The sequence below is a fragment of the Loxodonta africana genome, chromosome 18 (assembly GCF_030014295.1).
Source record: "Loxodonta africana isolate mLoxAfr1 chromosome 18, mLoxAfr1.hap2, whole genome shotgun sequence".
NCBI lineage: Eukaryota > Metazoa > Chordata > Mammalia > Proboscidea > Elephantidae > Loxodonta > Loxodonta africana.
In genome coordinates this window covers 34,604,884-34,674,819 of record NC_087359.1, presented here as the reverse complement: position 1 = coordinate 34,674,819, position 69,936 = coordinate 34,604,884, and the positions used below count along the sequence as shown (strand labels likewise).

The following is a 69,936-nucleotide window of genomic DNA, read 5'->3' as shown; positions in this document are numbered from 1 at the left end:
GGAATCCTGACACAGCAGGGCTCTGTGCAAGCTTGTGAAGCAAACCAGAAGGACAGCAGTGCACACTGGCTGCCCTGACTGGCTGAGGGTCAGAGAAGAGGAATCTGGGTTCACCAGAGGATAGTGAATGAGGATAACACCTTCCTCTCCACAGGGACCCCTGAATGGTGTATGTGGGTGGTACATTTCTAAACCACTAAGCCCTTTGGCCAACTATGAAGAAGCACCAGCTGCCCACTCTGCTCCCACCACCCCCAGCCCCTGCCCCACCCTCACCTCCTCATGGTTCTTCTTCAGGTAGGCCAGCTCCTCATTCAGACTCTCAATCTGCATTTCCAGGTCAGTCCTGGCCAGGGTCAGCTCATCCAGCACCCTGCGTAGGCCGTTAATGTCGGCCTCCACACTCTGGCGCAGGGCCAGCTCGTTCTCATACCTGGGAGGAGTGAGAGCCAAAAGTAAGGAAGAGGAGGGGCCTGGGGTGCTTGAGTCAGGAGAGGGAGAGGAAGGGGGAATGTAGGAAGGGGAAAGGGAGGCAGGAGCTCACTTGAGTCTGAAGTCGTCCGCAGCCAGCCTGGCATTGTCGATCTCCAGGATGACACGGGAGTTGTTGATGCTGGCTGCCAGGATCTGTAGGAGATGGGGAGTTGGTGCCCAGAGGACCCCCTCCCCTCTTCCCTGCTGCTCTTTCAGTCCTACCCCCAAGGTTGGAGCCCTCACTGAGAATCTCCCCTCTGACACTATCTATTGAAGCCTGCAGGGTCCTGGAGCAGGGTCCACCTCACCCTGAGTGTCCATTACTTGATCTGGCCCCACGCCACCCTCCCTGAGACACTCGAAGGATTTTCCTCACTGTTTCTAGGACCTGGAAGACCACGGATAAATACTGCCTGGAATCCCCTGTGGGAACTGTCTGGCAGGGCATGGTGGAGTGGGGTGCTGTAGGCACTGACAATAGCCCTTCCAGGGGTACTCCACCAGCCTCCTCTGTGAACAGCTCATGGTCCGCTGGCTCTTCTGCATACCTTGACAAAGCCCTGAAGCATTCGAGCCAGTGGGAACTTGGAGGACCACTACAGAAGGCCTTTTAGAGAGAAGGAAGCAGGACCCAGGCAGTGGACAGGTGAATGAGTGGGTGGCAGAGCCTGTAATGACTTTCCAGGTTTCCTAAGTTCCAACAGTTCTTTCGGCACTAAAGGGTTAGGTGAGAGGTCCTGGCATTTAGGGGCATGAAGTTACACGCAAGCACCATTCTTGCAAAGAAGTAATAGAACACCTTGTGCAGAATTTGGCAGGGTATGGGGGGCAGGGGTGGAGGTGGGGGCTACTCTCTATAATTGCTCCCACCGGTGTCCCCACTGGTCCTGACCAGATTCCCGAGATCCTGCCGGCACTACCAAGTCAAGCGCCTGGAAAGCACCCTCTGCGTTCCAAGTTTGCTGAGGCTACACACCGGACAGTCATCGCCTGGGCAGGAAGGAAGCGATCTCCTCCAGTCACCAGTAACACTGCCCTCAGAGACCGTGCAGGGCACTGACACCTGCTCTCCTCTCTTCATATTCGAGGACTTACCTTGTCCCGGATCTCTTCGATGGTCTGGAAATAGTGGCTGTAGTCACGCTCTGGGCTGGTCGGGCTCTGCTTCTGATACCAGTCTCGGATCTTCACCTCCAGGTCTGCGTTGGCCTCCTCCAGGGCACGCACCTTGTCCAGGTAGGAGGCCAGGCGATCATTGAGGTTCTGCATGGTGATCTTCTCATTGCCAGAGAGGAGACCACCATCGCCACCACTAAAGTCACGAAAGCTACCACCGAAACCCCCACCAAAGCCACCTCCAAGGCCACCTCCAAACCCTCCACCAAAACCACCTGCCCCTCCACCAAAGCCACAGCTCATGCCACCCCCATAGCCCCCTCCCAACCCCAAGGAGACAAACCTAGTAGAAGAAGCCGAGATGCTACGGCCTCCACCTCCCCCATAGAGACTCCCCCCACCAAAGTAGCCTCCCCCAGCTTGGAAGGAAACTCCCCGGGTAGAGCCACCCCCAAAGGTGGAGGATGAGGTCTGCAGAAACGTGGTGCTCATGGCCAGGCAGCTATGCTGGGGAGTTCTTAGCAAGCACAGAGGACTGGCAGGAGGTGCAGGGCTGGGCAAGGCCGGAGCACTACGACTGTCACCCCCAGCCTGGGGCTCCTTATATACCCCTGGAGGAGGTTATGGGACCGTGTCTCCTCCCACAAAGAGAAGCCAACACCTCTGCGTTCCTGACAAACACAGCTGCCTGCACACCTCCACGGGCGGATGGGGCTGGTGCAAAGTTTTTCTTTTTCTTTTTTTTAATGCAACAAAACGAATGATTCAGAATTAGTGGTGTCTTGCCCCGGGCCGTGGTTTTAACAGGTGGATTACAGGTTCGTCTCTACACAGAGAGCACTCTATCCACCACACCTACCAAGGCTCTGCCCGAAGCTGTTAGAACAGCCTGGAGCAGCTAGGCCCTTGGCTGGGCTTCTCTGCTGTCCCCAGCCTAAGACCATCACCCCAAGATGGGAAGCTCCCCCTCTCTGTTTGGGGGTCCACTTCCCCATTTCTTCTCTGTGTTCTCCCACTAACAGCATTATGTGTGAGCCTGCAGGGCTGGGGAGAGCGGTGGCCTCCAGGGATCAGTGGGCAGAGGCAGAGGGAGGAAGCAGGGGTCTTGGTGTCAGGCTGAGGACAGAATGGGGCATCTGGAGTCAAGTTCCAGCTGGGATGACCAGAGAGGCCAGCAACTGTCCTTTCCAAGATGGGGCAAATGGACACTCGCCCTGTCTATACTCCCTCCCCCACACACTGCTTCTGCAGCTTCCTCACCCCCCAGCCCCATGGCACTGGCACTCCCACAAAACCTAGCAGGCTCCGGGCTGACAAGGGGCTGATTGATAATCCCACCACCTGCCAACTGTACATGTCACTGAACCTGTGCTTGCTCCCAGAACACGTTGGGGCAAACCACTGCAGATAAGACTGGGGCAAGTTTCAGGAAGCCCCTGCCTCCTCCAGGAAAGGCATGTCCATGCTTAGCAGGGCCAGATTAACCCCTGTTTGTCCTGTCAAGCACTGCAGGGCTGGGGAGGGGCCGACCCAGAAGATTCTACTGTGCCTGAGCGTTGTGAGGAGGGAGGAGAAAGGGAGACAGTGCTGAGAACTTGAGGTTTAGGCATCACTTCACAGAGGAGACTGAGACTGGAGTGGGAGATCGACCCCAAGAGTGCCCTTTTTCCTGCCCACCAGCTCAGGGGGCCCCGCTTTCCAGGGATACCTCATACCTGTGGGCAGTGCCACTGGGCAGCATGGCCCAGCACTCCAGGCTTACAGGAAGCCAGCAGGTGGAGCCGGAGCCAAGACTGGGCTAAGGGTCCGGAAGTGGGAGTCCTGGCTCAAGGCTACAGCAAGGTGAGGCGAATATGGCTTTGGAGTCCCTCAGGCCTGGTTTCAAATCCTGACTCCATCAATTACTTGTGAGACCTTGAACCCGTTACTTTTAAGTCTCAATTTCCTAGAGGGTGCACTCTCGGCTGTCACTTACAGGAAGCCCTGAGGCCCAGGAGCCCTCATCCTGCCTCCTTTTGACTCCCTAACTCTGAGGGACTGGATGGTGGGATGAATGTCCAGTACCAGGGACTCCCGAGTACTCTCACCAGGAGGAGCTTTAGTCCGTGGGCATCGGAACATGCCCTGTGAGCCAAGAGGCTTAGCAGCATCACTCTTCCGTAGCCAGCTCCTATTGGACCATGTAGGGTGTTGTTATTGTTGCTGCAATAACAGTAATCCCTGGCTTCCACTGCATACTTCACAGTTTACAAGCCCTTGTGCATCCATTGCCTCCTCTAATCCACAAGACCCAGAGGATGATCCCTGTCCCTGTTGCAGAAGGAGTGACATTGGGGCTCAGAGAGGTCAAGCAATTTGTGCAAGGTGGCACAGCATGTAAGGGGCAGCACCATGACTAAAATATGTCTGACAGCCATTCAAACAAAAGGCAGGAAAAGAGAGTCACTTCACAGAGCCCAGATTCCTGCAGGGGAGCTGAGGGTGACGAGAGGGGGGCTGTGGGTGGCTGAGTGGGTGTGGCCTCCTCCTCTCCCAGCTTTTCATTGAGCCAGGCCCTGTTGAGTTCTGGGCCCAGACAGTACCGTATTGTGCTCATGGGTGGGAGGATATTGTCTTTTCCTCTGAAAGAAAAATAATCAAACTCAGAGTCAGCCAGAGCTCATTTAAACCTCTGCAGACATTACAGCCCCAGCAATTAACACAGGAACGATTACTCTCCATCACCTCAGGGTTAGGGAGAGCTGGGCCCTGGCCGAGGCACAAGCTGTCCCCTTGCTGCCCTAGTCACAAATCCCTGGTTATGATCCAAACTCAGAGCCTCAAGCTCAAGGTCTGGGTGAGGCCCCAGGCCTGCTCGTTTGTACCAGGCAGTGATGGCTGGGTGGTTTGGTCCCAACCCAGGCTACAGCCCCAGGCCCTGCCCCAGGCATCCCGCCCAGGACGCTGTGCCAGTTTCTGTCCTTTGCCCACTGTAGCCTGAAGGGCCATCTCTGGAGCTGGGTCTTCCCTCCTCTGGATAGGCAGGGCAGCCCAGTGGAAAGAGCCAGGTCTGGAATCCACCTTGGGATGTGACTCAACCTCTCTGAGCCCAGTTCCTGACTTGAAATTAGTTCATAAAAACTGATTCCAGTTATGGGGCCATCATGAGCATTTGATGGCAATGTGGGAAAGTGGTGTTGATAGGTGCCACCGAGTCGATTTTCAATTCACAATGACCCCGAGTGACAGGGTAAAACTGTCCCATAGGGTTTCTAATCTTCATGAAAGGGGATCACCAGCTCTTTCTCCCGCAGAGCTGGTGCATGAGTTCAAATCACCAACTTTCACTTAGCAGCCGAGTACTTAACCATTGCACCACCAAAACCGAAACCAAAGCCCTTGCTGTCAAGTTGATTTCAACTCATAGCGACCCTATAGGACAGAGTAGAACTGCCCCATAGGATTTCCAAGGAGCAACTGGTGGATTCGAACTGCCAACCTTTTGGTTAGGAGCTGAGTTCTTAACCACTGCACCACCAGGGCTCCTTACCACGAGGAGGGGGGCTCCATAAACATTAGAGCCCACACCCAGTTCCCCAAATCTCCAAGGAGAGGCCATGGCAGAGCACTGGACCCGGGGCCTGGAGACTTACCTTCAAATTCCTCTTTTCTCATTTATTAGGCGTGTGGCCTTGGGTAACCATCCCTCCTCTCTCTGCCTTAGTCTACCAATTGAGGAAATGGAAATAACTCCTCCCCAGTCTGACTCACAGGGCTGGAGGGAGCTGACCCACAGGAAATGCTTTGCAAACTGCCAAGTGGTCATGATGACCAGTAGGGGAAAGACCCCACCTCATACTTCTCTCTCCCCCACATCCCAGCCTCCTTGGTCTGGACAAGGCTTTGGTCAACAGAGCACCCCAGCTTCTGTCTCCTCAGTCACAGCTCTGAGACCAAGACAGAAAAGTGTTCCCCCTTGTTCCCCTTCCCCCAACACACACAAAGGAAGGCTTCAATCCTGACACCCAGACCTGCTACCCAGTCACCTGCTTCACCTGTGTGGGCCCATACCCCACCCCACAGCCACATCCCAGGGGCCCCACAGGCACAGGGGAGGGTTTCAGTTATGACAGAGGAGGCTTTCATGGGTAGGGGACAAATACCTCCAGGCAGTCCCAGCCTGGAGGGTGCAGCAGACCTCTGGCCTCCAGTTCCACAGCTTTCTGGGAACTTAGGTGAGAGAACGAGGCTTGTGGGTGCTGGGGACAGAGCAGGGGATGGGAGCAGGGAGAAGCAGCTTCTGGCCCAGGGCGGCAGCAGGGAGAGAACCTGGCCTCACAGGTTCCTATCTGCCCCTCACCAGCTGTGTGATTTGGAGCAAGCAAATGAACGCTCTGAGGCCCACAGGCTTAGCACGTTGTGTGACAGCTCATAGGCCTCCTTAGCCTTCCAACAGCCCCCATGAGGGACAAGGAAGTGACACTGGTATCCCTCACTTGTCCCCTCCCTCACAGGGTTGGCCTGCTCTTACAGAGCTGTGGGGCCCTGACTCAGCCTGAACCTCTCAGCCAGGGGGAAGAGGGACTTCTTTATGGGCCTCTCACTTACCTTTAATTGTCCTCAGTTCTTGGCAGCTGCACCGTAAACCACAGGGACAGGACCATACCCACCCCAGGGCAGTGTTGTACCAGGAAGCTGGGGCTTGTGTTCCTTTGCTGGTGCAGGGTGGCCCTGGGCAAGCTCAGGTTGGGGGTCTGTGTGGGAGGTCTGAGTCACAGCTGGGTCCCATTCCAGCCTCTGGGCCCAGGCATAGGCTGGTGGGCGTCAGGGGCTTAAGAGGGTGCCCTGAATTGATGAAATGTGCTAGTGCATGCACACAGGCACACAGGACCCCCCTCCAGCTTGCTCACAGCAGGGTGCCTGTCCCCATTACTCTGGCTCTGACTCAAAACCCCAGCCAGTTCTTCCTTCAGCAAAGTGAAGAAATGTGTCAGAAAAAAACAACCCCAGGGGATCCCAGCCCTGGGCCTTCACACCTGAGCAAGAGTGGAATGTACTCAGAGGATCTGGCACGAGTAGTGTCAACCCTGGGAGACCACCTGGGCAGGTGTGGCACAGTGGGTGGGCTAAGAATCAGGAAACCTAGCTTCTAGTGCTGGCTCTGCCATGTACTCTCTGTGGCTTTGGACAAGTTACTTAACCTCTCTGAGCCCATTTCTTGATCTATAAGATGCAGCTCAAACTAACTGCCTCTAAGGGTTGTTTTGATTAAATAGCACATAGTAGTCAATAAAAGTCAATTCCACACATGTAGTCACCAACTCTCAGGAGAGCACAATGGAAAAAAAAACCAAATCTGCAAGCAAAAACCATCCCATCTTTGCCGTGTGCTGGATATAGTATATTATATAAAAAATACAACCAACCATTTCACCTTTCTAAGCCTTAGTTTACCCCTCTGTAAAATGGGAACACTGCTTATTTCAGAGTTGTCGTAAGGAACAGGTTAGATAAATGAAGACCACTGCAAACAGGAATTACAGGAACAGTATGTGAGTGCACTCCCTTCCCTTTCCTGGGACAGGATGGACCTTGGTCCAAATAAAACCTAACTAGAGCCAAGGCCTGGTCCACCCCATGGGCTGAAAGAACAAACCAAATGTCTTTCCAGAAAGTTTTATTGGCAGTTCTGGGGGAAGAAACAGGGTCAAGGGTTCCTTCCCTTCTCTACCCCTGCCCAGAGGGATCCCTCTGCAGGAGGGCAGGAAGCCCAGGACTCAGTAGGCCTTGATGGGGGGCAGGGCATCCTGGCCCTCGAGCAGACTGCGGTAGGTGGCAATCTCCTGCTCCAGCCGTGATTTGATCCCCAAGAGCTGCTGGTACTCCTGATTCTGCCGCTCGGTGTCAGCACGCACTTCGCTTAGCTGGGCCTCAATACTGCTGATGAGCGCCTGGATCTGCGCCAGCTTGGCCCCGAAGCGGGCCTCCGTTTCCGCCAGCGTGCCTTCCAGGGCAGCTTTCTGAGGGCAGGAAAAAGGAGGACCATGACTCTGCAGAGCCCTGTCCCCAGAGAAGGCACAGCCACCCCACCACCAGGCTCCCACGGGGTCTGGGGCACATACCATGCTCAGCTGTGACTGTAGCTCAATCTCCAGGCCCTGGAGCGTGCGCCGCAGGTCAGTCACCTCCGTCTTGCTGATCTGGAGTTGTTCTGTGTGGACAGCGACCTGCTGGTCCAGCTCCTCGGTCTACAACAAGAGGAGGGAGGAACAGGCATTCAGACAGAACTTTGGCTGCGGGGGGAAGGGGCATCAAGCCCTCTCTCCTTGCCCCCTCCCCAAGGGCACCTGCTTCCCCTCCATACCCGGCTGGTAAACCAGGCTTCAGCATCCTTCCGGTTCTTCTCGGCCATGACCTCATATTGGTTTCTCATGTCGGTCAGGATCTTGGCAAGGTCGATGCCCGGAGCAGAATCCACCTCCACACTGACCTGGCCACCCACCTGGCCCCTCAGGGCACTGATTTCCTGGAAAGACAGAAGAGATGGGCATGTCAGGACCCTGAGCCTACTGGGCCTGGGCCAGGTCACCCTCCTCCCCTGGCTCACCCCAGGCCAGATGGGACTGGTTCTCAGGTGTAGACCCAGGAGCCAGCACTGTGGGATAAGCTGGGTCACCACGCTCCCCTGCTGGAACCCCAGGACCCATGCCGAGGGTGCAGCAAGTATAGCCAAGCTCAGGGAATCCAGGGTAGAAAAATGTCCTCAGCCCTGGGAAGCTGGGGCAGGATGGGAAGGCCCAGCCTAAAACTCACTTCCTCATGGTTCTTCTTCAAGTAGGCCAGCTCCTCCTTCAGGCCTTCGATCTGCATCTCCAGGTCGGTCCTGGCCAGGGTCAGCTCATCCAGCACCCTGCGCAGGCCGTTGATGTCGGCTTCCACGCTCAGACGCAGGGCCTGCTCCGTCTCAAATCTTTCAGAAGAAACAGGTGCAGCCAGACCAGGTTACCCCTGTACCTCTGAGGACTACCCCACCTCCCAGAGTTCAGAAATCCATGGGGGTGGTTTCTCCAGGCCAGCTGGGGTGGGTGAGGTAGAGTCCAGACCCCACTGCGCTGAGCCCCACACGGGCCTGGGATTGGCCCTCACCCTTCCCTGGCTCCCAGATGCCCCAGTGCAGACACTCACTTAGTCCGGAAGTCATCCGCAGCCAGACGGGCATTGTCGATCTGTAGGACAATCTTGGAGTTTTCAATGGTGGCAGCAAGAATCTGGAAGGCAGCAAGCAAGAGGTTGGCACCCGTTCAGCATATAAACACTGCGCACCCACTTTCTTCCCAGAGGAAAGAGAGGAATAAATGAATATACCCCCCCATTCCCTAGACACCAGGGCCCCTGGCACCCATCGGCTGCCCATTGGCCTGCTCTCTGGGTGGCTGTGGACTCCATGCCCAGGAGCTGGATCAAGAGCAAGTGCCGCCTGGGAGGCAGGGGCTGGCCAACGGGGAGGTGTATGGGGAGGGGAGGACAGAAGGATAGCCTGGGGAGAGACCTGTGCCCAGGGACACTTGCATGCCCTTAAGGGAGGCAGCCTCTAGTGATCTATAAACCCAACGCAGGGAAGCAAGGGGGGAACGGGGCAAGGGCAGCATCAAGGGCTTACTTCTTTGTTGGCACTCCCCCCTTAAGCCACATTCTGCCCTCAGGGAAGAAAATTCCATTTTTTGAGCATCAAAGTGGTGTAATGGTTAAGTGTTATGGCCGCTGACCAAAAGGTTAACAGTTCAAATCCATCAGGGGCTCCTTGCAAACTCTGTGGGGCAGTTCTACTCTGTCCTATAGGGTCACTATGAGTTGAAATCAACTCAACAGCAACAGGTTTGGTTTTGGTTATTATATCCCAGGCACTTTGCACCTCATCTTCCAGCCTATGGAACTTCACTGCCAGGTCAGTGTATACTCCTATTTTAAAGAAGAGGAAACTGAGATTCAGGGTACTTTGTCCAAGTTCACCTCACTAGTAAATGGCAGGGCGAGATTTGACCGCAGTGCTCTCGGCCCTGAGGGGGCCTATTGGCATCATCCAGCCTATCATTGATTAGTGTTCTTAGATACTTAGGTTCCGAAGAGCCAGTCGTGACTCGTTAGTTAATGTACCGGGTGATGGTCTGCATCAGTTTTTGTTTGCCTGTTTGTTTGTTTTGTTCTGTTTTCTGCATCATTTTTTTAACAAAAAAAGGACCAGAAATATAAAATATCAGAGGGCATCACCCACTGTAGAATGAGAATTGTTTCAAGAAACTTTTGCCTCCATTGTGTGTGTGATAGAGCAACGATAAATGTGTGAGTGTGCACAGTAAAATTTCTTTCTTACTGGAGGTAACAGTTTTAAAAGTGTGTAAAGCACTCTTCTAGTTGTCTGTTTCTATCTCGGCTCTCCTCACTTTCCCCTGGGTCTTCTTATCCCAGGCACCCAGCTCCGGGCCCGGTGCCTGCTGGGCCATGGGAAATGTTGCTGGGAGCTGCCTGTTCAGACATCCAGCAGGGGGGTGGTTAAATATCCCACTGGCTCCTGATACATTTCTTCAGGACACAGCTCTTCCCTGTAGGCGGTGACCAAGCCCACCCCTGACGCCCCTTAAGATACAGGTTTAAGAACCTGTGGCTCTGACTCCTGGAATCCAGCCCAGGGCTCCCCACCCCACAGGTCAGACAGCCCCTGCTGCACCTGGTTCTCCCCAGCAGAGGTCTTCACAGAAAAGGACGCGCGGCCTCTGCAAAGTCCCTTCTTTACCCTGCCCAGGGGCCACAGCTGGCCTCTCCCATTCTCCGAGCGCCTCTTAGGCCCAGCATGGCCCCCTGGGCAGCGGAGGAGGGGCTTTGGCCTGACGCTGATGGAAGCCGACCCAGCAGGCCAGAGAAAAGGAATACAGAGACCTCACACCGGGGACTGCAGGGAGCCCGTCAGGCCCGGGAGGGGGGAGGAGGGAGCCCTAACTCTTGCATCTCCCTGTTGCTGCCGCGGCCTCTGGCCTGGCCACTGAGCAGACCACACGCGCGCCCCATCTCCTCCCACTCCTAGCACCCCCTTTCCTCAGCCTCACCGGCCCCGCCCCCAGCCTTCTACAGGCCCCACCCACCTACCCCGCCCGCCCAAGTCCCCGCCCCTCCCAGCCACCGGGTCCTCACTCCCTGCCCTCCCTCCTCCCGTGCTGTCCCTCCCCTGCCCCCAGCTCTCCGCCCCGCCCTGCGGGCACTCCCACTCCCTAACGGGCTCCTTCCCGCCCCGCTCCGGCCTCGCCCGGCCCGCGGGGCTGGGTTTCCCCGACGGCAGGTGCACTTGCCACGGCCCGACAAGTGCCCACCTTGTCCCGCAGATCATCGATGGTCTGGTAGTACTGGCTGTAGTCGCGGGAGGGCCCGGGGCCCTGCTTCTGGTACCAGTCGCGGATCTTCACCTCCAGCTCGCCGTTGGCCTCCTCCAGGGCGCGCACCTTGGCCAGGTAGGAAGCCAGACGGTCGTTGAGGTTCTGCATGGTGAACTTCTCATTGCCCGCCAGCAGCCCGTCGGACACGGCCAGGGCGCCCGCATAGCCGCCGCCATAGCCCCCGGAGGCGGACGAGGACACGAAGCGGGCGGACGACACCGACACGCCGCGGCCGCCCGAGCCCCCGTGGATGCTGGGCGCGCGGAAGGCGCCGCCCCCACTAAAGCGCACGGAGCCGCCGCCCAGGCCCCCGAAGGACGAGGTGGCGGACGACTGGCGATAGCTGTAAGAAGTCATGGCGAAACGGAGGATGCAGAAGTCGCTGGCCCTAGGAGCTGCGGTCGGCAGGAGGAGTGGCGAGGCCCTCACCTGGCGCCTTTTATGCCCCGGCGGGCTGAAAGGGGGAGGGGGAATGGTGTCAGAGGCGGACATCTGAGCCCCGAGGAATTCGCAGGCTCCTGTGTGCAAATATGGGCCCTCTCCCCATTGGCCAGTGGCTGGCGGCTCTGCCCCAACTCACCCCTCCCAGAGATTAGAGGCCCCTGCCCTCCCCAAGAGCTGACCCCACCTACCCCAGCACACACCCATCACATTCTGGATCCCTCCCTCCTCCCCCGGAATTCCCATTCTGACCTTCACCCATTAAGAAGCCCAGAGTTTGTCACCCCACAAGAATTACAGGCCCCTTGAGATTTTTTTTGGGGGGGGGAGGGGGTTGAGATTATACTCCCACACCACCTTCCAGCGACCACACACTCAGAGCCCCCCACATCATGTTCTGAGCCCCTTCCCTGTGATACACTCCACCACGCCCCTCCCCCCCCAACCAAGAGTACACTGGCCAGAAGCCCACACCCACTTGAACTAACAGCCTCAGAGCCCTCTCTCCCTTGACTCCCGTCAGTTCTCTCTGACAAAGGCACAATTTCCGGGTGGGGGTGCCCTGAGCCACAGGCTCCCTGGCCTCCCTGAGGCTAAGCAGCCCCACCCTGCTGCAGCCATACAATGCCCCCAGGTGACAATAGGCACAGTCCAGGAACAGCTGCAGGGAGCGGTACAGGCAGCTGTAAACTGGACCTTCACAAACCCCAGCTCAAGCCTGACTTCCACCGGGGTGCTGACCCCTACTCAGGGATTCTCACCCCAACCAAACAGCCCTCTACCCTCCAGCCTCAGGAGCAAGCATTCATCATCACACATTTATTGAGCTTCACTAACATTCCCATGATGAAGACTCTGAACCTGAGGGAGGCAACTAACTTGCCCATGAGGTATTTAGCACCTGCCACCCAAAGACAAAAATAAGATGGAGTCCCTACCCTGCTTGTGAGCACCTCAGAGAGGGCTACAAGCCTGAGTCCTGGTACAGCGAGTCCACATCCTAGTGCAGGGATTAATGACTGGAGCTAGGGAACATGTGCAAAGGTACTCATCCACAGAGTGAAGAGTCGTGATAACAGAGTAGAAGAAGGACCCCCTCTGCACTACACACAGCCCCAGCCCTTCTTTTATCCAGTAATTCCACCCCCATTTTTTAACCTGTTTGGAGGGTCAGGCCCGCTGCTGGACACTCCTGGTGGGGGGGACTGCAAAAACCTCACCCCCGGTCCTATTTCCAGTGACCTCACCACTCTTCAGAATTGTCCCCAGGGTTTCTTCTTGTCCTATGTCAGAGCAGTCACCCACTCTCAGAACAGAGGCCCTGTGCTCTTTTGAGAAGGTGTTAGGAAGATAGGCCAATCACTTTCCATCTCCAGGCCTCAGTTTCCCCCCTGTGAAATAAGGGGTGTCCCACCTCAGCCCTCCTCTCTGCATATTCTCACCTGGGCCACCTGTGACTAAATGAAGACTTGTCCCTAGCCTCTGAAACCTAAGTCCCCAGCAAACCGTCTTCCAGCCACCAAGTTATCCTGAAATGAACAGGAAATGCCCACATGCTCCCCCAACCCAGTAGGAGCCACCTTCACCCTAAAGAAGTGGCAGCTTTGGGCACTAGTTTATAGTGAGTCTGTTGCAGGAAGGTGGCAGGTAGGTTCCGGGAGCCCAAAGGTGGAAGAAGGCTTGACCCCAGGCCGGCCCTGAAAACAGGGTGCGGTGGGGCCTTCACAAAGATCGTAGCCACCAGGGCTGGCCCGACAGTGAGTCACTCCTTATCTGGCCCAGAGGAGGCCTGCTTCTCTGGGGAGGGGGAGATTAGCCAGATAGTTGCTATGCACACCAACCCCCAGCTGGGATTTGTTTTTCTGGCCGAATAGGAGGTTCTGGGAAGGGACGCTGTTAGGAAACAAAGAATAGGACCAACAATTCTACCCCGATAATTAAGGGGTTCTGAGCTCTCTAACTCCAGAGGAGCTTGGAGCTCCAGGCCCTTCCCCGGGGCCAGATTCATAAGAACAATTGACAATAGGGTAGTACAGTTGACAAAGCCTTTTCAGATCTCACTGGATCCTCACAGCAACCCCGGTGGCAAAGATGTTCTTGTCCCCATTTTATAGATGAATAAACAGAGGCTCCAAGAAGTGCAGTGACTTACTGGCAGTCCACAGCCAGGAGTGTCAGTCTTACATCCAGCCTGTTGACCCTCAGCCCCATGGCCTGGAATCTTGAGTGTGAATCACAGCCCTAAAACAGATACACAAAAATAAAACTGTACACAACTCTTTTGTCCCCTTCCCCAAAAATCTTATCATGCCAATTCCAAGGGCAGTCAGCCCCAGGTAGAACTGTGGGCTGGGATCAGTGAGAATCCCCTACTCTAACTCTGGCCAGAAACAGTACTGGGCCAGGAGCCAGGTGCCTACCACCTTCCGCCATGGGCTTTTGGCCACTTCTCTGATACCATGAAGAACTCAGAACAGTCTGTCCCTAGAGCTGCCCTCCCCAGAGATGGAAGCGAGGGACCAAACTGTTGCTTTCATTCAGAAAACAGACTGCATCGCCAGGGTTTTCAAGTCTGCCTCTGGCCACATAAGAGCTGAGCCTGATTTGAGTTGTATCCTTCTACCCTAATAAACCACCTCATCAAAAGTACAGTCCATGAGCTCTGTGAAGTGTTCCAGCAAACGAACGAACCCAGTAGAGAAAGTGCCGTGAGTGGGTGGGGGTTAAGAGGAGAGCTGGTGTCAGAGATAATGGAGAAGTTGGAAAGTGGACATATACTTGACCTCTGCCTCTCAGGAACCAGCTTTATGCTGATTCTCACTCACAAAGATATCCGTTTACTGAGGAAATGGGATACTGGTTGGGACCATTGGAAAGAAGCTGGGAGTGAGAGTCCCAGTCCCAAGGTAGAATGGAATGGTGTAATGATGGCGATGATGACAATGACTGTGATGATAAGGGTGATGATGATGATGATAGCCAAAATCTATTGTGCCAGCTGCTGTGTTAAACACTGTATACATTATATCAATTAATCCTTATACCAACCCTGTGAGCTAAGTATTATCATCCCCATTTTACTGTCAAGAAAGCTGAGACCCAAAAAGGTTGATAACTTGGCCAAGATCACACAAGGTAGCAGTGCACCACCTATCAAGCCCAGATCTTTAACTCCCGAAAGTCCTAACCACTGACGCTATTCCTCCTTTTGCAGGATGGGGGTCAAGGTGCCCTCGTCTACCTACCCTGGGGAAAGTGTCATCAAGTTAAGGGAGGCACAGTACCACCTGTCAAGGCCCTAGCTTATCCTCCCTGCTCTAAAAATTCTCTAGTACACAATAATTTGGTCAGTCAGTGGGTCATGCAAGCAAGACTCCTCAAAATTCAGCCTATCAGAGAAGACAGATTCATGTGTTTGAACAGAGCATCATTTGTAAAATGGAGGAGAGACAAGTAATATTGTGGAATTGTGGAATCCTTCATGAACTTGTAAATTGTAAATTAATGACCCCTTACGGAGACCATCCCCTTACCTCAGGGCCATCCCTTTACCTACAGACCACCGACATAAGGCGCCCAAGCCACTTTCTAACCCACTCCTCCATTCACCCAGCAAGTATCTAGCCCCTCGTCATAGTTGCTGGGACACAGGCAAATATAACTTTTTCCTGCCTGTAAGAGGCTAGCAGTCTGCTAGGGGAAAGAGACATATGGATACAAATCAGTGTTGATTAAATGTGGTAGAATGAATAACTCCATGAATTTCTGCTCCTTCCTGAAACCCTGCAAGAATAACAGTTAAGAAATATTTAAAGAGAAGAAAAGAGGAGTCCACAGAAGATGAGGCATGTCAACAACAATTTTAAAATTGTAGTACTAACAGGAAGTAACACAGCAGGCCAGAAGAAGCTGAAGCTAGAATTGGAGGTCTAGGGAGAGGGGCAGAGGAGAAGAGGAAGAGAAGGAGGCAGATTCTCCACACAAAACCCAGAGATGCTCAGGAATTGGAGGCACTAGTCACCTTGAAAGGAGAAGTGGAAGACAGGGCCGCAAAGACGGCTGGCAGAAACTTGAAGAAACAGCACCAGGCCCCCCTCCCAGAGGCCCTACCTAAAGACGGGCAGCCGGTGACTATCTCTCCCCAGCCCAGGAGATTTGCTCTTGAGGGTTTTCAATGTCAATATATGTAGACATTACTCATTCAATTTAATTGCTGCATCTGCTCCCCTGCTTCTAGTCTAAACCACCGCCCCCCCCCCAAAAAAAATCAAACCCATTGCTGCCCAGTCAATTCCAACTCATGGCAACCCTATAGAACACAATAGAACTGCCCAATAGGGTTTCCAAGGAGTGGCTGGTGGATTCAAACTCCAGACCTTTTGGTTAGCAGCCTGAGCTCTTAACCACTGTGCCACCAAGGCTTTGCTTCTAGTCTAGTGGAGGTTTATTTTCCCCATTAGACTGTCAAAATTACAAAGTTTAATAAAGTCAAGTCTTGGGGAAGCACTGGGCAAATGAATTCCCTCAAACACACTGGTGGAAGGAGAATTGTAACAGCCACTTTGCAGGACAATTTGGAAATGTCTTCTGTGAAAAATCCATAAACCTGATGAGTCGACACTCCTACTCTTCCATGTTTATCCTATAGCAACCCTTGTTCATATAGTCAGAGGGCCGTGGAAAGGATGCTCTTCGAAGCACTGTTTGTATTAGCAGAAAGACGGAAACAATCACTAGTAAAACCCAAACCCACTGCTGTCGAGTTGATTCTATAAGACGGAGTAAAACTGCCCATAGGGTTTCCAGGAAGCGCCTAGTGGATTCAAACTGCTGACCTTTTGGTTAGCAGCCAAAGTCTTAACCACTATGCCACCGGGGTTTCCACCACTAGTAAGCGGGTGGTTAAATAAACTGTGTAGCATCTATACTACGGAAGACTAGAAGCAGAAATTAAAATCAGTTATGCCTCTGTATATTGACACTGAAAACTCTCAAGAACAAGTTCTTAGATAAAATAAAAGCAGTAAGAGAGCAATTAATGCTTAGACCTGTACTTAAAAGACTATGTATTTTTACAGGTAGACACAAATATGTATGAAAGCATATAGATAAGGAAGGAGACACATCAGAAGGACAATAGATACTTCCTTTGAAGTGAAACTGATTGAAGGATAGTAGTCGAGGGGAAAGGAGCCCTCATGGCGCAGTGGTTATGCGCTTGGCTCCTAACTGAAAGGTCGGTGGTTCAAACCCACCACCCACCCTACAGGTGGAAGATGTGGCAGTCTGCTTCTGTAAAGATTACAGCCTCGGAAACCTTATCAACAGTTCTACTCTGTCCTATAGGGTCGCTGTGAGTCGGAATCAACGGCAATGGAAATGGGAAAAGTCAAGGGGAGGAGTCCCTAGGTGATACAAATAGATGAGGCACTCAGCTCCTAACCAAAATGTCAGAGGTTAGAATACACACAGAGGCGTCTCAGGAGAAAGGCCTGGCGACCTATTTCCAAAAAATTAGCCTATAAAAACTCTATGGATCCAAGGTACAGGGTCTCTATTTAACTGGAGCAACAGAGGAAGGAGACTCAGGAATAGGAGGAGGAAATGGAATGCATGGCTAGTTGCTTCCATGAACAACTTCCTCCTTTGCCATGAGACCAGAAGAACTGGGTGGTGCCTGGCTAGCATTACTGAATACTTTGATCAAAGATTCTGTAGAAGGATCTTAATTAAAAAGGGGAAAACGCAGAACAGGATTTCAAATTCTCATGGAACCCAGACTTTCTGGAGCTATGGATGCTGCATGAACTCCTGAAACTTGCCCTGAGATCATCTTTAAACCTTAAACCAAAAATATCCCCTGAAGTCTTCCTAAAACCAAATGGTAAAAAAAAAAAAAAAACCAAACGGGCTGCCGTCAAGTCAATTCTGACTCACAGCGAACGAAAATATAGTTTAGCTTAATTGGTAAAGAATGTCTGCCTTGAGCATCGTGCTCCTTTAAGAACTATCTATATGGGATCAAATTGACAACAGCAACTCGAAAGATTAGATAGGAATTTTAGAAGGCAGTAATGGGGAAGGAACAACTCGGAATAGGCGGGTAAGCATCAGTACACAACTCGAAGAATGTAATCAATGTCACTGAATTGTACATGTAGAAATTGTTGAATTAGGTTACGTTCTGCTGGGTATATTCTCAACAACAACTAAAAATAAAATAAATTTTTAAAATTGGAAAAAAGAAAACCCTATAGAGCACAGTCCTACTCTGATACGCATGGGGTTGCCATGAGTTGGGGTCAACTCAACAGCTGCTGGTACTGGTAGTCAAGGGGAACCTATGCTTTATCTCTAATGTTAAAATTTTTACAAGAATGCATTCATGTGTTACTTGTCAATTGAAAGTAATTTCTTAAGATAAACTATATGATGGACATTTAGAACTGGCTACATTTAATATGGAGCCCTGGTGATGCAGTGGTTAAGAGCTCAGCTGCTAACTAAAAGGTCAGCAGTTCGAATCTACCAGCAGCTCCTTGGATACCCTATGGGGCAGTTCTACTCTGTCCTATAGGAACGCTAGGATAGGAGTCAGAATCAGTCAGAATCAACTCGATGGCAATGGGTGTGGTTTTGGTTTACATTTAATGTCATCAGTGCTGTCTTCCCCTCCCAACACACACTACTGACCTCCCCATCTCCATTCATCCAGTGACAGGCCAGTCTTGAACTGAGAAAGCAGAGAGGAAGATTTGGAAAGGAGAGAGGCAGCTGTGGGGAGAAAAGAGTCCCCTCACTCAGAATTTCTATGCTCCTGCCCCCAACCCTGGGTCCTTCGGACTGGTTTGAACTCTTTATGAAGCAAAAGAGCAAGAAGGGGAGAGAAGGCAGCAGAACTTTTCAAGAGGGGTGTTGAAAAAGTCCTGGTGCAAGAAGGACTCCTTCAAGTTTGAGTGTGTGTGTTGGGGGCCGGGGGGGGGGGGGCGGAGAGCCCGTCCCACTCTATCTCCCCAAGGATCAAAGGCTGTGAGCAGCTCAGGGCCTGGCTTAGGCCAGGTGGGGCCCAGGGTCAGCCGCAGGACTTAGAGCTTGCCCCACAGACCGGGATTGGCCCCTCTGTGGCAGCTCACGTCAGTCACTTCCCACAAGCTGAAAGGCAGGGAGGGCAGGGTGGGCAGCTGGGTCAGGAGGGCTCCTGGCGTTCCTCTTTGAGTCCCCAGGAGATGAAAAACCAGCCTGACCAGAACCAAGGCCAATCCCTGGGGGGAGGGAACATGAGCTTTGAGTCACGGAGGGGACTATTGGCTGCCCAGGCCAGTGAGGGAAGGGACAGGGTTAGCTTCTCCCTCCCCCCAGGTGCCACATTCCACTCCCTGGGAAGGTCAGAGACTGAGGCTGGGCTGCCCCTCCTCCCTCTCCTCATCCCTTGGCCCTGGGTGTCCTTGAGGAAGCTCAGGCTCTTCTCACAGGGAAGGGCGTGGTGACTTAGCCAGGGGTCTCTCTCGCCTCTGCTCTGACCCTGGGCTACTTGGGCCCCACTTGGAACCCCCTTCCCTGTCCCAAGGAGTCCCTGGGTGGTGCATGTGGTTAAGGCGTTCTGCTGCTAACTGAAACCAAAAGGCTGGCAGTTCGAGTCCACCCAGAGGCACCTAGGAAGACGGCCTCATGATCTGAAAAGTCAGCCATCCAAGACTCTATGGAGCACAGTTCTACTCGGACACTCCATGGCAACTGGTTTGGTTTTGCTTTCTCTGCCCCAAGGGGCAACCCACACTACCTGTTTTAGAACAGAGGGAGGGCCAGACACAGAGCAGAGGAAGGACAAATGCCCCGGTGCCTGCCCTGATTTCCTGGAACCTTGCCAGGACCAGTGCCCACTGACAGAGGGGCCAAAGGCCGTGTCCATCAGGCCGTGTCCAAAGGGAGCCCACAGTCTAGGAGGAGAGGAGGGGAGGAGGGAAGTGACTCTGACGGGGACTTGTGTTTTCCAGAGTTTCAACCAAGCATCAATGAACTTGCATGACCTCTCTAATCAAGAGTGGGGCAAGTGTTTCTGTATTTTCTATTCCGCACTTGTTCCTGGGTCCACTGGCTTCATGTTGGCACGTGGGACCACACAGACCTGAGGGCAGGGTGGTCAGACACACTTGAGTAGAATGAAGACTGGATGGGTGCCCCGGTTTCTAGAAAAGTTGCTTCCTCTCCAGCGGGGCCAGTGGTGGGGGCACATTCTTAAGAGCAGCTAGAAGGAGCTTCAGAGCCACTCTGGAGACAGAATGCTGCACCTCAGCCCCTCCAGGCTGCACCGGCTGCAGGTAAATATTCAAGAGGCAGAAACCACAGCGAATCCCACGCTGAGGTGGGCTGCCAGCAGCTGGGAACTCCACGAGGGCCCTGGGTATGAGCAGAGAGATGCCTGTGTCCAGAGAGAGGAGCAGCTGAGGCCTGACCCGATGCCAGGGGCCTGGCGTTCTGAGGGGCATTTTGATCTGTGGACCGTCCATGGGAAGGTAACACACACTCCTCCCCAAATACACACACACACCCTGCATCAACAGAGGGCAAAACCTGATTGGCTCCCTTGGGCACCTCACTTCCTTCCTGGTGAGATGCCAGCCCCAACACTCACAAGGGTACCTGGAGCACCTGCTGAGGCCTACCAGCTATGCCAGCACCAGGCAAGGGTGGGAATCAGATATGGAGCCACAGCACCAGGGAGTGTCTCCCCTAGCTTGGCCTCCCCTCCCTCCCAAACTCAGCCTTACCTGAGACCCAGCCCCCGCCCCGTCCTGTGGAATGTGCTGAGGTTGACCCGGGGGGGTGGGGGTGGGGGAACTTCCCAGCCCCCTCCTGTGGAATGTGCTGGATTAGGCAGCGGAATACGTCCTTGCCTGGGATTAGGGCAGGGCCTGTGGGGAGGAGAACATCCAGCAAAGACATAAATCTAAGCTCAGGAAACACAACTGGGTCCCCGTGCACTGAAACCAAACAAACACTTTCAGAGATCTGTGTCCAGGGTTCAGAAGGAAGGATTTGAGCTCCAGGAGGTGGGGAGGAGGAGCTTTGGGAGCCCTAAACTTCACATTCCTTGCCAGGCCTGCCATTTTACCTTGTCCTTATCCTTACTTGACCATTAAGAAGCATATTAAGCAACTACTATCAGCCTTTTTTTTTATCAGCCTAGCCAGATGAATTAGACAGAACTGCTAGGTTTGTAGGACGGGAGTGTAGAACTCTCTAGCCCAGAGCCCTAAGCAGAGAGGTGGGAGCTAAGCAGATCCAGAGGTGACCATCCACACTCACACTCACACACATCATACTCGTGCATGCACACGTGCACACACGCACTCACACGCACACACACATGCACGCCTGCTTACACTCAGATGCACACTCACGCCCACACATGTACTCCTTCACCAAAACCAGCCCTCTTCTCGCTGGTGTTACATACTCAGCTTTCTGTAAGGTTTTACTTAAGCAAAGCAAAAACTGAGACCCATGTGGGTCATACATACTCTGTGTGACACTGCAGTCACACAGCTGGCTTCCTGCTGAGCTGAGACCAGTAGGCAGGGGCCCTGGATCAAGCCTGTGTGCCCCTGGGCAAGCTCTGAGCTGTTTGAAGAGAAAGAGGTAAACACCAGGCTTCTGTCAAGAGCAGGTGGCAGGCAGGTGGGAGGAAGGGCACAGAGAAGAGCTTCTGGAGCTCAGGGAAAGGGGCACACCCTGAGCAAGGGAGCAAGGGTTGGGTGAACAGGGAGGGCATCTGGGAGGAGTCAGAAGGCCTTGAGAAGAGCCCAAGGTTAGTTGCAGGACGTGCTGGAGTCTTGGAGTGAGTGAGGACATAGAGGTGGCAGATGGGTGGGAAGTGCCAGTAACAAATGTATTGAGCACTTACTTTATGTCTGGCTCTGCTCAAGTGTGTGGCATGCATTAACTTGCTGAAATCACCAGAGCTCACCTTTACCGTGGACACTGTCATTATTCCCCATTTGACTGATTGGTAACCTGAGGGTCACCTGCTTAAGCTTAAAGTCTGGTAAGTGGCAAAGCTGGGATTTGAACCCAGGTGGCCTGGCCCTGGGACTTGTGGTCAACCACTGTACCAGAGGAGACTTATGGGAGCTGAGGCTGCAGAGACTGGTTAAAATCAGATAATGAAGTTCCTTGCAGGTCAAGCCACAGGATGTGATTTTTTTTTTTTTTTTTCCGACAGAAGCCGACAATGGTTTTTGAGCCAGGAGGTGACACATGCAAAGTGTCAGGTGAGTCAGACAGCCAGGTGCAGAGGCGTCCTGAAGCTGGGGACAAAAGGGCAGCCATCCCAGCTGGGTTACCCCAGCACCGCCCTTTCCTCTTCCCTCTGCCACCTCCATAATTCTAGCCTTACCACTTCAAGACCAAACTGCAGGCACCTTCCTTAGAGTTGATCTTCAGTATCTGTCCCTAGCACCAGGCTCATCTGTCTCAAGCTGCCTTTGTTCAGTCACTCCCCTGCTCACCAAGATCCAGAGGCAGGCAGTCTGTTCTCTACAGAAGCAATTCTCAGCAAGAAGTCTCCAGACCCTCTGGGACAGAATCACCTGGGGAGCTTATTTAAAAGACTGGTTGCTGGGCCCCACCCCAGTTATTGAATCAAATCTCTGTGGGTGAGCCCCCTACGTATGCTTTTTTTATAAGCTCTCCAGGTGATTCTGGGTGCTAACTGAAAGATTCAGGGTTCGAGCCCACCCAGAGGTACCTCGGAAGAAAGTCCTGGTGATCTACTTCTGAAAAATCAGCCGTTGAAAACCCCGTGGAGCACAGTTCTGCTCTGACGCACATGGGGTGGCCATGAGTCAGCATCAGCTAGATGGCCAGTAGAGGAGGAGGTTCCAGGTGATTCTGAGGTTTACTAAAGTTTAAGAGCCACTGACCCAAAGAATGAGCTCCATCGGACACACTCTGAAACCATGTGGGAGGTGTGGCGAGACACGAAAATAAATCAGCCTCAAATAGCCTAACCATAGGCAGCTTACCTGCTAGCAGTGGAAGGCTACGCCAGCATGGCCAAAATGGGGTGTGAAAGGAGAGCCCTGGTTCCAGACCCAGTTTTGCTGCTTCATATCTGGGTGACCTTGGACTCAAGTGCTTGAAGCCTTACTTTGCCCAGCAGACAAATTGTCAAGAACTGTGAGGGTCTGAGGTTTTATTCTATTTGCAAGCTATCTAGTTAGCCCGCCATAGTTTTATGAGTGCTGGCAGAAGACACAAGATTCTGGGTCAGAAACAAAGGGCTTTATGACTCAAGGCATAGCAAGCAACATGAGCTGCCTATTTGCATTGGTTCCTCTTGCTCCCTAAGTAGCATGGGGGCAACATAAAGCTTGACCCAGGTGGATGCTGCATATGCAATGGGTTTTGCCTCACAGGCAAGGAACCCTGAGCTTTGGGAAACCAAATCTTTTATAATGGGCTGCAAGCAAACCTGACTGACTTTTGCTCTAAAGCAAGACATCATCTTTATTTTACTGAATAGTAAAAAAAGCCAGGTCCCTGGATGGTGCAAACAGTTTGTACTTGACTACTAACTGAAAGCTTGGCAGTTCAAACCCACCAGTAGTGCTGTGGAATACAAGCCTGGAGATCTGCTTCCATAAAGATTACAGCCAAGAAAACCCTATGAACCTCACTTCTGCTCTGTAATGCATGGGGTTGCCGTGAGTCAGAATCAGTTTGCTGGCAATAGGCTTGGTTTGGGGCTTTTTTTTTTTTTTTTTGTGGCTCCAGAGGGATACACCATCGCTATCTTCCAAGGCAGTTGGCTTGTCAAATAGCTCGATAAGGTAGACCAGAACAAAAGCTTTCAGCATCTCTGCTTGCAAGATGTGCAGAAACACGAGTGATCCATGGAGAATAGTCCCCCAAAACAAGAAGGGATATCAACACTTATCTTGCAGGGAGATTATGAGCTTGAAATAAGATAAAACCAGTGAAAGTCCTTGGGAATTTGAGAGAGAGAGAGAGGGATAATTGCAGAGGAGATAAGACAAGTAGAGAAGTAACTAGAGCCAAAGGTGAAAAGCAGTAGGTGGGGAGCAGTCCACAGCAGAACTTGTGGGAACAGCAAAGAGAGGAAGTATTTGCAATCCTTATCATGGGCCAAAGACTAATATCCTTAAGATATATAAAGGATTCCTAAGAGACCAACAACCCATGAGGTAAAAAAGGGCAAAGGAAAAAAGTAAATTGTTCCTGAAAAAGGAAATACAAATTTCATTTAAACATGTGAAAATGTTCAACCTCACTCACAATAAGAGAAATGCAAATTCAGACTACCACGAGATTCCAGTTTTCACATGTCAGATTGGTAATGATGAAAAGGTTTGATAGCTTATCATTTGCTGAGAATAGAGGGACTATCGCTGGTAGTGGGTAAAATCAATATAAACTTTATAAATGGCAATTTCCAAAGTCTACCAAAATTTTAAATATGTATTCTTTGACCCATCAACTTCTTTCACAGGTATTTATCTTTCAGGTGTCCTTTTGCGCATGTGCAAAATGACATGATATACTAGGATGTTCACTGCCGTGTTATTTACATTGGAAACACATAAATATCCGTTATATGATACCGCTTGACAATAGAATACTGTGCAACCATCAGAAATGAGACGGCTCTATATGGTACTGAAAAGAAAGGTGTCCAAGACATTTTATTAAATGAAAAAATATGAATGCAGAACAACGTAGCAAACTATAACTTCTTCAGGGAAGTAGACATACACACACGTGTTTGTAAAAGCTCAGGATATCTTTACAAGGATGCACAAAGAAGTGGTAGCATGGGGAGCTTTTTGGGAAGGAAGCTGGTAGACTGGGTTCAGAGGATGCAGAAAGGCTAACTTTTTGCTGTCTGCCCTTTGTATTTCTGTGCCATATGCATGTATTCCTTCTTCCAAATATATATATACAATAAGTTTGTAAAATTAAAAAAAAAAATTGGACATTCAGATGTGCTAAGAAGTTTGGACAGAACTACAACCCCAGGCTTGGGCCCAGGGAACCCTCACAGCCCTCAGTCCCTCTTGGATCTTGGCAGCTGCAGGTGACCAGTGACCACCCTGAGAAGCTCCCTAATTTACCCGAAGCCACACCCAGGAAGTATCTTCATTCCCCATCTGCCAGCAGGTGCTTTTCGTTATGTCTTGTGCCAGGGCAGAATACAGAGATGAAAAGGACCCAGGCCCAGTCCCCAGAGAGCCCCCCAAATAGTGGGAGAGATGGGAGTTGGGGAGGGAAAGACCTATACAAATACCTACCAAACAAAGGCAAAGCAACATAACATAACAGCTAAAATTAGTAAGAGACCGCATATAGCGATGGTGGTGAGCTTGGCCTTTGAAATGAGCCACTCCTGGTTGGAGAGCCACTCAGTAGCCTGGCCCAGTTATTTAACCTCCGCAAGCTTCAGTTTCCTCCCCTATAAAACGTGGGTAATAATCCAACCAAGCGTGGCGTGTGGTTAAGAGTATATGCCTTGGAGCCAGGGTGGCTGGGATTCATTCACCGATTCGCCATTTATTTTAAAAGCCGTGTTGTCTAAGGCCAGTTACTTAACCTCTTGGAGCCTTAATTTCCCCACCTCTGAAAAGGGGCTGGATAATTACAACAATCTCAGGTGGCTGTGTGTAAAGCGTAGTCCCTGGCACATGGTAAGCCCTCAATTTGCTGCAGTTGTTGTTGAGTGGACTCCGACTTGCAGTAACCCCGTGTGTGTCAGAGTAAAAACTGTGCTCCATAGGGTTCTCAATGGTCGGTTCTTTGGAAGTAGATCTCCAGGCCTTTCTTCCAAGGTTCCTCTGGGTCGACTCAAACCTTCAACCTTTCAGTTAGCAGCCAAGCACATTAACTGTTTGGTCCACCCAGGGACTCCAAGCCCTCAATAGTTGAAAGTTATTATTATCAACATAAAGATTAAATGTGATGTTTGTGTCATCCCTGCATGGGACAGCCAGCCACTCAGCAATGGATTTTCATAAAAAGGTCAGTGGCAGCCACTGACTGCCTCCATGAGTGGTGAGGAGGGGAAGGCATTGGCATTACTCCTAAGAGCTAAGATCTGAAAGATGAGGAGTGGAGAAGGGGTCAGGTGGAGGGTATTCCTGGCACAGGGAAAGCTACCTGAAAAGGCCCGGAAGTGTGAAGGAATATGGGAGTTCAGGAACAAGGCTCAGTTTGGTGTGGAGGCTGTGGCATCAAGTTGGAGGGGGAGGGTCAGGGCATTGAGGCCTGGGAAGGCCACAGGAAGGTTAGCGTTGGGAGTGACAAGACCAGACCTGTGCTTTGGCAGGGGGAGGGGCATAGTCCTGCTACTGACCGCCATGGTTGGGCCACACAAGGTGCTTCCTGAGCAGTCAGCCAAGACAACACAGGTGAGGGGCACCGGGCTGAAGCGAGAACACCACTGAGGGAACAATGACCAGGGCCAGACTAGCCATGACCAGGGCCTGAAAAAAAGCAGTGCTGGGCCTAGAGAGGAGGGGACAGACGTGAGAGGAATGAATGCTGAACAGTGATGCCAATCTCTGGGAGACCCTGCCCCAGCCCCGCCATCCCATAAGGGCAACATTCATCTAATCACCCCAAGGCCAGCTGCATGTATTTGGAAATGGTGTAAGGCGCTAGCAGTGTCCGTCAGTCAGCCTTTCCAGGCCTGTCCCCACACCCACACCTTCCTGCATCTACATGGCAGGTGCACACAAGTGCCCCTTATGTCCTCGGGCTGTCCCCTCCACCTGCAGTGCCCTTCACCTCAGTCCAAACCCTGCCCATCTCCAAGGCCTTGTCTCTATGTCCCCGTGTCCAAGGCCACCTATGCTAGGCAGATTAATAGCCCTCAAAGATGTCCACATCTTAATCCCCAGACCCTGTGATTATGTACTTTACATGGCAAAAGGGACTTTGCAGGTGTGATTTCAGTTAAGGACCTTGAGATGGGGAGATCTGGTTGGGCCTCTTGTAATCCTAGGGGTCCTTATCAGGGAGTCAAATCAGAGAGGGGGGATGAGATGATGGAGGCAGAGGTCAGAGTGATGCACTTTGAAGGAGGAAAGGGCCAAGAGCCAAGGAATGCAGGCAGCCTCTAGAGGCTTAGAAAAGGCAAGGAAATAAGATTCTCCCCTAAAACCTCCAGAAGGAACACAATTCTGCTGACACTTTGATTTTAGTCCATAAAACACATCTCAGACTCTGACCTCCAGAACTCTAATAAATTTGTGTTGTATTAAGCTACCAAATTTGGGATAACTTGTTACAGCAGCAGAGCCCTGGTGGTGCAGTGGTTAAGTGTTTAACTGCTAACCAAAACGTCAGCAGTTCCAATCTACTAGCCATTCTTTGGAAACCTATGGGGCAGTTCTACTCTGTCTTTATAGGGTTGTTATGAGTTGGAATTGATTGGAAGGCAATGAGTTCTGAGTTCTTCACACAAGGCCGCGGTTCCTCTGCAGTTATGGTCACCTTTCCCAGAGGGAAGCCACAGCCCTCACCTGGCTCCTGTCACACAGCCCACTCCTCCCCCATCCCTTCAGTTTCCCCCTGCTGCTCCCTGGCATGTTCCCATCCCTTGCTGCTCCTGGCCACACCTTTGCTAAAGTTCATTCAGTTAACCCTGAGAGCCCATCCATATCCTGGGAGGCCGTGTGGATGCAAGTGTAGCTGAAAAGTTTACTTGGATGGTCAGCTGAGCCACAGTGTGCCTGGGGCACATGTCTGTCTTAGACGGTGACCCCCATGGGGGCTACAGAAGGCTCACAGCATTCCCCTCCATCCCCAGACACAGGGACAGGAAGAAGGGCCTCAGCAACAGAGGGAGTGGGAGGGGGCAGGGAGCAGGGGGAGGAAAGCAGCCAGATCAACAGCCCAGTCCTCCAGGGGTTCTCTGGGCCCCCTCCCCAGCACACCCACATAGTGAGAAGTCCCAGGCCACATTTCTCTTTCTGCCCGTCCGTTCCTAGGGAGCACAGGGCAGGCGTGGCACCGCACCCTGGCCTCCTCCTTCTGGCAGGGCCATCTCCCCACCTGGAATTCCAGTGCCTGGTGCCGCTAGGCCCTGCCTGCCTGGATCTCCTTCCCCTTCATACCTCGGAGTCTGCACCATGAGTGACTCAGCCTACTCCCTCCCACCCCGCCCTGACCTGACCTTGAAACCAGATGTGCCCACCAGACATGGCCTTCTCAGCTCCATCTCTGCACTGGATCCTGCAGCCTGAGCAATGCCTGCTCCACGCTCTGCACCCCCAGAGTCCAGGGCAGCTCACCCTGACTCAGGGAGGAAGAGCAGGGCTCTGAGGGTCCCAGCTGGGCCTCTAGGGAGGTGATTGCTGAGGATTGGGGCCCAGTGATCCCACATTTACCACAATGGATGCCCTAGACCAGCCACTCTGCTTCTCTGTGCAGCCACTGTTTCCATTCTTTACAACAACCTTTCAAGGGAGATTACCACCCATTGTACAGATAAGGAAACTGAGGTTCAGAGAGGTTAAGTAACTTGCCTAAGGCCACTCAGGCAGGTAGTAGTGCAGTAGGCTCCAAAGCCCCCTTGCCTTCTGCTATAGCACACCTTCCCAAACTCAGAAGAACCCCCAAGTTGTATAGGAAAGGGTAGTGGATTTAGAGATGAAAGTCTGAGATGGAGTCCCGCTCGGTCTTTTATCAGTTGCTGGCCTTAGGCAGTCCCTCAGCTTCTCTGGAACTGTTTCCCAGTCTGTATAACAGGAACAATGACCCCTGTCCTGCCCACCCCACAGAGCCATGCAGAGGCTCAAAGAGAAGAGGCAGAGTCTGGAAAGTGTGGTTTGGTGGAGGAGGCTGTGGGTGGGTCTGAGGGCCTGGCATCTGAGCCCAGGAGAGAGGCAGGTGGTGGCCACTTTGGAGCCAGGGAAAGCTGCTGGTCACAGTCCCCCTCTCCCCGCTTTGCAAGCTCCGGGGGCCAGTTGCAGTTCCCTTTGTCCTCAGCTCTCTGTTACCGTGGAGGAGTCTCCCGGGGCCTGACTAACTCAGTAGCACAGCGCCCCCTGGAGGCCACACAGGGACTCACCACACCGCTGCTAGGCAGGCTCCTTCCTCCTGCCCCATCCCCTCTTTCTGCACCCCTTACCCTATCAACCTCAACCGACAAAGCTGAGAGGAGCTAAAGGGTCAGAAGGAGCCTTTCTGGGCAAAGGCAGGCCTTACATTCGAGGCTGCGCCCTGCCTTCCCCAGACACCAAAGGCGCAGTGAGCTGAGAGTGGTACAAGAGAAAGAGCCTGGGAAGGCTAGAAGTCCAAAGACCTGAATTCTACTTGTGTGGCCCCTAGGCCTGTGCCTCCCTCTCTAGATAACAAAGGAGTGGAGAAGGTAGTCTCTCTACGGAAAGGCACCTTTCCTTCCAGGTGTAAAATTGTAGGTTACATGAAACTCAATTTCCTCGTGTATAAAATGGCCACAAGGGGCCGCTGTAGCCACACTGTGAAGGAAGCTGCTGGAAACCGCCCACGCATTCCCACCTACACTGCCTGGCCCCATTAGGCCCCTGTGGGCCCTCAGCTCAGCCTCCTGGGGCCAATTACCAGACCTGCTATAATCACAGCATAACTCAGATGTTTAAAAATTTCCTAGAGTATGATGGTCCCCTCAACTCACCACTCTATGAAGGCGGGGCAGAAGAAGTACTAAGGGGGATCCTTGGGAGAACAAGCTATAGACAGTTGGGCAAACTAGGACCATCTATCAAATGAGACCTAAATCCTAAATCCTCTACAAGGGCCTGCGGCAGGGTGCCTAAAGGAAATCGTATCAACTTGGGAGTCCAAAGCAAGTGGGCCCAAAGCCAGACTCTGTACATCCGCACCAGCCGTTTGTCCTTAGACAAGTCACTAGCCCTCTCTGAACCTCAGTTTCTTAAATTGTCCTCAACTCCCTCCTGCTGTGGAGGAGGCACCCAGGGCCCAGCCAATTCTGTGGCACGGTACCACCTGAAGGCTGCTTTGGGGCTCCCCACCCTACTACCAGGCGAACTGTTTCCTCGTCCTGTCCCACCCCTTTTCTGCACCCCTGACCTTATCAGACCCATGGGTAAAGCTGAGAGGAGCGGAAGGGTCAGAGGGAGCTTCTGTGGGCAAGGGCAGATGGCTTTATTACATTCTGGGAGCCCTCCACCAAGCTCCTCCCCCTCCCATCATTCCTCTACAGAGACAGGTAGTGTGAGCGCAGGCTCTTAGCCGCCTCTGAGATCACTAGAAATTTAACATGAGGAGGTTCCACAGCCTGAACACACACGCCTTTAGGGGGTCCCACGTCCCCACCATTTTCAAAACCGTTCATGATTCAGCCCTGTCTGCCATTCCACCTTCAGCCCTCTTCACCCTCCCCTCCCACCGCTCCAAATTTCTTTCCATTTCTAAAATGTGCCAGGCTTTCTCTCACCTCCAGGCCTCAGCATATGCTCTCCCACCACCCATTCCACCATCAGCACCTTCACTTTCATCCTATCCCACCCACTTCTCCTTAGCCCCTTCCCTGACCCTCCCCCAAGCCCAAATTAAGTGTCCCTGCTAGGAGCTCCCTGGCCGATATACCTCCTCCATCACAGCCCTTGGCTCACTGACAGAGGTTTCTGTTTACCTGTGTCCTCTGTGGGTAGTGAGGTCCTTGGGGACAGGGGCCATGTGCTCACTGAATATTCGTTGGCTGCATGAATGACCTGAGAAAGGGCTAAGGGCCCAGTGTAGCATTACAGGTGGGGGCAGCTTCCTGGAAAGCCCTCTTCTTTTCCTCTACCCTTAGTCCCATTGACTGACTTCATCACACAGGGTTTCATATGTAGACTCTGAACAACCTTGTTAATTTCCTTAAAGTCTTCCCCGAGTGTGCCAAAATTTTCCTCTGAAAACCCCAAAGTATCTCAGGTATAGCCAAGAAGGGAAGGGAAAGGAAGAGAAAGGAAGGCAAGGGAAGGAAACCAACGAAAGGGACAGGGGAGTTTTATTTTGTTAGTGTTTGAGACTAAGAGAGAGCTAGAACACTGTTCCCTGTAGCCGAGGGGAACTGTGACATCAGAGAGAGATATGAGAGGCCCTGCAGAAAAGTTAAAGCTTGTGAATGCAGGTTCTTTGGGTTTTTTTTTATTTTATTTTTTTTTTTTTTTTGAGACTGATGAGTTTCATAATCATAAATCAGTAGAGCCAGAGGGTCCTTCACCGTCGTCCCTATTCCTTCATCAATCTGCTTGAGCATGTTAGTATAGCTAGTTCCTGCCCATCAGAACCGCCTGTATTGCTGGGCAGTCTTCTCGGCTCAAGGGAGGAGCCTTGTCTGGCCAGATGGGATGTTGCAAAGAGGATCTGCTTTGGAGCCAGGCCAACCTCAGCCTCAAATCCAGGGCCTGTCACTTATAAACTATGTCGTGGAACCTCTCTAGGTCTCAGGGTCCTGAGACAGCAAGACTTTGCTCAAATTGCTGTGGTGAGAATTAATAATGTGAATATCTAATGTGCTTGGGACAGTGCCTGGGCCCTAGCAGAAGCTTAACTAATTTAGGTCATCATTAAGCTTTGTATCTTTGTTATTAACAATATGGTCTTGTAGCATACGTTGCAAAACGGGAAGGCATCCAGCTCAGGTGCACAATATAGGTGACTGTGAAGCTATCAGTGTGATGAACTCACCCAGCATTTGTTGGGACAATGACAAGGCCCTGCCCTGATCAGTTGCTGGGAGTCTGGCCTGGAATGGGAGATAAATAGGGGAATTTTCCCTACCACTCCCCATGCTCAGCTTCTGCAGACCAGAATAGAGACACAATTCTATTTCCCCTTGTTCCTTTCTGCCCTGGGCCTGGAGTTTCTCAGAAACTCTGAGAGGACATGTGTCCATTGGTCAATGGGGGGTCCCCCCCCTCTTAGAACTTCCCTGCCCAGATCGGGGAAGTGGGTCAGGAGTCCAGCTCCCTGGCCTCCCTGGCAGTATCAGAGATCACCAGTATCACAGACTCAGCAACATACCTTGCATTCAAACGGATCATGGAATTGCGGGGTGCTGTAACTCCATCTTGGAAACTCACAAAGCACCTTAAGAAAACAAAGACTCCCAAAAAGTCCTGCAAATAGAACTATTTGGATTGTTTACTTCCATGTGTCCCACTGAATTTGATCATGAGAGTTTTGTTGAGGATTATTTTCTACATAGTCACATCCCAGGGAACATACATCTGAAAATCCAGAGACCCTGAGAATTCAGGAAGGGCCTCCAGTTAGGAACTCTTACGAAGGGGATATTTTGAGCAAACCTTCTCCCTCACTTTTTGCACCTCGACATGACTATTTGCTGTGGATTTTGAGTTTTGTTTCTTTTGTGTTCACTCGAGGCTTCCATTAAGGCCTGACAGAAGATCTCTTGGAAAATTCCAGCCTGGCTTAGTCATGTCATGCTGAGGGCAACAGAGAGACGGAGTTTGGTTTTGTTTATGTTTGGGCCTGAGAGAAGGGAGAATGGCATGGTCTTGAGGCTGAGGGGCTTCCCAAAGAGAATTTCCAGAGCTTTTCTGCTCATGGGAGGTATTCATCTCTTCACTCAGTAGATTCTCCATGGTTGTTTTAGGTGGCATGGGGCAATGAGGGTAGACTTGGGAATTAAAACAATCCAGATTCTCCATCACCTCTCTGAGCCTCTGTCTCCCATCTGTGAGGCTGGGCGTTTATAGGAAATGAAGTGAATGACTTACGTCAAGGCCTATGGCAGTCCTGGCACAGAAGGAGTCCAGCTGCAATAATGTTGAGGATGTGGTGGAAGCGGAGGATGGCGGTGGCAATGATGATCACAGTTGCTATCAATGGAGCACACTCATCAGGCATAGAGTGCTCAGCTGGGGAGGCGAGACCTGCACTAGTGAAGGAGTGCGATGGGAACACACGGAGATCTGTAGAAGCAGTGATGTGGTCCAGCCCTCGTGGTTACTCAGAGAAGATGGATGGTGAGAGTTTGACAAGTGACGCTCCCTAACTCTATTGCAGCTTTCGTAGACCAGAATGGATACCACTCTCCAAACTGTCTTCTAGGGATTTATCCAGAATACAGATGGTGGGCAGTTCTGCCAAGAGGGTTTGGTCCCCATCATAAGACTAGAAGAAGGTAAATATGGGGAGGATATGGACTTAATGGTGACCTTGAGGATATGGTCCAGTGACCTCGCTGAGCAAGTATTCTATGACTTACCTCCTCCCCCACAAACCCACCCTTATCTCTTAGCAGCCCCTCCTCACCCTCTGCCCAACAGCCCTGGGAAACATTTTCCAACTTCTCAATTACAGACGCAGTTCCTCCTGCCCAGAACACCCACCTTCCCCAGCACATACGCCACACTTCACCAAACATCACCCAGATAAACCCAACCTATCCTTCAGGTCTGAATGTTTCCTGACTTCTAAGACTCAGTTAGGCACTCTTGCTTGTGCCCCCTAAATCCCAGGATGGAGCACATCACATTGTATTATGGTTGCTGTTACTTGTCTTCTCCCCATAAGACTCTTTGAGGCAGAGCTTTGTCTGGGTCACTCTTGCAGCCCCAGTAACTAGTGCAGAACAGGCCCTCAATGAGCATGTGTTAAATGAAGGTGTCAAAGACTTGATAAAATGAGGCAGGGGCAAATCCGGAGCTTGGAGAAGCCAATCTTCCTCTCCACCGGTACTCCACCTTTGGATCTCAAACTTGACACTTTATTAAGGGTTTTGTGCTGGGTTTGTGTTTTCTTGATTGACTTCCCCTGAGGTCTTCCTCTATCATGACAAAACTTCCTTCTGACAATCCCCAACATGTCTTAGTCATGCTGAGGGGAACAGATGAAAGAAATCATGTTTGATTGTATTTGGCCTTGGTTCAGGTGGCAGCTGTATGTCCCAAGGCTGAGGGTGCTGATGGCAGCAAAGATTGTTAAGACACTCTTGGGCGGGGAGAAAGCTCAGGAAGATTCGTGAGACCACCAAGATACATGAGACCAGACCAGACTCAGATAGCCTTGGTACAGAGAGGTTCTTAGGGACTGTGTAGTCCAATGCCCTTATTCCTTTAGTCATTCACCCCTTCATTCCTTTAACAAGCTCGTACTGAGTGCCTTTGGGGTGGGGGAGGGACTTAGGCTAGAGATCGCAGAGATTGCTGTTAGCTATTTGTATAGTTTTTTATCATTGCTCTCCTCTGCTCGTCGGAAACCCATCTCCGATCTTAGAGTGTGCTAAAAATAATTAGAGGCCAGATAGGCAGTGCTAGGAGGGCAAGATTTGGAGCCAGGCCAACCTTGGAGTGCACGATTTAGGCAAGTTCCTTCCCTTCTCTGAGTCTGTTTCCTCATCTGTAAATGGAAGCAACAACATCTATGTCACGTAGTTGTTTGAGAAATAAACAAGATGACACATGGACGTCCCTGCCCCATGCCTGCCATAGGAAGCCTCATCAACCACCAAGACCTGGTCAGGGGACCCCTGCACCCCCGGTACCCTTTCATCACTGATTGCAGTCGCTGCACTATTCAGCAATTACCAATTTGCTTATCTGCCTGCAGCACTAGATCGAGAGCCCCATGAGAGCAGAGACCTCATTTCCAACTCCCATCACAGAATATACCAAAAAAACCAAACCAGTTGCCATCAAGTCAATTCTACTCACGACAACCCCAGATCAACACCATAGAATCCACAGAACTGCCTGACTTCCAAGACTAGATCATAAAAACAAAACAGCTTCTTCCTAGCTCTTTCTCTCTCTGGACCTATGGCTTGGGAGCCCTAATCCAGCAGGTAAGAAGTACAGATAGTTGGAAGCTGCCATGCTGGAGTGATCACACTGAGAGTCTCCAACAGAGATAGAGATGCCAAGGAGCCAGGAGCCCTAGCTGAGCCAGCCCAGGTAATAGACATGTGAGTAAACCAGACTTCAGACGATCCCAGCCTCTACCTCACGAGCCACAGTGACATCGAGTGGAGCAGAAGTGAACTGTCTCAGCCAAGTCCTGTCAAGATTGCAGATATATAAGCAAAATAAGTGTTGTTTTAAGCCTCTAAGTTTTGGGATGGTTGTCATGCAACTATGGTATCGGGAACATAGGCTGAGGGGGCTGTCTGTCCCTAGCCATGGGAAGGAGTTTGACTCCCAGGCCCAGTCAAAATCCTGAGAGAACATTATTGGCTGCTGCCTGTGAAATGTTCCTTACTCTGCCTTGTAGCACTTTATTAGTGCCCATCTTTCTCACCATCTGTGAAATCTTCCAAATCAAAGGCCATGTCATTTTTATCTTGTTTCCCTCTTTAGCTAACATAGAACCAAAAACCAGTTGCCATTGAGTCGATCTGACTTGTGGTGACCTCAAGTGTTTCAGAATAGAACTGTGCTGCACAGGATTTTCAATGGCTGTGATCATTCAGAAGTAAATTACCAGGCCCTTCTTCCAAGGTGCCTCTGGGTGGATTTGAATGATCAACCTTCTAGTTAACAGTCAAGTGCTTAGCCATTTGGGCCACCAAAGGGCTCCATAGTTACTTAGGTGCCGTCGAGTTGGTTCTGACTCATAGCAACCCTATAGGACAGAGTAGAACTGCCCCATAGGGTTTTCAAGGAGTGGCTGGTGGTTTTGAACTGCCAACCTTTTGATTAGCAGCCAAGCTCTTAACCACTACGCCACCAGGGTTCCAAGAACTCCATATGATCTGCTAATAGACTATGGTAGATTGTTTGCAAAATATGGCCTCAAGTATTGCTCTCTCTAGATCCATGCCCCTAGCATGTGACTTTACAGCTCCTCCCAGCAAGAGGAGTCTATTTCCCCTGCTCTTGAATCTGGCCATGTTGTGACTTGTTTTGTCCCGTACAATGCAGCGGAGGTGACTACTCCGAGCCTAAGCCTCAAGAGGCCTTGCACACTTCTGTTCATAATGTTGGAACGCTCGCTCAGGCTAGATGCCTGGAGGATGAAAGTCATGTGGCCCATTCACCCCATTGCCCCAACCTGCATCCAGCTAACCCTCAGAGGCAGAGTCACCCAGTTGCATAAAGTATACGTAGAGGAGCCCGGAACTGCCCAGATGAGCTCGGTCTAAATTGCCAAATGCAAAATCATGAACTAAATAAATGGCTGCTTTTTTAAGCCACTAAATTGTGGGATGCTTTATTACAAGCAAAAGTGAATAGATAGAAAAGCTAACCAACACTTTTTAAAGTGAATTCGATCGATTCTCCCTTCACTCCATTCTGCCCCTTCTAAATCCTGAAGGACAAATGTCTCAAAGTCCGAGTTCTGCTTTGCAGTGGGAAAGCTTTATTAGGGAGTCAGGATCGGTCACCCCCAGGCCAGACAGGGTGAAGGGAGATCTCCCTGCCCTGAGGCCATCAAAACCAAGCAGAGGAGGGAGCCAATGGGCAGCCAGGGGCATACATGCCAAGCTGGCTCAGTCCCCAACGGCCACCGCGGCTTGTCGCCAGCCAATCCTGATGTTGGAGTGCAATGAGCAGGTTTCATCCAGGCTCTGCCCGTCTGGGGATGCTCAGTGGGGGCTGAGTGGGGAAAGTTTTCAGGAGCTCTAGGATTGTATCTGGTAGCCTGGGAAGAGATGGGAGAGAAGACAGAGTGAGAAGAGAGGACGCAGAGCAGGAGACAGAGGGGCTGGGCCTGGGGAAAAGATGAGGAAACTGGGAGCAAGCAGCCTGGAGCTCAAAGAGCTGGAGAGTCCTGAGATGCAGGGACCTGGGATTTACTCCATATAGTGGACGCCATCCAGGACTTGAATCTCTCCTCCAGCAACCCTGGCAGATGCTCACTCATTTCTAAGGATAAGGACCTATGGGGCAGCCCTGCCACCATTCAACAGCTTTATTAGAAAATTCCTTGGCTATTAAGACAGCCTGTGCCTCGAGATGCTCATTTATGGCCCTGCAGGGCCACTTGGCACACAAAACCACACCAGATACTCTATAGCAGGACAGCTCCCAGCGACCTCAAGACTCTTCTGAGCTAAACATTCCTAGTCATGCCAGCCAGCCTTTTACTATAATCTCATATTACATGTTTTATTTTATAAAAATCCAGGTGTAAAAAATTAACTAATTAATTAAAATGACATCTTTAAAAAACCAATGTGCATGTGTGGGGAAATTCTCCGTGACCTACAGATCCCTTTACCTGTGACTCTTCCTTACATTTAGATTATTATGTTCAATATATGCCCCTGTTGGTAGTTGCCAACCATTGGCTAAAATCCCTTTTCCACCTGAACTGTGGCTGATCCAGGTCTCCCCATCCCCATGGTAGTTAAGAGTAGCAGCTGTGGAGCCCCACAGGGCTGAGTTCCTCATTTATGAATTGTACAAACTTGAGTAAGTTATTTATCCTCTCATTTTCCTTCTCTCTAAAATGGAGATAATAACAAAACCTACCTCACATGGTGTTGTAGGGCATACGTGAGATAATGCACAATTCCTAAACCATCTCCCAGACTATTAAGACTAGAGTCGTGTGTAGATTTGGTCCTAGCCTCATCCAAGGCTCCATCAAAAATAATGATCAATTCAGAATTGAGGACAGGTCCTATGGCACCTTACTAGAGACCGCCCTAAAATCTAGTTCTATTCAGAACATGTATTCTCCAGAAAGGCTCAAAGATACTCAAAAAGGGGAATACCTTAACTTTTGAGTCGTACCTATGCCTCCCCCCACATAACCTAGAGTCGTTCCTTACCTTGTGTATCATCACAGTCACCAGATTTTGAGGAAGAGGACTGGGACTGGAATTACCTTCCGCTTCCTCCTCTGTAGCTGCTACTACTTCCTCCTCCGGATCCACTTCCTCCTCCATAGCTGCCTCCACTTTGACCTCCTGATCCACCATAGTTACCTCCACTTCCTCCTTCATAGCCACCTCCACTTCCTCCTCCAGAGCCACTTCTTCCACCATAGCTGCCTCCACTTCCTCTCCCTTGGCTACCTTCACTTCCTCCCCTGAATCCTTTGCCATGGCTGCCTCCACTTCCACCTCAAGATCCACTTCCTCCTCTACTTCCTCTTCTACTTCCTTTTCCACCTCCAAAACCAATTTGTCCAGTTCCAGAAGATTCACTGCGAAGAAAAGAAATAGGAAAACTAGAGACTGCCCCCCCAACACCCACAGGGATGGATCTAGGTAGATTCAAGACCCAAATATGATTGTTCCTAAGTTTCCCTTCCTGTGAGGCAAAGAACAGAGGCTGGGCTGGCACCTCAGCTGGGAGAGAACAGCCTTCAGATGGGACCTTTGGAACTTTCCTCTCCCTGGAGCAGAGTGGCAGTTGCTTCTTTCAATGTCACCCTCCTCCTTTCCCAAAGCCCAAACACCCTGAGATACCCCTGTAGACTGAAGAAACCATCAACCCATCAGACCCTTGTGTAAAGTTGCTTTCCTAAATGCCTTTGTCCAGATGGGCTGAAGTAGCATCAGGGGCCTGGATCTAGGGATTCCACAGTATCCTGGAGTACCTACAAGTCCTCCTGGCCACCCTCAAGGAGGCTGCGGTAGGTCTCAATTTCCTGCTCCAGCCGTGTTTTGGTGCTGAGCATAAGGCTGTATTCCTGGTTCTGGCACTGGATCTCCACCCCAATCTCTGTGAGCTGGGCCTCCAGGTGACTGATCTGCTCCTGGATGTGCTGCAGCTGGCCACCGTAGCGGTTCTTGGCGTCTTCCAAGGTCTTCTCCAGGGCAGATTTCTAGAGAATGGGAGAATACTAAGAGGGGTGTTCTATCGTCGCTCCTCTCCTTCCCTGTGCCCCACCCTGGCAGCAGGCCTGGAGCAGGACTACCAACCATGCTGAGCTGACATTGCAGCTCAATCGCCAACTCTTGGGCACTATGCCGGAGCTGGGTCACCTCCCTGGTATTAGACTCCATCTCTTGGCCACTGATAGTCACCTCCTGCTCAATCTGGGTCATCTGCAAATCCAAAGGCTTGGTTAAGATCAGGCTAGGTCAGAGGTTGTAGTGGGCAAGGTTTTGCCCTACCCACCAGGACTTTCACCTCCAGAGCCAAGGCTGAGCCAAGGTCAAGGCCAAGTTATTCTGAGTGCTGAGTCCCTCCAGGCAGATGCCGGGCTCAGCCTGACATTCTTCCTCAGCAAAGTTGCAAGGTCCTTCATACGTTATCCCCAAACCACCTTTCTAATCTTATTTCCCCCATCCTGCAAACACACACACGGAGAGAGAGAGGCCCAAGCTTTCACGTGCCAGCCTCTACGCTAGGCACTGGAGAGCCAGGGAGGAAGGGGGCACAACACTACCATCAAGGAACTCACAGTCTACAGTGGGAAGTACACTGTATGTCTCTACTAGGGCCTTATGTCACACAGCATTAGAGTAAGTTGTTCATGCTGCGCTTTTGTTCACATACAGACCTAAGAGACTGTGAGCTTCCCAAGAGCAGCAATCTTATTTGGCTCATCTGAGACACCAGCACTTCACATAAAATCCAGCACCAAGAAGCTACTTAGTAATTATGTTTGTATGGAATGAATGAATTGGAAGGTGGATGAATGACAGTTGAATTGAGACGTGAAGGAATGGGAGGAGGAAGGGATGAGAGGATGAAAGGATGGAGGATGAAAGGGGGGATAGAAAGGTAGGGGATGGATGGGAGGGTAAAGGATGAAAGGATGGGATGGAGGTGTGGGAGGATGAAGGGATGGGGGATGAAAGGATAGGGTACGGAGTGATAGTGATAGAGAGACAGGGTGGGGATGGAATAATGGAGGGATACAGCCCACACTGCTCACCTGAGTGTCATAGTATTCCTCAATTTCCTTACGGTTCTTAGCAATGATCTGCTCATACTCCTGGTGCATGTCATTAAGGACTTTGGTGAGATCTATGCCAGGAGCAGCATTCATCTCCACACTGACATCCCCAGAGTTCTGCCCAGTCAGCTGGCTCATCTCCTGCAAGGGATGAATGGGATATGAGGTCACGAAAGTGGATCCTTTCTACAACCTTACAACCCTCTCCCTACACTCCCTCCAAGATAAAAAATAGGGGGCTGCATCTCTGAAGCCAAAGCTTAACCCCTGCCATAGGCAGGGCTAAGGAAGAACTGGGAGTGCCCTCCTCAAGAGTAAGAGAGAGGGTGACTCCCCAGGCAGTACTCCACAACTCCCTCTACTGGGGCCTCTGAACTTCTGTCCTCTCCTCCCCAATAAGCCATAAGTAGCCTGATGGTTCTTCTTCATGGCAATCAGCTCCTCCCTCAGATACTCCTGCTGCATCTCCGGATCAGACTTCTGAATGGTCGGGTCATCCAGCAGCCTGCGCAGGTCATTGATGTCTGCACCCACTGCTTGCCGCACGCTCTGCTCCGTCTCAAACCTGAAGATGGAATGAGCAAGGGGGCATCAGTCCCTGCAGGGACCTCCTGAGCACTGGAAGTGGGAAAAGGATGGATGGCAGAATAGGGAGAAGGGAGCGGGGTTCACTTCAGCCTGAAGTCATCCAAAGTCGTGCGAGCATTGTCAATGTCCAGGAGAGTTTTGTTGTTGTCCACCGTGGTGTCTACAATCTGAAAAAGAGGAGACAGCATGCCCCTCTGCCATGCCCATTGTTTGAAGGGAAAGAGGCCAGGCAAAGCCATAGGAGGTGAAGATCCACCTAGGAAGATGCTCAAGAGGCAGGAGGCACTTCCAACAGCTGATACTTGGCACAGGCCTTCAGCAAGGATGCTGAACATGGCCTTCATTTATTCATTCCACAAATATTTGAAAGTCTGCTACAAATGGAATTGTGGGGTTTAAAGATCAGTGAGATACTCTTTCCCAAGGAGCCCACAGTCAATCACAAAGCCCAAAGTGTTCTAAAAGAGTTCAGGAAAGGAGACATGACTTGTTGCTATGGGAAATCAAAGACTTCAGAGAAGAGGTGGCAACCGAATTGGGCTCTGAAAGATGAGTACGGAACAGAATGTAAAAGCAAGAGGAATGAGTGAAAACAATGAGTAGTCAGACTGTGAGCTCCTCAAGCGCAGAGACCAAGTCTGGCACATCACTATGTCTGCCCAGAGCAACACTGAGGGTACTGCCTCACTAAATGGGGTGGACTGATAAATGAGTGGATGGACAGGTGGGTGCACAAACCGATGGGGTGGATGGATGCGTGGATGGATGGATAAATGATGTGTGGATGAACGTGTGGATGGATGGTTTCCATCCCCAGAGTTCTAGATCCTCCCCATCACTTGAACAGCCAGTATATGTGTCTGAGTCCAAAAAAACTGAAAACATCAAGACAGACTCCTGTGGTAATCCAGGAGAATTAGGAAAGGAGAGATAGGATTGACTTTCTGAGAGAGATTGGAGTTTCCTCCACCTACCTGGTTCTTGAGATCCTCAATGGTATCATAGTAGGAGGAGTAGTCCTTTTGGAAGTTCTTGGGGCCCCGATTATCATACCATTCCTGGATCTTATTCTCCAGAGCAGCATTGGTCTCCTGCAGCACCTGCACCTTATCTAAGTAGGAGGCCAGTCAGGCATTGAGGCCCTGAATGGTGGACTTCCCATCAGCAGTGAGAATACCACCAACATCGCCCTTAGACCCACCAAAACCTCCTCCAGAGCCACCGCCAAAGCCACCACCAAAGCCCCCAGATGCACCAAACCCTCCAGACCCACCAAAGCCTCCTCCGAAACCTCCACAAAAGCCCCTGGAACCTCCGCCAAAGCTACCAGCACTGAAACCACCCTCAAATTCTCCACCGTAGCTGGAGCCAAACCTGCCGCCACCTCCCCTCCCACAGGCCCCAGAGCTTCTCCCGCCATAGCTACTGGAAGAACTGAACCTGCCCCCTCCTCCCCCACCCCCTGAAGAGCTGAAGCAGCTGAAAGAAGACCTCATGCTGCCCCCACTGCCCCCGCTGCCTCTGCCACCCCCACAGCTGCTGTGGCTCCAATAGGATGACGAGAACTGTCTGCAGCTCATGGCACTGCCCAAGCTTGGGGGATGATGGAAGCTGTCGTTGGAATGCTGCTGGCTCCAGAGTGCAGGCTACGGAGCTATCCTCAGAGCTGCCTACTTATGCCCCCTGCTGAAGGTGGCACACCTGGACGTGTCCTCTCTCTGCACCAGCCGCCTTCCACAGGATTTCAGGGGGTCTGGGAGCCAGGAGGTGGCTGGCTGCCCCAGGCTTAGCATTGTTTGGTCACTGCTGGGCGGCAGCCCAACCTCTCTCCATTGTGTGGGGTAATTTGATGATATTAGGCTAACAGGGGCACATAAATCAGCTTGCCTGCCAAGGAGGCAACCTAGATCCTGGAGTTAGATTTCTGGCTGGTCTCAACAGCAGATCTGAGACTCAGCCCCTCTGGGACAGAAACTGCAGGAGCAGAGCCACCTCCCTGTTGATGATTATTACTGTCCCTTCTCTCCCCAGCCACCTTGTGCCCACTGTGGCTGAGCTGGGACCTGGGTACTAAGGAGTGGTCGATAAGGGATGGAGGAGGCACAGCCCCTGCCCTCAGGGAGCTGCCAGTGTGAGTGGGAAACGCCTTCATGGAGCCCAGTCCTTGTTCTCGGGGCTCCTCCAGTCTGACTGGCGAGGCAGGCCCTGCCCTCAGAAGACCCCAGTCTGATGGAGGAGACAAGAGGGACATGGCGGGAAGATTGAGACAGTCAAAGCAACGTTCACCTTGGCTCAGGTGCAGCATGAGGAGTTCCTGGACTCAGAGAAGACAGTGGTGCTAATACCAGCTGATGGAGAACTGGGTGGTGCAAACAGTGAACGTACTCAGCTGCTTACTAAAAGGTCGGAGATTCAAATCCACCCAGAGGCACCTCGAAAGAAAGGCCTAGTGATCTTTTCTGTAAATATTCCAAAAGACAAGCCTGTTGCCGTCTAGTCCAAGAGCTAAGCTGTGGAGCACAGTTCTGCTCTGTAACACATGGGGTCTCCGTGAGTCAGAATCGACTCAATGGCAAAGGTGTTTTGGTTTAATACTAGCTGAAGGAGTCCGAGTGGTGCAGTTAATATGCTCAACTTTAACCGAAAGGTTGGAGGTTCAAGTGCACCCAGAGGAGTCTTGGAAGAAAGACCTGGTGATCTGCTTCAGAAAAATCTACCATTGAAAACCCTGTGGAGCACGGTTCTACTCTGACGCACACAGAGTCACCATGAGTCAGAGGTGACTCATCAGCAGCTGACCTCCTAGCAGGAACATAAGCGGCTTGACTGTCCAGGTTTTGCAGTAGGTATGGAGCTGACCCTGTCTACCTGGTACTGAGCCCTGGGAAGGTGTGTGACTTAGTTCTTCCCTCCTAGAACTCACAATCCTCTTGCTCCTGGCAGAAACTCAGAGACATGCTGGTCACCAAGGCTCGAAGAGGGCAGTGAAAATAGTGGGCTCTGATGCTGAACTTCCTGAGCTCAGTGCCAGGTCCATGTTCCCTAGCTGTGTGACCTTGGTAAGTTCCTTAACTACTCTGTGCCTCTATTTCCTGCTCTACAAAATGATAGTACTAATAGTTGCCCATCTCATAGTAAGGTACACATGATAAGCATTCAAGAAACGTTGGACTGCCTGAGATTATTCAACCTTCTAGCTCCTCTCAACTCTGCTCTCACCTGGACCTGGGCCATCAACTCCCAACCGCAGTTCCTGCCTCTCCCTTTCCCTCTGACCCCTCCACCACACTGCAGCCTCAGTGGTCTTTCTAACCCATGTCTGGCCACATCACCCATAAGATAAGGTCCATGCTCCTGCCACTCAAGCCCCCTTCAGATCTTCCATTCTGCTCCATCTCCTACAGTTTCAATGACCCCCACCACATCATTCAGTGCTTCCCAAACGACCTTCGTACATGGGGTATGCTCAGAATATGCGGTTCCTGCAACTGAAATGTCCTCGTCTTTCTTTTCCACCCAGAAATCTCCTACTCATCTTTGGTGACCCACTCATGTGCCTCTTTCTCTGTGAAGGCTTCCTGTTTCTCCTTTCTGGGTTTGCACTCTGCTTCGTGGTAGTTTCTCACACTGAACCTTCACAGCTTTCCCCGTAGGCAGCAGGTGCTCCTCTACACCTGCGTCTGCCCATCTTGCCCTCACTCAACATGCTGTCTGGGCCAAGTAGGATCCCAAGAAATTGGGGGTGAAGGAAAAATAACCGGTCGTCCAGGTGGAGATGCTAAGAGCCAAAACAGGAGCTAAACGTAGGAAGAGAGAAGCCAGGATAGTTAGCAAGGGCCTGGAAGAGGCAATGGCCTCTGAGCTGAGGTCAAAGAGTGTTTAGTCTTTCTAAAGAGCCAGAATTTCTTGAGATGGTTTTAGATGATACACAAAACCAAACCAAACCCAAAACCATTGTCGTTGGTTTTCACTCATGGCAACCCCACGTGTTGCAGAGTAGAACTGCTCCATAGAGTTTTCTTGGCCGACTCAGTGGCCACTGACAACAACAAATCTTTATGAAAGCAGATTGCCAGGCCTTTCTTCCAAAGAGCCGCTGGGTAGATTCAAATCACCAACCTTTAGGTTAGTTGTTGAGCACAAACCATTTGCGCCACTCAAGGACCTAGATGTGTGAAATAACACCAGACTGTGTGAAATAACACTGAATTTAATCAATTTACTCTCACCAAGTGTGATGAGAAAATACTTCCTTTTTATATTTTTCAGTGTTCTGATTAGTCAGGTTGGACATTCAGGCCTCTCTAACAACCACCCCCCCAAACAAGTCAACCACCCTATTTAACAAAATGAATGCCAGCCTCAGGCTCGAACTTGTAGGAAGCAACAGTACCTAGTTAGAAGTTTACTTATAAATAAATAAGTTTATTTATATACTTATTTTTAAATATTTATTTATAATTCACTTAAATATTTATTTGTGTAGTCAAATTTAAATAAAGGTGTAAACAAATATTTACTTTTATTTATTTATAAGTAAAACAATTTATTTCCATATGTTGCTGCTAATAAAAGGTTTCCATTTCCTTTATAAACATATTCGTTGGAATGAAAGGTGAGTTGATTTACCAATGTATGTTAAATAAACATTTAAATGGGTGGTGCAAAATATGCTAAATAAAAATGTAAATAAGTAGTATTGAGAATACTAAAGGTGTTTTGTAAGTGCTTATCACATGGAAGGAGCCCTGGTGGTGCAGTGGTTAATAGCTCAGCTGCTAATCAAAAGGTCAGCAGTTCGAATCCACCAGCCGCTCCTTGGAAACCCTATGGGGCAGTTCCACTCTGTTTACAGGGTCGACTCCACGACAACAGGTTTGGTTTTATCACATGGGAAACTCTGAAAGCAAGGTTAGTAGAGAGGGCATTGATGCCCTTTCAACTTTCTTGAATGGTTCTAAACCTTTCCCCAGGGCCCCTGCCAAGCTGACCGGTAACCCCAGAATCTGCCTGCAATATGGACTGAGGCCTAGACAGCTGCCACCCTGGACCTGGGCCCCTTTCTGCTGTCCTTTCTACCCCATCCCCCATCACCATGCCGTTGCAGCCAATCTGGTTGGGGTGTAAAACACAGGTCCCGGGAGGTGGATGGAGAAGTCAGAACACAGCTGGAGTGGGCAGCTGGGGGTGGAGCACTGGAGCCATGCCTCAGAGCCCTGCTCTTCTCTGCACATGCAATCGTGCTGAAAGACGCTAAGGCTTGACTGCATCAGGGGAGTTGAGACCTGCACAGCTGACCAGAAGCTCCCAGCTGGGGCCCCCTGCCCAGCTGGCTCTCCTGAGAGCTGCTCCATTTACAGTCCTGGTCCCCAGCCCAACAACCCCTGCCCTCTGCACCCCCTCAACTTCTCACCCTCCAGCCCTTCCCCTAGCTCTCACTCAGCCCAGAGCAACAGGCTTCAGCCCTCAGATTTCCACCCAGCTCCCAGCTGCCCACAGGACCTCTGCACAGCCGGTCCACTCCCACACCCGTCTTCCAGTGAGGGAAGGACATGACAGTTTATTTGCTCCAGGTGGGCCCCCAGTTTTGACTGTCTGACTGATTCTCTACCTGGATTGAGGAAACCTGACCACTGCCAGCAACCTTGCCTTCTCTGAGTGCTATGAAGGCCCAGGCCCTTCTCCCACATCTGGGCCGTCCCTGCACATCTGCCTGCTTCTCTTTTCCATGGCCACCTCTGCTCTCACCTCTGGCCTCCCCAGCAAGAGGCTGGAGAGCAGTGGAGTGGAGAATAGGAACTCCCCATTAGGGCTGGCTCTTCCCAGCCCCACGCTCCCTACCCCTGTGGCCATGGCCTGAGTTTCCTCCTAAGAAACCCCTCCATGCAGGGTTTCTGTTGTTGTTAGGTGCTGTCAAGTCAATTTCGACTCATAGCAACTGCATGTGTACAGAGTAAACTGCCCCATAGGGTTTTCTAGGCTGTAATCTTTGCAGAAGCAAATCACCAGGTCTCTCTCCCTAAGAGCCCCTGGGTGGGTTCGAACCACCAATCTTTCGAAGATCAGTCGAGCACTTAACAATTGCACCAGCAGGGCTCTGGCATGCAGCATTTCGGGGGCATAATACCTTGCTGGTGGGCTCTTTGGATGGATGCACAGCCATACCCCACATCCCGCACTACTCCCCACATCTGCCAATTCTCCTCACATCTGGCCCTCCTCCTCACACCTGGCCCTTCTCCCCACATCTGGTTTTTCTCACATTTGGCACTTCTCCCCACATCTGGCCCTTCTCCTCACATTTGACACTTCTCCCCACATCTGGCCCTTTTCCTAATAAGAAGAGGCTCTTGCTGTGCTGGGTGATCCCCAGGGCCAGGTTGAGGACCAGTTGCAGCTGGGCACCATATTTTCCCTTTTCCCAAGAGGTCTGGTATAGGGGACCAGACTGGGCAAGATGGGCCCTGGGATGAGGGAGGCCAACAGCCCTACCCAGCGTGACTGATTTCTTCTAGGCTGTGTTGTATGGCTCCTTCTTCTACCCTATCAGAGCCCAGGGCCTTCCCTAAGCCCCACCTCCAACACTTTCTGTGGGAAATCTCAAAAGGATGAGCAAGGAAAGAAGGAACCCAGGCAAATCGGTGAGCCTGGTGTGAATGAGACCCAGGGGGAGTCCGTACTTCCTCTCTGTGCCCATGTGCAGGCAGCCTGGGACCAGCAAGGCCAGCATGTAAGAGCAAACAGGCTTCAAGGACTCAGATAGAAGGGATTCCACCCACAAGTTGTCTCCAAGGAGGAATGGACCCTTCACTTGGAACTCTCAGGCCAGGAGAACACAGGGTGGGGGCAAGGAGAGCCTTGCACAAGAGCCACACTGCAACCCCCACCTGTTTCCTGCTCCCAGCTGTCTGACACTGAGCTGAGGTGGGGTCCAGAAAGGGCCCTAAGTCAGTGTGTAGCTGGCTGCTAGGGGCAGGAACACAGGCCTGAGTCATGGCTCCTCTCCTGGCGAGTGGGCCCACCCCACCATTATGGATCTAGACAGGAGCATGCTGCCTCCTGGTGCAGGGCTGCCGGTGCCTGTCTGTCAACATTTATTCTTTCCTCACACACAGGCACCTGCTACCACCCCATCTAGCCAGGCCCCACCAGACCAAGGGGAAGGGGAGAGAAGGTAAGGGTGGGGCAGGGCCTCAGTCAGCTCCCTACCCCCACCCCCCCACCCCGCCCCAGAGTCTGGACACATCGGCCTTGCTGAGCAGAGATGTGAAGGGCACTGGTTCTGGAGCCAAACAGGGCTGAGTCTAAAGGTTCCTCCACTTAGTTTGGGAACTCACCTCCCTTCTCTGAAATTCAGTGTCCTCACTGCAAATCTGATTTGTTCTTTATTGAATATCTGCTGTGTACCAGACATTGTATGACATGCAAGGGATAAAGTGATGGGCAAGCCAAACACAGCCCCTACCTTCTTGGACAGTTACGGGTTAAAACAAACTCTAAAAAAATGACTTTATAATGCAAAACTGGGGTGAGTGCTATGGGTAGGCAAATGCATGGGAGCATATAACAAGGGGTGGGGCCAGGTCTGAGGGGCCAGAGAGGGTCTCCCTGAGAAGAGACCCCTGAGTGAAGCATGGGTAGAAGTAAGTCACACACACACACCAGTTGCAGCCAAGTCGATTCCGACTCATAGCAACCCTATAGGACAGTAGAACTGCCCCCATAGAGTTTCCAAGGAGCGGCTGGTGGATTTGAACTGCCGACCTTTTGGTTAGCAGCTGTAGCACTTAACCGTTGTGCCACCAGAGCTCCAGGAGTAAGTCAGGAGAAGGGAAATGAGAAAGAACATCCTGGGGAGAGAGAACTGCATGTGCAAATGTCCTGAGGTAGGAAGCAAGGTGGCTGCAAGGACAGAAGCCCAGAGTGGCTAAAGGGCAATGGGTTAGAGCAAGTGAAGGATTTTGGTCAAGAAAAATAGTTCTGACCTCATGAAGTTATTGTGAGGCTTAAAAGAGCTAATGCTTGTGTAGCCGCTGGTATAGGGCACACAGTGGAACATTTTCCTCACTGTTGTTGGCACTGTGTCTGGATGGCTTGGGCTCTCAGTTTTCTCGATTATTATCAGTCCACCCCTCTAGTTTTTACTGAGCTCCCATTAACAGTGAGGACCTGTACTCAGCAGGGGACTGGGAAGAGGGCACACCAAGATTGGAAAAGCATGGCTCCGTCCATTAAGGGATATCCGCCGTGTTCCAGTCAAGGCCTGCACTGCTATATTTAAGTCTTTACAGCTACCCTGTGAGGCAGGTACAAATTTTAAAACTATTTTAGAGGGAAGAAAATTGAGGCTTAGAGAGGTTAAGTGTCTTGACCATAGTCACAGAGCTAAACCAACAGTAGGCGGAGCCAGGATTTGCCCTCCAGGAAGTGGGAGCTAAAAGAGCCACAAGGCGCGGGGCCCCCTTTCTCTGCCCCAAGCCCCCCCACACTTTCTGGGTCCCTCTCTGCCGTCCTCCTTGCTTTGTCTCTCTCTTTATGCAGTCTGTCTCAATTCACTTCTAAGTCCCCCACACCCAGAACAGTAAGCTTCAATAAGTATGTGTGAGTGAATGAATGAATGATGGAGAGGGCCTTCACTATCCTCTCTCTGTGTATCTCTCTGACTCTCTCTGTCTATATCCATTCCTATTTCTATCTGTATATGTCTCTTTTTGCTGATTTGTTGCCATCGAGTCAATTCCAACTCATAGCAACCCTATGGAACAGAGTAGAACTGCCCCATAGGGTTTCTAAGGAGTGATTGGTGGATTCGAACTGCCGACATTTTGATTAGCAGCTGAGCCCTTAACCACTGGGCCACCAGTGGTTTGTTTGTTTGTTTTGCTGAATCGCCTGAAAATTTATGCCACGTCATGTCAAAATCCATCAGAGGACCTCAGCGATAGAAGGCTGTCTTTCCTAGGCCTGGCCCGACAGCTGACAGTGCCACAGAGGTACGCCCCATCGGGAAAGCACCGACCCAGCCAAGGACAGCAGAAGAGGAGCTAATGCCTGCTGTGTGTCTGTCTGAGGCCAGGCCTTTGCCCTGCAAGTCCCTGGCCACCTCTGTTCCCTTGTGACGGCATCCAAGCTCCATGAGATGAGCCCAGGAACCCCCTAGTACAGCCCAGCCAGGATATCTGGGCTCCCATTCTCCTGAACCTCAAGGTTCCTGGGGCTACCTTCTCTGACATCAGCCTGCTAGTTGGCCACATTACCAAAACCAGGTCATCTGTGGCCCTGGGAAAAAGCCATTTACCTGATCAGATGACCATAGGGAGAGATGCCACTTGTGGCCTGAAAAGTTCTCTGGATACATTTGAGATCCTTTTGCAATAAAAAGAGCCCCCAAACTGAAGGGAACTTGGAATTTCGAGGCAAGCCCCATCTCATAAAACAAAAATCTTGGAGTCAGCTAGGAAAAATTCATGCTGGTCCCATTGGACTCTGATCTTCATCCCATCCTGGAGAGAACAGAACTGGAAGGGGCCACCCAGGGCTGGGCACAGCCTGGTCAGGGACCATGGGGCCTGAGCAGTGGGCTGGACTTGGCCACTCTCAGTCTGTATGGCCTGGGACAGGCCACTGTTTCCCAAAGACGAGGAGGTTGGAGGAGGCGCCTCCACAGGCTGTCCCAGCATTGTCATCCTGTGTCCTGAGAGGGCAGAGAGAAGATCCCACCTTCTAGAGTGCATTAGGGGAAAGTGCAGCCAGAGAGGTCACGTGACCTGCCCCAGGCCTCCAAGGTGCAACCTCTTCTGCCTCCACTAGACTGTGCTATCAAGTAGCTTTCCTGGTCTCCTATTGTTTAGATCTGGGATTTTTTGTAGGGGGAGGTACAGTCTTGCCATTGTAGAGCTGTTGGTCCCAGGTCTTTAGTTGGGTCCTCATGGCCCCTAGGCACTGTGGGCAAGAGCACTGTCCAGCAACAGAATCCAAAGTATTGGCCCCACCCTTTCCAGTCAGGTATAGGGGTGGATCCCAGAAGGCAGTGGGGTCTACACGGTACTCTGGAACAGCTGCCCTGTCTGCCATTTTTCTCTGGGACCTGGGAGTGCAGGGTAGAACCACCTTTAAGTCCAGTGATCGACTTCCTTCCCTCCTGGTTCTGTGTCTGCCTTTCAGCCAGGTGGCCTCAGGCTGCCATCTTTATCCTCAAGCAAGCCCAATTCTTTCCCATACTCCCTCCAAACAGTAGTGGCAGCCACTCCAGCACAGGCGAATCTCAACCCACTGCATTCAAGTCTAAGAAATCTCACATTTCCTGAATTGTATCAACCTCCTTTGGGGATGGAAATTTTACTCTCTGGCACCACCTCCAAGGTCGGGTGGTGTCTGGAGATTCTTACGCAGTCCAGAGCATTTGGGGTGGGTCCTCTCGTCTTCAGTCCCCACTGGTGACTGCTAATATGTTTTGCTCTCTGTCCAGGTCTATGTTGCCTCTCAAATGTGGACCACTCCCCAGATTGCGTGCCACATTTTAGCAGGAAGCTCGTTGCCCAACTGGAAAGTCTGATACCAGGGTCCAGCAACCCTAGGGATATCATGCAGCCCTTGTCCACCAGAATCCTACCACCTTTACAGCCCACAGACCCCCATCCTTCCCAGTCTCCAAAGAAGCTCTCTCAAACCTCCCTCCTCCCTGAGTTATCCCCTTATATCTTCTAAACTGCAAACATTCACTTCCAGGATGGCCCACCTTCTCCCAGGGACCACTCAGGCCAACTCTTCTTGATGCAGAAACTCAGGTAAAAAGACATTCCAGAGTTTCAGGAACACAAAACAAGCCTCTTTCCTGGGGTGGAGGTGGGGACAAGAGAAACCAACATCATTTCTTTTCCTGATAACTCATCCTCTTACACTCCCATTTATAGAGCCCTGACTATGTGCCAAACACGATGTTAAACTTGTTGCCAGCATGAGCTCATTTAATCCTTATGTAGTAAAAGATTTTACTCCCACTTAAAAGGGAAAGTGGGGTTCAGTATCTTGCCCAAACTCTTCAAGGCTAGTTAATGGCAAGCAAGTCACTCCAAGCCAGTCACTCAAACCCAGGTTGTCTGATTCCAACGGCCAGGCTTGTAGACCCTTTGCCCAAGCAGTCTTTTTCAACACCAGCCTCACCCCTAATTCCCCCTAGAAGTTTTGTTCAAATGAATGAGCTATTAAGATTCACAGAGTGACTGGCCAACTCTTTCCTAGCCTGGGGCAGTCAACCGCACCCACATCTGGAATCTTCTCTACTCACTAAGGTAAGGTTGCTCCCCTTTCTCCTCCCTTTCCAGCCCCTAAAAGAGAGGAAAAGACACTACCCACCAAGGGGAGGCTCTAACAACCCTGGTTCTTCATGAGCATTAAGTCATTGAATTCTCACATCAACCCAAAGAAGCAGGGTTCATTGCCCTCACTGTACAGGTAAGGAAACTCAGACTTAAATGCTCCAAAGTCACAGAGCTAGTGCAGAACAGAGCCAGGGTTAGAAATCTATCGGTCTGTTCCCAAATCCTCTAAAAATTGCCCTCATTGTGAGCAGAGAGTCCCCACATACAAAAGGTAGCACACACAGGATCATTAATGCAGCAGTGTGTTGAGCCTTCACTATACCAGGCTGTACGCTAGAGCCTTTACACTCATTCTTCCAGCTAATCCTCCCAACAAGCCCAAGAGGCAGGTACTGTCATCATGCCCACCTTACAGATATTGAAACTAAGGCTTGGAAATGATAAGCAACTTACCCTAGGACAACAAACTAAATGCAGGCAGAATTCAAACCCAGCTCTGGAGGCAGAATTGGATGGCTTGGAGAGAGAGAGGACTGTCAGTAGGGCATGTGCTCTTACCTAGGGCTCATGGCCCTCCCCTGATGAGCTTTAGGGGATCCATGAGCACCAGGAAATTGTTTGCAGATGTTTGTGTGTGTGTGTGTGTGCTTATTTGGGGAACAGGAGAAGATCTGTAGCTGTCAATATATTCTCAAATGAATCACTGATCAAAAAATGTTAAGAATGCTTAACATAGCACAGTGCCTGGCACATAACAGGCACTCGGTATCTGGTGACTCAATGAACTAATGAGTGAATGAATGAATGTTCCTCCATGCCCTAAGAGACACCACATATGACCTGGTACACACATTTATCTGCACCTTTTTTGAGATGACGAAAGCCATCCTGGGACCTGAGGCCAACCCACCCCCAAACCCTTTCTCCCAGTCCCAGAGGCCATAGCCAGCTGCTGTGACTAGCTCCAAAGAGATACTTCCCCCACTTTTTCCCACCTCCACTCCCAGCAATGACCAGGCAGAGGCGAGAGTTGTGCAACTCAAAAAATGAAGCTTTATTGATTGCCAGGAGGGGGGAAGGGTGAAGCAGAGTCCAGGGGTGAAGTGCTTGGAGGGTGGAAGAGGGGATCCCCCAGAGAGATCTGTGGCCACGTAGGGGGTCTCCTAGGCCTGAGCTGTGCTGTATAGCCTCAGTTCTTGGAACGAAGGACCTGCTCGTGGCTGGACACCACCTTGCCATCGTGCACATCCACGACCTTGGTGCGGATCTGGCGGCTGGTGGAAGTTCCTGGAGAAGAGGGCAGAGAGGGCGTTACCAGAGGTGGACAGGCAATGGGGAAATCAGGAGTAGGGAAGCCAAGGAGGTGAGGGGATTTAAGTGAACCTGTCTTTCTGCCCTCTCCCCTGATTATCACTTCACTCACCCCTGTTGCCTAAGCACTGATACCAGCAGCACATTTCTTACAGTCTAGGGCTCCCTCAGGTCAGGGACAGAGCCTGAGCCCTCAGACTGGTGCTTCCTAAGAACTCAGACCCAATTGAAAAAAAAAAAAAATCCACCCAAATGGACTGGTCTTGGCAGGAGGAACCATGTGTGGTGCTGACCACCATAGCCGTGGGATCTGCTGCAGACACTGAACAGGAGAAGTAATGGAAGGAGACCACCAATTCCTAACCATAAGGATGGTCTAGAAGAATGACTTCTTCTACCCCAGACAGTTTATAAGGGGTACCGTGGGAGGAAAGTCTAGTTCAGTCCTTCAAGAAGCCTGTAATCAATTCCCTAGAACTGCTGGGGGGCAGGGTGCTCACAAGCCCAGACATGATAAAGAGGAAGGTCTTACCTTCTCTGTGAGACTGAGAGCCAGAGGAGAACGAGGAGGAGAGGCTGTGAAGACAGAAAAGGACAGGGCGGTTAGACACATGGAGGACACAAAGAGAGAGCAATGGGGGCATGGAATGCTGGGAGGGTGGGACACTCACTGGGCGTCCTCGCCCTCCAGCAGGCGGCGGTAGGTGGCAATCTCCTGCTCCAGGCGTGTCTTCACGTCCAGCAGGATCTTGTATTCCTGGTTCTGCTGCTCCATCTCGCAGCGCAGCTGTGCCAGCTGCTCCTCCACACTGCTGATCATTTCCTGGATCTGGGCCAGCTGCATGCAGTAGCGGCCTTTGGTCTCCTCCAGGCTGTTCTCCAGGGATGCTTTCTGCAAGGAAGGGAAAGAGGACCAGGGATTAATGACAGTAGTCAATGCCTCCCTCCCAGGCCCTGGGCACACCCCATGCCTGGCAGCACTCCTACCATGCTGAGCTGGGACTGCAGCTCGATCTCTAGGTTCTGCATCGTGCGCCGGAGCTCTGAGATCTCGCTCTTGCCACTCTGCACCAGCTCGCTGTTGGTGGCCACCTCGCGGTTCAGCTCCTCTGTCTGGAGAAAAGAGAACACCGTTCACACCCGGAGGCTGCGGAAAGCAGATCTCCTGGGTTCCTTCCACCTCGAATGGCACCCACCTTGCTGAAGAACCATTCTTCGGCATCCTTGCGGTTCTTCTCTGCTATCTTCTCGTATTGGTCGCGCATTTCGTTCAAGATACGGCTCAGGTCCACACCAGGGGCTGCATCCATCTCCACGTTGACGTCCCCGCCCACCTGGCTTCTCAGGGAGTTCATCTCCTGCACAATCAGAGAACAGTCCACTGTCAGGAGCTTCCCCTTACAAAAGGTTGAGGCTCCCTAATCAAAGGTGCTCATGGCCTGATTAATGCCCTCCCCTCATCTCAAGTCCAGCTCTTCCCTCCCAGCTTATCTCTGAAGCTGCCCTTCCCAGTTAGCGCTCACCTCCTCATGGTTCTTCCTCATGTAGACCAGCTCCTCCTTCAGGCTCTCAATCTGCATCTCCAGGTCAGTCCTGGCCAGGGTCAGCTCGTCCAACACCCTGCGCAGGCCGTTGATGTCGGCCTCCACACTCATGCGCAGGTTCAGCTCTGTCTCATACCTGAGATGACCCAGCAGAAGAGAAATGAGACACCCATTCTGGCCACACTGAAAGCTTTGTCCTCTTCCCCCTGCAGTGGCTTCCCATAACTGGCACTCAGTGGTGGGTAGTTTGTGGAGAAAATCTTAAAGGTGGCATGGTTGGACACCATACCCATGGATCACTCAGGCTGAATGTTTCTGGCAGCACTAAGAACAAGGTAGGTGATCATGCTGCAGAATGTGGACAAGGGTGGTGGTGCTCACAGCTCTAGGCAAGCGATAGTGCACGAGGCCTCCACGCATGACCACCTCCTGCCCTTCAGGGTCAGGTGGGAAAGCAGGGAGCACCCCTCCCTAAAGCAGTGGTTCCCAAACTTGCCTGTGGATCACAATTACTCAGACAGCCTGCCAAAAATGATTGAATCAGAGCTCCAAGGGTGGGGCCCAAGAGGCTAACATGTTTACAAGCTCCCCAAGGGGTTTTCCTGTAGCCCTCCTGGCACTGGTCAGCTGTTTGGAGACACTGCTCCAAAACTGCCCACCCTGGGGAGGCTGGAGGTTCTGGGCCACCACTGCAAACTCACTTGGTACGGAAGTCATCAGCAGCCAGGCGGGCATTGTCAATCTGCAGGACAACATTGGCATTGTCCACGGTGGCTGTGAGGATCTGCAAGATGGAAGAACACAGGTCATTCGTTCAACGGGCCTCACTGGCCAGGCCGCTGCAGCCTGAGTTAGCCTTTGCATTCCTTCCCCCAGCCGCCCAAAACTTCACTACAGCCGCCTAAAAGGATAACCACACAGGGTCCAGATTTGTCTCAGAAATTTCCTGATATGTGGTAGGCAGAGAGGGTAGAAAGAGCTCTGGCTTTCGAATCAAAAAGCCGTTAAGTTCTGGTCCCAGTTCTGTCACTGACTTGCTGTGATACCTGAGCCAGGTCTGGATCAAGTTCCCCACTTAAAGATGAGGGGATTGAGCGAAAAGCTCTCTGGACCCCCTTCCTGTTCTGATTCTTCCTCTCTCTGCAGAAGCCCGTCCTTTGCAGCTACACACATTCTTTTGTAATCCCACAAGGTGTGGGGCCTCAGGCGGGACTTTTCGAAGATGTAAGACCCAACTTGCACAGAGGATTAGCAAAGAGGAAACAGGGGAAGGTAAATCGGATAGATTGAACCCTGAGCTTGGCTGAAGTTCCTTCCCGCATTATCTCATTTCCCTAACCCATGAGAAGCAGCCAAGCCAGGCAAGGGAAGCGGGGTCAGCAGGGAGGGCTCTGGGTGATATGGAAGGCAGGGGCTGGAGTCAGATGACACAAGCCCACCCAGACCCTCTTCTGTGCAGGGAACATAATTGATTATCTCTGTGAGTTTTGCAAGCCTGCCTGGTCTTGGGGAAGGGCCAGCTGGTGCCAAGGCACATGGGCGGCAGTTACCACGGCCCAGACTAATGAGCTAATGAGCGGTTTGAGTGTCTAGCCTGGTCCCGTTACAGCCTCACTCCACCCCTGTACTAGAGAACAGGTAGCTGGCTCCTGTATTGGAAGATGGGGGCCAGGGTTCCAGCCTCAGCTCTGCCATTACTTCTTTGTGTGACCTTGGGCAGGTCACAGCACCTCTCCAATCTTCAGCTTCTCCCTCTGTAAAATGTAACAGCTGGAACCACTGGTCTCACAGGGTCTGAGAACTTGGAGCCCAGAAGCACAGGAGCAAGGCTAGGGTGGGAAGAATATCTTCCTACTGACTAGTCCTGTTTGGGGAGTGCAGGGCCTCGGAAGAAGAGATCTGGGGTTGGAGTCCATCCTCCTAGGAGTCTAAAGGTGCCAGTGGCCTAAGTAGCTACTGTTGCCAGAGGGAGGTAGCTGGGATGGCACCTCCCAGTGTCCAGTCCACAAACCTTGTTCCTCAGGTCCTCGATGGTCTTGAAGTAGGGGCTGTAGTCTTTGATTTCAGCAGGCCTCTGCTTCTGGTACCAGTCGCGGATCTTCACCTCCAGGTCAGCGTTGGCTTCCTCCAGGGCACGCACCTTGTCCAGGTAGGAGGCCAGGCGGTCGTTGAGGTTCTGCATGGTCACTTTCTCACTGCCCACTAGGAGCCCATCGCCACCACCCAAGCCACCACCAAAGCCGCCACCCAAGCCACCACCCAGGCCACCACCAAAGCCACCACCAAAGCCAGCACCAAGACCACCACCATATCCTCCACCAAAGCCACCACCAAAGCTGCTGCTGCTGCTGAAGCCACCGCCATAGCCACCCCCTATCCCGCAGGCTCCCCCAGAGGAGAAGCGGGAGGAGGAGACTGACAGGCCCCCATAGGCACTGGGGGCCCGGCAGGAGCCTGCAGTCAGGACAGAGGAGATGCGGCTGGAACCGCCGCCGATGCCACCAGAGCCCTTCAGGGAGCTGGAGGAGGTGAATTGGCGGCTGTAGGTGGTCATGGTGCCGAGAAGGAGGTGAATCAGTGAGAGAGCAAGTAGGCAGAGAGAAGAGAAAGGTGCTCAGGTAAGGTGTAAAAGATGCGAGAGCTTTATACTCATGACTAGGGGGCGGGCCTGGCAGTTTCCATTCCCCTTGGCTTTCATCACCCACGGGCAGTGCCAACTCCCAACCAGATCCCTCCTCTCCTTCGTCTCGTCATGTCTTTCATATTTTACTGTAAACTCACTTGTTTGGGGCGTTTTTGGCTTTCTTGTCTACCAGGCATGATTCACACAGGGAGGTGTGGGCCTGTAGGCTATACTTTCCCATAGGCCCCCAGAACTCGGCCTCAGGAGCCTGCACCTAGGCTCCTGAGCAGGACCTCTCAGGATCGTAAACCTGGTGACCTGCTGGTTCCCCATTAACTGGATGGGCCTTAAACATCCCCTTAGATGTTAGCGGAAGCCCACAGCTCCAGGTGACTGATAGCTGGCAGGAGGAGCACCAGCACTGGCCATGTCATAGTGGTACCACATTCTCAGTGGTACCATCTATAAGATGAGACAAGAAGGTCTCACTGTCCTACAAGAGCCCATCACCACCACCAGTGCCACCACCCATGCCACCACCAGGTCTGATCTGCTGGGTTGTGCTAAGGAGTATGGTACATCCCTGAAATACCCAGGTAGTCTGGTGTCTCAGACTCCCTCCTGGCAACCCCATTAAAGGGAAATTCAGGTGGTTTCATCCACATACTAGGCAACTGGCCACTCTGCTCCCAAGGGTTCATGGCATTGGCAGCTCAATTTGGCCAAGGGCAGGTGGCCTCACAGGCACAGCCAGAATGTAAAAAAAAGACCATGGAGTCTTGAGTCAAATGAGTCCTGGCTCTGCCATTCACACCTGTGCAACCTAAGACCTGATACATCACATTCTCGGAGCCCCAGTTTGCTCATCTCTAAAGTGGGAGTAAATGCCATCCACCCTGCCTACTGCAGAGTCAGCTCCAAGAATCTAAGGTGGCAATGTCTATGAAAAGGTTTTTTGTAAACCAAGTACTGCTCAAAGGCAGGTTAGCACTGCCTTAGCTTTAAGGGGGGTGGAGCAGCATCCCTAGGACAGGCCTAGAGGGAAGGGGGTTGTTTCTAGCTCCCAGTGTCTTCTCAGGGCCCAGGGCTGCCCTAGTGGGGAGTTGCCCCAGGCCCCCTCACTTGAGCCCCTGTGGAGTGTCATGGGATTTGGCCCAAGGGACACCTGGCAGTGGAGCAGGCTGTATTGAGGATTTGGCCAGGGTGGACACAAATGTCCCTGACTCCCAAAGCCCTGAGGATCAGGAGACATTTCCAGGAGTCCATTGGCCCTGCCATGAGGGTCTATATATCATAGCCTCAAATATTACACTCCCCAGTCCCCCCCCACCAAAGTGTTCCTTGGGGAATGTTGTCATTAGTTGATGTCAAGTGGGCTCTGATTCACGGAGACCTTACGTATAACAGAATGAAACATTGCCCAGTCCTGCGCCATCCTCACGATCATTGATATATTTGTTTGAGTCCACTGTTGCAACTACTGTGTCAATCAAAACCAGGGTCTTTCATCTAGCCCCCAATGAGCCCTCTCCCCGACAAGCTCCAAGGGAATCCCCTTTCAGCCTCTACCCCATCTGCCCGCCAGCCAACCAGCTCCACATACACTGGCAGGCATGTAGGGAGGAATGTGGTCGTGTCTGGGGCTGCCTGACTTGTCCTATCTCTCCAGACAGGCCCCAACAGCCCCTGCTGGAGGCTCCAACGCTCTTCCTAGGACCTACTGCTCCCAGAAGGGAAGCGAGGCCTCCCTCACCCCACCCCACCTCTACAGCCACCAAGGCAGAAGTCAGGGAGGCCCTCCCCCTGCAACAGCCCCCTCCCTCCACAGGGCTTAGAAGCTCAGAAGATAATGAGACAGACACATGGGGCTGTGGGCTCCTGAATCTGCCATGCTGAGGGCTTTCGAGGATGTGAGTAAGCCAGGGCCCCACCCGCTCCACCCACCACTGACAGACTCGCTTAATCTCCGTCCAGAGAATGGCTCCCCCCACCCCGGGCCCAGCCCTGCAATTTCCCCAATAGAGGCAGTAGGGATTTTGGCTGAGAGACAGATCTTTTGTTGGGAGGCATGTTCCTATAGGCTGTGGGTAAAGTGTTGGGGGTGCTTCAGTAGACAAAAATGCAGCATCCAGAGGGGTCCAGGAAGCAGGATGGGGTACAGAGTCCCATACAGGCTTCTTCTATGTCCCCTATCGCCTTGTCTCCTTCCACTGTGGGGATCCAAGGAAAAAAGCCCGGGAACATAGGAGACAAGATAAACTCTTCTTCCCCCTTCATTTGACTCAGTGGAACCCAAAAGAAGCTCCATCCTTCCCCCCCTCCAAGGGGATCCACAAGATGAAGGCTGTAGGAAACCAAAGACAGATCAACCCATGCACACAGCTAAGAGAGGCCTTTGCTGGCTCTTCCAGTCCCAGGGACTCTAGAAGCTCATCATGGAACACAAGTTTCAATCTTCTTCCCTGACCCAGGGTTCGCAAACCTTGGCACAGACGCTGGGGCCAACCTCCCACCCCTCTGCAGGCACGTAACCCGGTGACCTAGGACCTGCAAACAGCCCAGTCAGGCAAGGAGAGGAGAGGATGTCACACTCCCATCCCCTCCCTAGTGCCCGGCAGGCTTGGAGCTCATGACATTATGCGGAGAGGTAACTTTCAGGGGCAGCAGAGGCTAATGAGTTAGGGGCAGGAGGAACATATCAGATAACCAGCTACACCTACTGGGGCCTGGAGCACCTCCCCCCCCATCCTGACTTCTAGACTCCTGGTAGGCTTTGTACGGGCGTCATTACCTGGCACCCTCTCACGCCTGCCCGAAAAGAGGTGGGTAAAGGAGAAGCCACAGGGGCGGTGCCTCCTGTGGTTAGTGAGTAGCCCTGTACCAGCCTGCAGGGTGAAGGTGGGGAACAGATGCCAATCCAAACAGGTGAAGCAGTCAGGGCCAGGCAGCCCCCCACAGAGCCTGCATTGTGTGCTGAGGACTGGGCTGGGCACTATGGATTGGGATCCTAAGAAAAGAGGAGACCTTGGGACAGTCCAGTCTGAAGGCGGAGGCATACCCCCTGCCCTCAGAGCTGGCAGGAAGCTCCCAGCCTGGAAGAAGAAAGAGGACACACATCAAAATTACATTAGATCCAGAAAAACGTGAGAAAAATGCAGACTGTATGTATTAGATTCCTAGGATTGCCATAGCAAATTATCACAAACTTGGTGGCTTAAACCAATGGAAATCAATTCTTTCACAGTTCTGAAAGCCAGAAGTCTGAAATCCAAGTATCCACAGGGCCATGCTCTCTCCGAAGGCCCTAAGTAGGGATCCTCCCTTGTCTCTTCCATCTGCTGGTGTTCCATGTTCTGGTCTCAGGTGTTCCTTGGCCGGTGGCAGCATAACTCCAATCTCTGCCTCCTTCTTCTCATGGCCATCTTCCCTGTGTGCCTCTGTGTGTCCTTTTCTGTCTCTTACAAGGACACTCATTGAATCAAGCACCCACCCTAATCTAGTATGGTCTCATCTCAATCCTTAACTTCATTGCATTTGCAAAGACCCTATTTCCAAATACTGTCACATTTCGAGGTTCCAGGTGGACATGAATTCAAAGATGTCACTTTGATGATGAACGTGTGCCTGAGTGAAGCCATGGTATTTTCAGTCACCTCACATGCATGTGAAAACTGGACAATGAAAAAGGAAGCCCAAACGAGAATTGATGCTTTCGGATTTTGATGCTGACGAAGAATATTGAATACATACCATGGACTGCCAGAAGAACAAACTAATTGGTCTCGGAGAAAGTACAGCAAGAACACTCCTCAGAAGAGAGGATGATGAGACATCATCAGGAGGGGGACCAGCTGCTGGAGAAGGGTGTTATGCTTGGTAAAGTAGACCCGTTAAACCCATTGCCTTCAAGTCAATTACGACTCATAGCGACCCTATAGAATAGAGTAGAGCTGCCCCATAGGTTTTCCAAGGAGGGGTTGGTGGATTTGAACTGCATACCTTTTGGGTTGCAGCTGAGCTCTTAACCACTGCGCTACCAGAGCTCCAAAGTAGAGGACCAGGGAAAAAGAGGAAGATCCTCAATGAAACGGATTGATACAGTGGCTGCAATGATGGGCTCAAACATACCAGCAATTGGGAGGATGGTGCAGCCCTGGGGAATGAATGTCTCATTCTGGTATACTTAAGGTCACTATGAGTCGGAGCTGACTCGATGACAACTAACAACGACAATTCACCCCACTGCACCATATAGCCAACAGAGCACTATACCAGCTGCAGAGGCAGTCAGTAGTGAAACCTTGCTGCAGACATTGTTGTAATAAGATGTGGGGGGCCAGCCTGGAAGGCTTCTGGGAGAAGCTTTCAGTTCGTTGTATAGGGGTGCTGGGGAAAGGGAGGCAGGAGACACAGAATTCTCTGGTTTCAGGTCCGTATTTCCCCACCCAATTTCTCTGGCTTTTTCACAAATACAGACCTGCTGTGGGAGAGAGCTCCTATTTTTTAACTTATTATTTTGAAATAATTTTAGACTTTTAGAAAAAGCTACAGTAACAGTACAACGAGTTCATGTGTACCAGTTACTCAGTTTCCCCTAATACTGACACATTATGTATAACACTGTACACTTACCAAAACCAAGAAATCAACGTGGGTCTAATTCTATTAACTAAACTACAGACTTTATTCTAATTTCACCAGTTTTCTACTAATGTGGTTTTTCTGTTGCAGGATTCAATCCAGGGTCCCACATTGCAGCTAGTTGTCAAGTCTCCTTAGTCTCCTCCAATCTGTGACAGCTCCTTAGGCTTTTCTTGTCTTTCATGACCTTGAAATTCTTGACGAGCACTACCAATTGCCATGGAGTCCATCCCTACTCGTAGTGACCCATGTGTGTCAGAGTGGAACTGTGTTCCATAGGGTTTTCAATGGCTGATTTTTCAGAAGTAGATTGTCAGGCCTTTCTTCTGAGGTGCCTCTGGGTGGACTCGAACTGCCAACCTTTAGGTTAGCAGCCAAGCACGTTAACTGTTTGTGCCACCCAGGGACTCCTTTCCACCTGGCAGAGTGCTGTGTTCCTGGCCATCTCTTCCACTGCTCCTTTACACCCTCCCCATCCCAGCTCCCTTCATTTTACCCACCTCTCTCCAAACAAGTCTCGGGTCTGTCACCTGCAGAGACCATAGTCTGCGGCCTGAGCTGACCCAGATCTCAGCCTCTGCTGCCAGGGAGGGTAGGGATAGTGTGGGAGCCTGGAGCATGCTGGCAGGCAGGACTGCAAACACAACAGACAATCAGGGTCCTGGAGCACTGCCCTGGGGCCCTGGTGTCCCCTTTCCCCCAGAGAGCTCTGCCGCCCGCTGGTTTCCTAAGACAGTGTTCTATGAGAGCCAAGGCTGACACTACAGCTGAGGTTGAGCCAAGCGTTTCGATGTCTATGGCTTCATCTGAGCCTCCCAGCGGCGTTGCAAAGCCGGCAGGACAGATTGACCATCCCACGATCGAGGAAGAAGGTTCAGAGGTTGAGGAAATCACCAAGGTCCACAGCAAGGAAGCTGCCCAGCCAGGTTCAAACCTAACTCTGCCTGGCCACAAACCTCACTTCTCAATGACAGATCCCCTGTTAAAGTCCCTGAAAGTCAGGGCCCAAAGGGGACTCAGCAGTCATCTAGACGGCCTCTTAACATTGCCACTTAGGAACTGAGACCCAGAGAGAAGAGGTATGTCCAACGTCACACAGCAGAGCCCGCTTTAAAAGCGCAAAATGCTTAACAGATATCACCCAGGCTTCTGAGCCAGGCAGGGTAAAAATATGCAGGGTAAAAGACGGGGGTGAAAAGAACCGGGCTTGCACCCAGAATTATGTCCTGGTTGTTAAGGACCTGGATGGTCAGGTGACCAAGGGCTAGCAAACCAAGCAGAGGAGAGACAGTGTCAGGTGTGTGCTGTACAAAGGTCACCCTGGAGTCATGTGGAGCATACTTGGAATGGTCGCTTGGGTGTGTGGGGGTACAAAAAAGGGAAAACCAGTAAGGAAAATGCTTCCATTATCCAGGTAAGAGATGGTGTTGGCTCAGACACCTTTTCCCAGGAAGAACCCTGTCATCACCTCAGTCACTTGGCTCTGCCCTTCTCAGCCCTCCTACTGCTCTCTGACCTGTTATAGCTCACACGGTGCCCTTTTTTTTTACACAGTGCCCTAGAGGGCCACAAACTCCAGCACCCACAGCAGGTGCTCAGCGTGCTCATTTTACTGCCATTACTCTGTCTGATGGGGGAGACACAGCCCTGCCCTTGGGGTTGTCCAGTCTGGTGGACAAATGAGCTGAGCTTTCTCTGTCCCATGGGTTGTGGAAAGCCCAGAGCCGAGGAGCCGGGGGCGGGGGGTGGAGGTCGGGCAGGTAGCAGGTGGATGGCTTCCTGGAAAGTGTGAGTTTTGGATCAGGTTTTGGAAGAAAGAAGAGCCCTGGATGGGTGTGGGAGGAGAGGTCATTCCCAGCCTGGGGCGTGGCCGTGGGAACTCAGTGCTGAGTCGTGAGTTGTGAGGACAGTCAGCACCTGGGAGTTGGGATGGCTGCGTCAGGAGTCCTGAGCAATGGGGTTGGCAGGACAGAAGGAAAGAGGGAGAAGGGGCCCCTGGGGAGTATTAGCCTCTCGAATAGAAAGAAAACGGGCCATTTCCACCAATCAGAGGTTCAAGAGCAGATTCAGTGTCCTGTAGCCCACCCCACGCCCCAGACTGAGACACCACATGGGATAGGGGAGGAGCAGGGATTCTGGGGTCACTCAGAACAGGGTTCAGTGTGGGCTCCACCCTCAACCAGGCACATGACCTTGAACAAGTCACTGAAGCCCTCCAAGCCTCAGGTTCCTATAAAGTGGGCACAATCACAGCTCCCACCTCACAGGATTATTGGGAGGAGTCGCTAACTCACAGCAAGTGGCCAACACGGTACTTGGCACAGAGTCCCCTGAAAATAAGCCCTAGAGTTTGACCATTGGAGGCAAGGGGTAATACCCGGAGAAAAAACAACCAATACTTGGAGAGAGTGTCAAAATTCAGGCCAAGACCTTGAGGCAGAGATCAAAGATGAGCTCTTGAAGCAGAGAACAAAGAAGAGCTCACAATAGTGCTGGAATGCTGGAGTAACAGGAGGAGGGAGCAAGCTGGGAGGGCCAAGAGAGAGGAGGCAGGGAGGCCAGCACAGAGCTGCTGAGGCCATCTGAACTGAGGTGATGTGCTGGTGAGTCTGTGAGGGCTGGGCCAGGGTGGAGTCTATGGGAACAGAGCGGGCTCAGGAACCCTGATGAGGAAGAGTTGGGGGGTAGGGGATTGGGTGTGAGGGAAGGAGACAGAGATCTTCCAGCAGACCCACATTCTGAGACTCGAGGCCCAACACTGGCCTCCCCCCACCCTGTACCTGGGAGTGTGGGGAATGGGGAAGCAGCTGCTCAGGATTCAATGGGTCCTGAGGCCGGGGGAGGCCCCAGGAGTCAGCATCACCAAGGGCATATTTCTCTGCATCTCTCCCCTGGCTGTCAGTGCAATGGGCCATATCTGTCCTCTCCGCCCCCCTAAAATCACTATTTCACTCCATTAGAAAGAGTGTTTGGATGATAAAAGATGCACACACAGTAAAACTAAAAATATCGGGCAGGCATAGAGGAAAAATAAATCAAGATTTAGGTGATACGGTGTATTGATGAATGCTTTTTGGTTGCAAGTGACAGAAACAGTTTGAATTAGCTTCAACAAGAAGCAATTCATTGGCTCTCATCACAAAAAGATGGAAGAGGAGGCATGAGAGGGACATGAGGAGGAGGCTGAGACCAGACTACTCTCTCTCTCACACACACATGCACACGCGCGCACACACACACACACACACATGCATACACACACCCCCACGTCTTGCTCTACCTGCTGGCTTCATTGGCACTAGCCAGCTACCTCCACAAAGCTGGAACCATGGCTGAGACAACCCTGCACTCTCATCCTTCGGCCTCATGGCCAGAGGGGATCAGCTCGAATTTTAAAAACCCCAGGGAAGCTTCTGAGTGGCCAGTTGTGGCCAGTGGTTAGAATCCTATGACCATCTCAGCAGGCGTAGGTGCTATCTCCAGCCCACACCCAAGAAAGAAGGGTCTGGTATTAGAGAAAGGAGGGAGAGATCTGGCTCCTGAGGGTACCTTTGTCAGCTAGACAGAACCGCCCTCCCCTGTTTGTGTCTACTGCAAAAGAGAGTTGGGGCTAGTTTTAGGGAAGAGACTACCATACACATCTGTCTCTGGGTTTCCTGTCAGCTAAGACAAAAAGGGAAACATGATGGAATATGAAACTTTCACTAACTCATGAAGGAGGAACATATGACTGTCAAGAGCGACAAACATCTTCTGAGGTCCGAGAAGAATCACAGACTCTGAAGGACACTCAGAGTGTCAGTTTACCGAGCCCCTGCTCTGCCAGGAGCTGTTCTGGGCACTGCCAGGATATTATCTCATTTAATTCTAACAGCCACCCGGGGAGGTAGGTGTTATTAGCCCCATGTTACAGATGGAAGCTAGGGCCAGGAAGCTTCCCGGGGGTCAGTTTCCAAGGTCTAGTGCCTCTTGCAGTTCCTGCCTCCTGGCATCCCCCTCCCAGCTGTCACTGAACTTGCAGGTGTCCCAAAGGTGCTAAGGTGCTCCATAAAGCCAGGCCCCCTATCTCTGGCAGGCTTGCAGCCTGCCTCCTGCCAGCACCGAGGTCCGGCCACATCTCCCGAGCACATAGTGGCCTCCTTTGACTTGATCGGGTCCGCTAGCAGGGGTCCAGGGGTCTGCTCATCAGGAGATCTGCATGGAGACAGCACAGAGGAGCTCTTTCTGACACCCTGCTTAACCAGTCATGAACCCTTCGGCAAGTCACTCAACCTCCCTGAGCCTCAGTTTCCTCACCTGTAAAATGGAATGAGTCAGGGGAGCAAGGAAAATAGTGAGGAGACTTGCCAGGGAGTGGGGAGGGAGAAGGTGTTCGTTCCAGTTCAGCCTCAGGAAGCAGAACACAACTGCCTGATCCCAACTTTGCTGCAAGAATCCAATGAGGTAAAACTGAAAATAGAGATGGAGTGAGTGAGCATTTATTGAGTGCCTACTGTGTGCTTTGTCCACCCTTTATCTCCTTTAGCCTTTGCACAAACCCTGTGAGGTAGATACTAATATCCTAAATTTAAGGATGGGGAAACTGAGTGACCAAGCTATGAGGGATCTGCCCAAGGTCACACTCGAGGTTCAACCCCAGGTTGGCCCAGACCCTCCTTTCTCTATTCCATATACCTTCTACAAGGGACTACCATCTTTTTTTAATTTCAAGTTAATTATGCAGTAATATAAAATTGACAGGCCAGGATACAATTAGTGTATGTAACCTGCTTTTAATTAGGAAGTTGATACGGTGTTCAACAAGGTGATTAACTGATTCTTCATTTTTAAAGTTTTTATTTGATTTCTTTATTTATACACTTGCATACATAATTTTTATGCACATGTATAAAGATATTTGCACTCTTTTTTTCCTTTCCTGTTGTTTTTGGCAAGGATCCCTGGTGGCACTGTGGTGAAGCATTCAGCTGCTAACCAAAAGGTCGGCAGTTCAAACCCACCAGCCAAGCCTTAGGAGAAAGATGTGACAGTCTGCTCCTGTAAAGATTTACAGCCTTGGAAACCCTACGGGGCAGTTCTACTCTGTCCTGTAGGGTTACTTTGAGTCTCAATTGACTCAACAGCAATGGGCTTGGTTTTGGTTGGTTTTTCTTGGCTCCACTTCTACTCCACCCCCTCTCCACATCAGCCTCACACTCCAACCCCAAGGTAATCCATGTTAACAACCTTACACGTACCCTTTCCTATTTTTGGTGTTCATTTAGTCTTGCATGAACACACATACACATGCATTTATCTAAGTGGGGAATTGCTTGTTTATTTCACACGAGTGAAATCAGTATACTTCATGCACTTTTCTGCATTGTCCATTTCTCTCTTCCCAGAACTTTGAGGACTCTTTGCCATCTGACATGGCTCCAGTTTATTGATTGTGAGAGCTGCTCAGTACTCCACAGTATGAGTGGACCATGATTTATTCAGCCTGTCCACTACAGATGGCTTGTGGCTTTGTTTTCCCTTTTCTGTCACTCCAGATAAGGCAGCAAAAAGTATCCTTGCATATACATACGTCCTTTTATACTGGTCTTCCATTTCTATCAATGTAACATTACATTAAGCCCCTTAAAGAATTTGAAAATCATCTTTGCTGTGTACTTACATGCACAAAGGCCAGAAAGGAGCCTGGAAAAATACAAACTCTATGACAGAACAATGGATGAAAAATTTTATTTTTTCTATTCCCTTTTATGCTGTTACACTATTCGTATGATAGATAAAAAGCTGGAAGGATCAAAATGTACCTGTTTTATATGTAACGACCCTGTAATTGTAGGAAAGAGGGAGACTCTTAAAACCTAGCAATATGCTAACAGGGGGCAAAGTCAGAATAGGACCCTCTTTCTGATACCTGCCTTATTTGCTTTAACGCCCCTTGATCTTCTCAAAACCCCTTAGGAGTCTTGAACTGTTGAGAGTTGAGGGACGCAAAGCTGTACCTGCCCATGGTGGTGGCAACACAGCACACTGGAGAAAAGGCCAGATAAAGAGCCCTACTCATTGGGTGCCTCAGCTCTCACAGACTGGGCTTCAGGGCTCAAGAAAGATACCTGGTTTCTCTTCCAGGGCATTCCATCAATACCTACCCATGGAGGCTGCCTTGGGCCAACACAATGAGAAGCCCATGAGAACCAGATGGCAGGAGGCCAGCAGAGGCATATCGAGGGTATGGTAGGTATGGCACATGCACTGGGCACCACCTGCGGAGGGGCAGCACCAATGAGCTGTTTCTATTAGCCACCCAGCCTCCATCACCAGCTGTGAGAGTAAAAAAAAAATTTAAAGCTAATTGCCATAAGCACTGTTTTCCATAGATACAACAACACCTGCCCTCCAGAACCTTGCTTCTAACAAGGTTCCATGAAGACCCAAAAAAGCAGAGGCTTCTAAACCAAACCTCCTTCACTTGACTCCACAACTCTTTATCAAATGTCCCTTATGTGCTGGGTACTGTCTATGGATTGTTGGGGACCAGCACAAAGAGCTTTATTTGTGTTTATGCTTCAGGGAGCCACCAGAAGGCCTTAAACAACAAGCAACAGCAGTGGGAAGGCAAAAATAAGAAATTGCTTATCTTAGACACTAAGGAGGAAAGCTGAGTTTTTTATAGCTCTCAAAGACAATGGGCCCAAAGAAAGCAAAACCTCACTAGCTTACTACTAATTCATTTACATCAGCAGATACGCCTTATGAGCTATCATTAATTCTCACTCTAGCCATTGTTTCAGAACTTTATGTAATTATCTAAAACAATATTTCGCAAACTTTGACACTAACTCAAGCATAAGGAATCTGAGGGTGTGTTCAAAATAGACAAGTTACAAGGTACATTCGAGAGGGCTCAGCCTTCTCTTCGCAGACTCCAGGATCTCAGGAAGTGGGAAAGGCTAGCCAAGAGCAAAACGCAGTCTGGTTTGGGACTTGAAACTTGAGATATCAGCCAGCAAGGTACTTCCAGGTGGAGGAGCTGGTTCCCTTACTGAAGGGGAAATTTGTATTTCTGCTTTGATGTTGCCCTTCGTTAAGAGGGACTTCTGTTTTGTTTCCACAGGGTTGTTGTTGTTAGTTGCTGTTGAGTTGGTTCCAACTCCTGGCAGCCTTATGTATAGCAGAGCATAACATTACAGGGTCCTATGCCATCTTCATGATCATTGGCATGTTCAAGTCCATTGCTGCGGCTGTTGTGTCAATCTGTCTCATTGAGGATTTCCCTCATTTTTGCTGACCCTTTACCAAACACAATATCCTTTTCTAGCAATTAACCTTTCCTAATAACATGTCCCAAGTAAGTGAGTCAAAGTGTTGCTGTCCTCGTTTCCAAGGAGCATCCTGGTTGTATTTCTTCTAAGACCAATACAGGACACAGCAGTGAATACAAGAAACAAGGTTCTTGGTCTTGGGACGTTCCACTAACTAGCTGTGAGAACATAAGAAAGCTTTTTTTTTTTTCCTTAATTACTTTGGGCCTCAGTTTCCTCATCTGTCAAATTAAGACATTTCCTATGGAGCTTTCCAAGAGTCCATTGATCTGGGGTATGAGCTCTGAAGACACTAGCAAAGACAACTTCTTTTAAAACAGCTCCAAAGGAGAGTCAGAAATAGAGGAAATGGAATATGTGGCTAATTACCTCCATAAATAGCTGCCCCCTTTGCCATGAGATCAGAAGAACTGGATGTTACCTGACTACCACTACTGAACATTTTGATCAAAGATTCTGTCAAACAATCCTGATCAAAAGGGGGAAAATTCAGAGCAGAATTTCAAATTCTCATGGAATCCAAACTTTCTGGAGCCTTGGAGTCTGGGTGAACCCCTGAAACGATCACCCTGAAATCATCTTTAAATCTTAAACCAAAAGTATTTCCTGAAGTCTTCTTAAAACCAAACAATAGTTTAGCTCAACTAGTAAAGAATGCCTGCCTTGATCAGTACACTCTTGGAAGAACAATCTATGGGGGATCAAACTGACAAGAGCAACTCAAAAGATTAGATAGGAGCTTTAGGGAGCAGTGAGTTTATGTTAATGGGGGAGGAACAACTCAGAAAAGGAGGATAAGCATGGTTGCACAACTTGAAGAATGTAATGCACATCTCTGAATTGTACAAGTAGAAATTGTTGAATTGGTGTATGTTCCGCTGTGTGTATACTCAACAAGAACAAAAATAAAATAATTTTTAAAAAAAAAAGAAAGCTCTGTACACCGAGATAGAGGGCACTCTAAGTCCTCTACTCTGATATATTCTTACTAAGGAACTCATGAGCATTGCACCAGCTCGCCCAGGCCAAGACTCTCTCTCTGTGTAAGCGTCCGTTCCTAACATCAGCTTAAAAGTGTGACAGATGTATCATTTTGCCAAAATGATTTTTACTCAAAGTCGGTGAGCATGTTTTGAAATAGGCCCTCCCAATACCTGCTGGAAAATACATACTGGTACAACTTCTCTTTAAATGAGTTTGGCAATACAAATCAAAGGCCTTAAAGTGTATCTTCTCATCTAATAATTATACTTCTGGGAATCTAGCCTAAGGGAATAATTCAAAATATTCATAAAAGCTCTATGCAGAAAGATGTTCATTGCT

The 69,936-nt window shown here is 51.0% G+C and overlaps 3 protein-coding genes across 4 annotated transcripts in view; all 3 read right to left on the bottom strand.

Moving 5' to 3' along the window:
- Positions 1 to 12,943, bottom strand: part of LOC100673693 (keratin, type I cytoskeletal 19) — a 15,405-nt gene extending 2,462 nt beyond the window's left edge. The window contains exons 1-6 of one of the 2 annotated variants that reach the window (XM_003414464.4): positions 10,932 to 11,478; positions 8,755 to 8,837; positions 8,383 to 8,539; positions 7,934 to 8,095; positions 7,692 to 7,817; positions 7,227 to 7,589 (exon numbers count right to left, since the gene is read on the bottom strand). In XM_003414464.4, coding sequence (XP_003414512.3) covers positions 7,347 to 7,589; positions 7,692 to 7,817; positions 7,934 to 8,095; positions 8,383 to 8,539; positions 8,755 to 8,837; positions 10,932 to 11,351 — 1,191 coding nt within the window. In that variant the 5' untranslated portion in view covers positions 11,352 to 11,478 and the 3' untranslated portion in view covers positions 7,227 to 7,346. Of the gene's footprint in view, positions 1 to 276; positions 434 to 544; positions 628 to 1,569; positions 1,911 to 2,039; positions 2,062 to 7,226; positions 7,590 to 7,691; positions 7,818 to 7,933; positions 8,096 to 8,382; positions 8,540 to 8,754; positions 8,838 to 10,931 lie in introns of those variants that run through there. The other variant, XM_064271092.1, reaches the window with a different exon arrangement.
- Positions 12,944 to 36,580: 23,637 nt separating this feature from the next.
- KRT9 (keratin 9) lies at positions 36,581 to 41,437 on the bottom strand. The gene is given in 7 exon segments (XM_023553417.2): positions 36,581 to 37,565; positions 37,966 to 38,189; positions 38,287 to 38,412; positions 39,249 to 39,410; positions 39,681 to 39,834; positions 39,942 to 40,024; positions 40,832 to 41,437. Coding segments are annotated over 7 exon segments (1,680 nt in total). The 3' UTR covers positions 36,581 to 37,240.
- Positions 41,438 to 52,250: 10,813 nt separating this feature from the next.
- Positions 52,251 to 56,621, bottom strand: LOC100673975 (keratin, type I cytoskeletal 14). The gene is made up of 8 exons (XM_003414735.3): positions 56,045 to 56,621; positions 54,735 to 54,817; positions 54,013 to 54,169; positions 53,686 to 53,847; positions 53,477 to 53,602; positions 53,161 to 53,381; positions 53,022 to 53,065; positions 52,251 to 52,465 (listed from the first exon to the last, which is right to left on the bottom strand). Exons 1-8 carry the CDS (start codon positions 56,585 to 56,587, stop codon positions 52,368 to 52,370), a joined length of 1,434 nt encoding a protein of 477 aa, XP_003414783.1. The 5' UTR covers positions 56,588 to 56,621; the 3' UTR covers positions 52,251 to 52,367.
- Between the last annotated feature and the right edge of the window lie 13,315 nt (positions 56,622 to 69,936).

Excerpts from the sequence above, each read along its gene's own strand:
- LOC100673975 (XM_003414735.3), bottom strand. The coding sequence starts at position 56,587 with ATGACCACCTACAGCCGCCAATTCACCTCCTCCAGCTCCCTGAAGGGC. Across the intron at positions 53,848-54,012 it reads TGAGGAAGAACCATGAGGAG|GAGATGAACTCCCTGAGAAG; the intron begins GTGAGCGCTAAC and ends CTGATTGTGCAG. Across the intron at positions 52,466-53,021 it reads CTCTCAGTCTCACAGAGAAG|GAACTTCCACCAGCCGCCAG; the intron begins GTAAGACCTTCC and ends CCTCTTCTCCAG.